Here is a 69,250-nt window from a genome sequence, read left to right as displayed (position 1 = left end):
GCAGCCTCACTTATATTTTTTGGAAGGAAACTCCTGCCGGCCTTGGCCCTTGCTGCCAAAGTTGCGCACACGGTGAATGATCTGCAGCTGCTCCTCAATTGTAGCAGTGATGTTCACGTTATCCGGGATGTGGACGTATCGGACATTACGGCCTGTCACAAAGAGGTCATCCAGCTCAACCTGATGCCCCCATCGGTCCGTGTAGGTGACCTTGGCCAGGCGAATGTTCATGAAAGCATCCACGTTGTCAATGCGTCCACGGGCCACACTTTCATCCCGCAGGTCCACAGTGGTTACCTGGCCCTGGAGACCCTGTAACAGGATGATCAGGCTGTTCTCGGAGATGGTCCGCTCCTTCACTGAGTGGCTCACTGCCATTCTGCCACACGGGCTGGTTGCTTGCTGTGGGCAGGAGCACATAGATGGGAGGTGCATCAGGGGGTATATTGCCAACACATCTCCACCAGATCCTCAAAATTTCCAGCACAGACCTCCCCAAGCCTGACCCCTCCCCAGTTTTTGCGTCTATAGACAAAAGCTGTTTCACTGTCCATGTCTCATAGAATCTTCAGATCACCTTGCAAACCAAGGATTATATATATACTCATTTTATAAATGGGGAAAATATGACTAGGAGTAATTCTTACAACTTGCCCAAGCCTATACAGCTGCTGAATGGAGATGCTGGACTCAAATCCATAGCTGCCTGATCTCCAAGCTGTATACAAGTGGTTCTGAGTGCTCACTGTACCATTAGAATCATCTGGTGAGGTTTGTTTTTTTTTAAAAATGTTTTCAATATATATATATTTAGTTGTAGATGGATATAATACCCTCGTTCTGTTTGTTTATTTTTATGTGGTGCTGAGGATGGAACTCAGTGCCTCACACGTGCAAGGCAAGCGCTATACTGCTGAGCCATAGTCCCAGCCCCACATTTGGTAAGTTTTTAACCTGGTCTCCACATCACAGAGATCCTGATTCATTTTGTTAGTGGGTTAGGACCCCGGCATCCTACTTTTTAAAAATTCCTTGGTAATTTTAATGTGCAGACAAGCCTAAGAACCACTACTCCAAAGTATAGTTTAAGATGGCTGTAGCAGTACACACCTATATTCCCAGTTACTCAGGAAGCTGAGGCTAGGGAACCGAGTTCAAGCTCAGGTGCGGAGATGCACCTCTAGTCCTGGTGATTTGGAAGGCTGAGGCAGGAAGATCACAAGTCTGAGGCCAGCCTCAGCAACTTTGTGAAACCCAGTCTCAAAAAAAAAAAAAAAAAAAGAAGAAGAAGAAGAGCTGGGGATGTAGTCAGTGATAGAGCATCCCTAGGTTCAGTCCCCAATACCACCATCAATGAAACAAGGAAAGAAAAAAAGATTTTGATGGGCTGGGGTTGTTGCTCAGTGGTAGAGTGCTTGCCTAGCATGTGTGAGGCACTGGGTTCGATCCCTGGCACCACATAAAAATAAACAAATAAAGTAAAGATATCATGTCCATCTACAATTAAGAAAATATTTAAAAAAAAAAAGATTTTGAGCTGGGCATGGTGGCCCACACCTGTAATCTCAGGGGCTTGAAAGATTGAGGCAGGAGGATCACAAGTTCAAAGCCAGCTGCAGCAATTTAACAAGGCACTTAACAACTTAATGAGACCCTGTCTCAAAATAAAAAATAGAAAAAAAAAAAGTACACAGGTTTTGAAAGTAGAGAAACTGAAACCTAGGTTGAATTCCTACTCTACTCCCTACTCTGTAAATCTAGGACAGTTACTTAATGTCCCTGAACCTGTTTATACATTTATTAAACCATGGGCTATGTAAGGCTACCAGACTTTCACTACATTGAAGATACTTTATCTTTAAAAAAAAAAAAAAAAAAAAAGAGAGTGAGAGAGGAGGGAGAGAGAATTTTTAATATTTATTTTTTAGTTCTCGGGGGACACAACATCTTTGTTGGTATGTGATACTGAGGATCGAACCGGGGCCGCACGCATGCCAGGCGAGCGCGCTACCGCTTGAGCCACATCCCCAGCCCTGAAGATACTTTCTTTTGCTTTCAATACGCCCTGATATTGAATGAGCTCACGATGCCTTATCTAGCTCTCATTTTCAGACCCCTAAGTCCAAGGTGGGGGAACCTTTACGATCTCACTCAGAATCCCGACCAAGGCCTTGCAGAGTAGCATTAGAAGCGTTAAGGCAGGTTACTCCACTGATGAGGGGGCTGGGGGTTAGTCCCGGGAAGGGTCCAAAGACCCTTCAGCCTGAGACTGGGATCAAGCAAGGGTTTGGGGCCGCCGCTGTGATTGCAAAGAGCAATCACTGGAACCTGGGCCCAGGCTCTAGGACAGGCTCTGACACTTCCTAGGAGGGAGAAACTGCGCCAGCCACTTGGCGTCTTGAAGCCTGTCAGCCTCTAGGTAAACGGGGACGCCGAGGCCGCTCTCCACACACAGCAGTGGCAGCAGAACGGGGAGAGCGGCTATTCTGCTAGTCAGGGAGAAGACGCTCCCCGGGGTCCCCCGCGCTCCACCCTCGGGCTCCCGGCACTCCGCCGACTCGAACCCACCGAGCGCGATTCCTTCCGCTTTCCCAGTCGCGGCCGAGGCCGGTCGGCGCCTAGCTGCGCGGCCTCCTGCCGTCTCAGCGCTGAGAAGCCATGGCAACCGCGGGTCGCGTGGTCACAGCCGGGCCTCAGACTACAACTCCCAGGAGGCCGCGCGGCGTCCGGCTTTCGACTCTCCTGCGCAGCCGTGCGGCCGTCGTTCCGCGCACACTCACGGACCGGTTCTCAGGGTCCCGTACCTTCCCGGCTCCCCTTGTGCAGCGGGGAGCAAGATCTGCCGGCTCCCCGAGCTGATGGTGCTGCGCCGAGAGAGCCCATATGGAAACAAACTGGGAAAATAGGATAAACGTCCTTAAACCGATTAAAATAGAGTGATGTGATCGGTTCTGGGTGGACGATCAGGGATGCACTGAGGTGACATTTGAGCTGAGAAGAGTGAATTGAAGCCAACCTTGCAAAAACTAGGAGAGGAACACTGCAATTAGAGGGAAGAGTTTATGCGAAGATGCTGGTGAAAGTGACCCTGACAATGTGAGGGAAACAGAAAGGCCAGTGAGGCTGGGGAGAGTGGCGGATCAAGAGGTCAGAGAGAGAGCAGGAGCCACAGCCTTAAGGGCTTTGTAAGCCAAGGTCAGGAGTTGGCATTTCATGGTTAGGAGCAGCAGGCTTCGTTACAGTACCTCTGTTCTATCTGCGCCTTGCTGATTGTATGACGTCAGTATGTATGACTTCGGTTTCCTCATCTAGTAATAAAAGTGTGTTGATAAGCTATCAAAGAGCATAACGTGATTTTATTTCCTTTTTGAAAAGGTCCCTGTTTGTAGCCTTGAAAGTTGCTTCTCTCAGCCTCAGTTTTCGCATTAGGAAAATGAAAGCTAATGTCTATTTCAGAGAATTGTGAAGATTTTCAAGATTTGAGGGTCCCTCTTTTAGTTGTAAGAGCAACCAGGCGCTTAGGCGGAGCTTCAGAATTTAGTCTTTTATTTCTTCACTCTTGCCTTCTTCACTGATTTCCATTTCCCCTAGGAGCCTTCCCTTTTCTCGCCCTGTGACCACAGTTGGTCTCTTGTCCTAAAAAATAAAACTTTCCCCTCCATGCAAGTTACTGGTCTCCAATCTTCCATAGTCAAACACTCAAGAGAGCCCCCTCTACCAGCACTTCCCCAAGTGTGATCCCTTTCCAGCTAACATCTGTGTGAGACAGGATTTCCTTTAGACATTTCAACCAAAATAACTTATGAAGGATTGAATTCAGAAGCAGGTAGGAAAATCCATCTGTCTTATTTTGACAGATATTAATGACACTTGCAAAATACAGAAGTCACTCATCTTGTAAGGGTCCGGCGAAACGTCGGAGAAGGAGAGACCACACGAGACTAGCTCCATGCAATGGCAAGGGGGATTTATTAGGGATCCATTCCAGCGCGCTGGGGCTCCGTGCTCACTCAAGAAGGGAGAGCAGCCCAGAGCCCAGAGCAGAGGTCAAGCAGAGCTTAAGTACACTTTTTGGAGAGGGTGGGGGGCTTTGCATACATCAGAACAAATCATCATGAGGCGCGGGAAAATTGAACAACAACTCTGATACATGATTAGTCCATTCATTGGCGGGAACAGGCTGGGCAGGGGTGATTGGTCACTTCTAAACTGGGTACACATTCAAACTGATTGGTTCGGCTAAATGGCCAGTAGGCCGTTGTCTTAACTATCTCAGGAATTTCAGGTAGCAGAGGAACTTTGCCCGGGTCTTTTACATGTTAATTTTGCAGTTTAGAATCAGCTTAGAAATTTTACCCTTACAATCTCAACAATTTTTTTTTTTCTTTTGGAAAATAGTTATTTTTAAAAGATGAACTCATGGGGCTGGGGATGTGGCTCAAGCCGTAGCGCGCTCGCCTGCCATGCGCGCGGCCCTGGTTTGATCCTCAGCACCGCATACAAAGATGTTGTGTCCGCCGAAAACTAAAAAATAAATTTAAAATTCTCTCTCTCTCTCTCTCTCAAAAAATAAAAATAAAAAATAAATAAAAGATGAACTCATGCTAATGATTTTATTATTTTAAATTGATACTTTAACTTCTAAGAAAAATATTATTAACCTATATAAACAAAAACTTTTAGGTATTTGTAGTGATTATGAAGGATTCTGAGACTGAAAAATTTGCAAACTACTGCTCTGTACCAAGGGCTTCCACTTTCTTACACCAATTACCCAACTCACTATAATCCACCTTGTATTTCCAACACTCTACTAACTTCTTTGGCAAAGATTACTTATGAAATTCTTATTCATTAAACCTATCACTCTCCCCCCTGCCCTTTTTATCCTACAGTACTGAGACTGGGGAATTGAACCCAGGGCCTTACACATTCTGACAAGTGCTCTACCACTGAGCTACATTCCCAGCCCTTTTTATTTTGAGACAGTCGGGTCTTGATGAATTGCTCATGCTGGCCTTGAACTTGGGATTCTCCTGCCTCTGGCTTCTGAGTTGCTGGAATTACAGGCATGCACCACAGTGCCTGACTCACAATAGATGATTTTAAGGCCAGATATTGTTTTGATCCTTATTAGCTATGATGTGGGCTTATGGCTGAACTGGGGCAATATCAAATTTTAAATCTGGAACAAGTGACACAAGCCAGCAGGATCTGATTCTGCTCTGTCCTGGTGATTACGTCATCAAGTGCCTCCTTCCTGGTGCTGGTACTGAAGTCCTTCCCTTACTGCCTACCCTTCTTGGTTCCTTCCTGGCCATTTTCTGATGGATCTCTAGTCTTCCTGACAATTCTTTGAGTTGCCTGATGCCCTGTCAGTAAATTTCTTTTCTATTTAAATAGATAGAATTGGTTTTGTTTTTTTGTAACTGAAAATCTTGACTAGGTTGGGCCACTTGAAAGAGTTCATGTCAGGAATCTTAGATTTCTCTGTTCCCTTTAGATGAGTTGTATGTAGTTCTGTTTCTAATTGCAGAGGGTCACAGATTCCTGAGAATTAGGGTGGCCTCCTCAGGTCACCTGCTCTAATTGACCACACAGGGCCCAACTTCCCTCTGCAATGTCTTATGGATGTCCTGGACCTTTGCCTGATCCACTCCAATGACCTGCCACTTGCTCCTTTGCCAGTTGAGGTTTTTGTATTATATATAATTTGAAAAGTTTCTTCTGTAATCTCAGCTATTCAGGAGACTGAGACAGGAGGATTGCAAGTTTGGGGCTGGCCTATAGATATATGCCACTGCATCAGGATTCTTTTATGCTTTTTGAAACCAAAGCAAAATAAACAAACATGACTTTAGCTTAGACACTGAAGAGCCAGGGGTTGTGGAGCATCAGAGAAGCAGGCATGCAGCACGGGTGAGAGCAGAGGCAACCATCAAAGGTAAAGGCAGCTGTGAGAGAAAGTGATGTAAGGGCCGGCAAGGTGGCAACTGCCTGTACTCCCAGCAACTTGGGAGGCTGAGACAGCCTATGAGGCCAGCCTTAGCAACTTAGTGAGGCCCTAAGCAACTCAGTGAGTCCCTGTCTCAAACAGTAAAAAGGGCTGGGATGTGGTTCAGTGGTTTAGCACCCCTGGGTTCAATCTTTAGTACAAAAAAGAAAGAAAAAGAAAAGGAAAAGTGATACAAAACTATTTCACAGAAGATTGGAAACTAAGCATTGTAGGGGTCATAAACTCTAGCATCAGCAAAAGGATGAGAATAAAGAACAGAGTAAGAAATGGAGTGAGAGCCAGAGCTAAGGGTAAGGAATGGAAAAGGCCAGAGGTGAAATAAGGATCTTTTGAATATGGACGTGGATATTTTGACACTTTTTAATTTTCATTTACTTTTTTGGTGCTGGGGATTGGGCTGGGGGCCTCATGCCTGCTAAGCACATGCTCTACTACTGAGCCCCACCCAAGCCTTCATTCTGACACTTTCTCAAATGGTGGCTCACATTCTTTAACACATAAGACAGCCCTCAATCAGAAGGCACTGAGAGAGAGAGAGGAGGTGTGGCCAGAAAGCAATATGGTTAGGACCACAAGAGCCAAAGGGTGAGAGAGTTTTAGGAAGAAAAGTATATAGCAAGGTGAAGAGCATTCAGAAAGCCAGGTGGGATGGGGATGGGGTCTGTGCAGACAGAGTGGGAGGGATCCAGGAGGGAGTACAGGTGCGGCAGTAGGCATGTGAGTGCTGGAGAGGAACAGGTGAGCAGCCAGATAAGCGAGGATGGAGAGAAGCCTCCATGGAGAAGCAGAGGCCAAGGGTATGGTGGGAGCAGTTTGGACAGGAGGAGATGAGAGCACGTAAAACAGGTATTATCTCCTTATCCACTGAAGCTTTAGCTGAGGAGTGTTCAGGAATCCAGAAAACCTGTGTCTAATATCCTTAGCCCATAGCATGGCTTCCCCCAGAAAACCTGCTGGCCTTGACATTTTGCGGGGTAGGGGGAAGTCAGGGAGGCTTGCAGGGGTAAAGGGCAGAGTGATCTGCACATGTGAGTTCTGGGTTCTGGCCCCTGCTCTGCTGGGACTGTTAGTGGCTGGGCAATGCAATCTGGAATCACATCTGTCAGGAAATGTTATTTTTTCATCAGAGGTACCGCTGGCCAGAAACTAGAAGAATCCAGGGTGTATGGGAGTATGGAGGTGGCGACGGTGGGGAGTGTTAAGGTAGCCAAAGAATCCACACTAATTTCCATGGCCGTTGGACTGTATCCTGCCTTCTCACTTGAAAAGCAGAGTCAGGATCTGAGAATTTCCTCCATGTCCAATCTCAAGCTATGCTGGGAAAGCCTGCTGTGGAGGGGTTTTCCTATTCTAGTCCCTTCCTGTAACTCCCCCTTGTCGGCTATCCAGGAAAGTAGCTTCTGAGAAGGAGTTTGCCAGGACAAATTTAAAGGGAGGAAGGGGCAGGTCAAGTTTGTATTAGTTTTCAGATTTTAAGTTTTTAAGATTAGGTGTTATGGGCTGGGGATATGGCTCAAGCGGTAGCGCGCTCGCCTGGCATGCATGCGGCCTGGGATCGATCCTCAGCACCACATACCAACAAAGATGTTGTGTCCGCCAAAAACTAAAAAATAAATATTAAAAATTCTCTTTCTAAAAATAAAAATATTTAAAAAAAAGAGAGATTAGGTGTTATGGGGCTGGGGATGTGGCTCAAGCGGTAGCGCGCTCGCCTGGCATGCGTGCGGCCCGGGTTCGATCCTCAGCACCACATACAAAGATGTTGTGTCTGCCAATAACTAATAAATAAATAAATATTAAAAAAAGATTAGGTGTTATGCTAAGTATATATTTTTTTTCTAAAATTTGCATTTGTCTTTTTATGGCTTCTTGTGGCTTCAACATTGTGACTTTACACGAGACATAAACCAGAGTGATGAAGCAGATGGCCATAGAGCAGAGCATTTGATCTATGTAGAGCTGGCACCTCTGAGATCTGGCTGTCGTGCTAAAATCTGTTTCTGTCTTATCAGGATAAATATATAAGGAAAAAAGTGAATTTTACATTTAAAAGTTTTTTTTTTTTTTTTCCCAGTACTGGGGATTGAGCCCAGGGGTGTTTCACTACTGAGCTACAGCCTTTTTTACTTTTTGAGACAGGGTCTTGCTAGGTTTCCCAACCTGGCCTGGAAATTGTGATCCTCTGGCTCAGCCTTGACAGTCACTGGGCTATAGGTGTGGGCCACTATCCCAGGCTAAAAGTGGTTGGCTCTGAGTGTGGACTCAATTTGACATCCTACCTCCTTTTTTTTTTTTTTTTTTTTTAAGAGAGAGTGAGAGAGGGAGAGAGAGAAAGAGAGAGAGAGAATTTTAATATTTATTTTTTAGTTATTGGCGGACACAACATCTTTGTTTGTATGTGGTGCTGAGAATCGAACCTGGCCGCACACATGCCAGGCGAGCGCGCTACCGCTTGAGCCACATCCCCAGCCCCAACATCCTACCTCCTTTACTCTGTTTTTATTACTACTTTCTTTGGGAGCCATTCAAGTCCTTGGGCTTTTCTACAACTTTGCCTCACATAACCTCCAGGGCCTTCTAACCCTCTAAGGACAAGAGTGGAACAGTTTGTAACTTAGTTGGGAAGAGGTTATAGTCGCAGAAGAGCTGAAAGGAAGTTTGAACTCCCAGGTCCCCCGCTGGGGCAGGGCTTGGACTCTGTAGACACACTAATTCACCTGGCCAGCTGGGTTGGAGCCATTGAAATAGGTCTTTTTCTTTCTGGTGGCTGAGGGGACTGAAGCTCCATAAGGATAACTGACCCAAGATGACATGGTAAATGTGAGGGAGGGACGGGGATGGACCCAGAGTGCTGCGTCCTGATTTTGACCAAAGAGTATACTGGGCACTGTTGCATAAGATCCTTACACCCCGTTGGCCTGAGTTTCAGTGAACACCTGTGTGTTGTTAGTACTTACCCACGTTTTAGGTGGAGGAATCCCTACCTTTTTGTTTGGTTCTTTGAAGTACTGGGATGGAAGCCGGGCCCTCCACCCCTGAGCTACATCCCAGCCCCGTCTTCTTTCTTCTTACCTCCTCCTGACTCTCGTGCTTTCCATGGTTGCCCTGAACCACCATGCAAATAAACTTGTTTTTCTCAATATTTGTGCAAGTCTAGAGACATGAAACTCAAAGATTGCTTCATCACAGATCTGCCTCACCAGAGATCTGTATCTTGTTTATTTAGTGAGAGGATGGATGCATTTGAAATCACCAGCACTCTGGGGTAGGCGGAGGGAGGAGGCTGCTGCTTCTGGGCAGCTCGTGGCCCACCTCCAAGGCCCAGGATGTGCTCAGAGCAGACAGTGAGGTTCCCAATGTGGCAGCATGGAGAGAGCCAGGCTCAGAACAGGACAGAACTTTTCCTTTTACCTGTCATCCAGTCAGGCCAGACTGCTTCAACGAGACTAATCAGAAGGCACTAGGAACATGTGCACATGGGTGTTACAGCAAGGGAGGCTTCTCCTCCCAACAAAACTCTTTCAGGGGGTGGGGGAGGTAGTATCTTTATAGATAAGGAAGTATAACTTTAATGGGTGGGAGGTGATTTAAATTTATTTGGTGGCTGGCATGGTGGCAGTGCATGCCTATAGTCCCAGCAGCTTGGGAGGCCTAGGCAGGAGGATTGCAAGTTCAAAGTCAGCTTCAGCAACTTAGCGAGGTTCTGTCTCAAAATAAAAAACAAAAATTAAAAGGACTTGGGATGGGGATGGGGCTGGGGTTGTAGCTCAGTGGTAGAGCACTTGCCTGGCATGTGTGAGGCACTGGGTTCGATTCTTAGCACCACATATAAATAAATAAATAAATAAATATCCACTGACAACTAAAAAAAGGGATGAGGCTCAGTGGTTAAGTGCCCTGGTATCCCCTGTCTTCCCCATTTATCTTTTTGTATCCAAACCCTATGCCTTGGGCCAGTTGAGGGGCAGCTTTCCTGCCCTCACATTTCAGAACTAAGTTTGTCCCCATTTTTCCCAGGGTGTGGGGGCCACAGCAATCCCTGTACTTGGCTCTGTGTTAGGCAATGCCCAAATCATTTTAGTTTCTGTACTACCCTCTGCCAATCTGGAAATCTCTTCCATAGGAATGAAAGGCCCCTGATATTGCCTGGCTTTGGACCTGCTGTTCCCTAGTCCCAGGAGGGAGCTTGGTGCAGGGCTGCTGCTCCCTCCTGGAACATCGAGGCTGGGCCCGAGATCGTTCAAGAGGGTCCCAAGGGAAGTTGCTCTGCGGGTCCCAAAGAAAAGTGGCACACCACATGTGCTTCCTGTGCACCCAACCCGAGGCTCTGCCTGGTGACTGATAGTGAACAGAGGAGACAGACGTCACTGCACACCAGGCTGAGGTCTTTAGAAGGCAAGCACACTATGTGGCTGAGGCAGCCTCTGGGGGTAAGGAGTACAGAATGAGGCTGACAGGCAAACCCCCTCTTGGTGCACAACTCCAAATGGGACAAAGCCACGTGCACAGGCAGATGTGCAGAGAAGCACAGATGCCCCAGGTGCCCTGCTTGGGGCCTGGCTGAGGGTGACTTCCATGGCCTGGCTCACCCTGCCTTGGAGGTAACAGTTCCTAGTGAGCCGGATGAGGAAGGCTGTCTAAACTGGGCCCTGGGGATTGAGGCAACTGCCTTTTCCTCTTATTTCAGCCCATATACAAGGCAGAATACACCCCAGAAAATGCTGATGTTTTTGTTATATGACTTATAACCATCAGTGAGATGTCAGTTCCCACAGCAAAGGTGAAGTCATAAACCTAAAAATGATCATGGGAGTGACCCCTTACTGACTCTGGGGCTCAATGTCTGGCCCAGGATGCTTTGCATGATTGCCAGGAGTTAGGAATAAATGGGAAAAATATGGTTTCAAAGGCATAATATATTTTGCTGAAGACACGTGTATGCATATGCCTTCAGAAGAGGGTGTGCTCTCTGGGGGAGACCTGCAGAGTCCTTTACATCATGAACAGGAACCAGAGGTAACAGCCTCCTTTAGTGGAAAACTAGCAGCATCATTTTGGATCCTGGAGCCTTCTTTGCCCTTCATCAGGCAGCCCTCCCCGGAGGGGTGGGAAGGAGGCACCCGGTTAGCAGGGCTATAACTCATCCATCATGGCGAGCAGATCATCCCCCTTGCTGGAGCTCTGCCTTGGCTGCTCTTTGATCTCAAACTCCCCCATGATCCGAGCCAGTTCTTCCTTTTGTTGCTGGTCCTATTAGAGAAAGGAGGTGAGAAGGACGAAGAGGGTGTGTGGGCAGGGCTGCCTCTTTGGGCAGTGGGTATTGGATTCTTAGTCTCACCATTGGTATGCACTTTAATTGCCCACTTGTTTGTTAGAATAGGGACTTTAGTTACAGTCTGATTAGAGAGAAAAAAGGAGTCTTTGAAGTTCAAGGTTATTAAAGATGAGGAGAATAAGAATCTTCCCTGTGAAATCCCCTGTACTCACCTGTATAGCTTGTATGTTGATAATGTCGTAGGTTAACTCTTCTGGCCTGGATTGTGCTGCATGTCTAGATGGGATGGTAAAGAAAAGAGTCCAAGGTCAGAGCTGTCTTCCTGATAGCATTGCGAGCTGACTCTTGATAATTTGGCAAACTATTTTTTCTCTGCCTTCTACCATTTGTCTTCACCTTTCCACCCTTATCTCCAACCAACCTCCTCACCCCCGAGAAAGTCCTTCTATGTCTTTGAGCTGCTGCCCGCTCTAAACTCTGCCAAGAATGTTTTCCCTCTCCCTCTGCTTGGCAAACTCCAACCCCTTTAATCTACTGGTGCCAAAACAGTCACTGGGTCCTCAATTAGAGCATTCATGACATGGCACTGAAATGACTTAAGCACTTCTTCATTTTTCCCATTAGGCTGGGAGTGTTCTGAGGAAAGGCTCTAGGTTTTGCCCTTCAGCTTGGTGTCCCCAACACTTACCAGAGTGCCTGTCACACAGAAGTAAATGAAAGAAGTTATTTCAGTGACTAGGGAAGTAGAAGGCAGCCTCCGTCTCACATGAGATTCAAAATGTAAAAGTGCTTTGTCAACTGAAACGCTGTACAAATCTTGGCAAATCCCTACTGCGTTGGTTTGGGTGAGGCTGTCAAATCTCAAAGACATTAAACTTCTCTCTAGTTTCTTAACAAACTTTTCTTAGTGTGATCATTTTGACTTCTGATGCTTACCATGCTCTGGTAAGTAAAACATTAGCACTCTTTTTTTTTTTTTTTCCTGAATATTCCAGAAGGTTCAGACCATTTAGTCCTAGCAGGGGGTGTCTTTAGCTCGGTTTTGAATTTGTTGGTATTTCATTTGTGATCTCTATATCTGTATTTATATGTCATTGGTTTGTAATTGTCATGTTTAGGTTCTTATCACACCTAGAATTTTTATATATCTTTAAAGAACAGGTTTAAAACATACTCCTCCTCTTCATCAGTGGTAAAGAGATTCAACCGGAATCCTGGCTCTGGGCCGCTGGGTTTCTTAATCTCCATCCCTCCCATCAGCCTGGCCAGGAAATTCAGCTCTTCTTTAGCAAGAGGGTTTGGAGTGATGTTTTCCTGCAGAAACAATTGAATGATTTGTAACTACACGAAGGTGATCACATTTCCTGCTAAGGCCCCAAAGACCCGTGGAGGTATTATAAAATAATTAAAAAAACCACTTTATTCCTGGATCCAACTAAAACCATAAAAGCAGACTTAACCAAAAGAAAATTAATCCATGTCAGCAATAGAGGGAATCTAACAATGCAGCAAGCCAGAGATTTTCATTCTTTCAAGATGAGCGGAAGTTCCCACGGATCTACACTTCTCCTCAGGCTACCTTCCTCCTTGGAGGAGAGAAGAACACTGCTTCCTCTTAATGTCAACCTACTTCCCTCAGCATGACAAGTAGCTCAAGTCCCCAGCTTCAAGGGCACCATTCCTGAGGAGCTCCCATACTGCCCTCTGGTGGTGAGAGTCAGGAAGACACCCTCGAGGCCATTCCCCACCTTACTGTCCTTTAGCTCTCCTACCTGATTCTTGGCAATCTCTAATCCAGTTATCTAAAACACAGATCTTGTCTCATGTAGCACTTGATTGAAAAAGAGATAGAGAGAAAAAATGGGTCTCTGAAGTTCAAAGCCCTGTTTTGATTCCTGTTTAAAGAACAAAACCAACTTATTTAATACCCTCCCTAATCAGGCCCACTGCCCCTGTCTGGTGCAGTCTGCTTCCTGCTCAGGACTGCTGTGATCTAGCCATGTGGAGACCGCTGGCTCCCTGCTTCCCCACACAGGATGCTTTTTCCTTTCTCTGTGCTGCTGCTCCTCCTGTCACCTCCAGCTGCATGACCATTTCTCCTCCTTTGCAGTTCAGCATTTTACCCATTTTGGAGCCCCACTTCAATATCATCTCCTCTGAGAAGCCTTCTTTTTTAATTTTCAATTTTTATTTTTAGTTGTAGGTGAACATAATACCTTTATTTTATTTTCATGGGGTGCTGAGGATGGAACCCAGTGCCTCATGCATGGTAGGCGAGCGCTGTACCACTGAGCCACAACCCTAGCCCCTGAGAAGCCATCTTGATCCTTGTCCCCTGTCCCCCACCATGCTGGACAGAACCTATGTTCTTCTGTCACAGAATACCCAGCAAGCTCATCTTCCACCTCATTACAGTTATTTGTTCCCATTGCTGTCTTTCCCAGGGAACTAAACTATGAGCTCCCTCAGGATGGGACCACATTAATATCAGGTCTTTTTATTTGGTAGGGGTGCAGTACCAGGGATTGAACTCAGGGGCACTCAACCACTGAGCCACATCCCCAGCCCTATTTTGTATTTTATTTAGAGACAGAGTCTCACTGAGTTGCTTCGTGCCTCACTTTTGCTGAGGCTGGCTTTGAACTCTCGATTTTCCTGTCTCAGCCTCCTGTGCTGCTGTGCCTGGCTGATGTTAGCTTATTATATCCCTGGGTCCTCAGCCCACAGAGGCAGTTCAATAAATGTTCACTTAATAATTGACTATTCCATGATTTGTACTCTAGCTAACTGGTACCCAGTTCGACAAAATTAGTAAAGATGGAATTCAGAGAAACAAAACCCCCATTTGAACTTAGCTACCACATCATCATAGAAACACTGAAAAGGGATGTTTTAATGATTACCATACATACTAGTGCTGGACTCTGCAACCACAGACCCCGTGACACTGGTACAATGCTATTTCACATGTCCTGGTGGGTGGTTCCTGCTTAATTATGGTGGCTGAACCAAGCCTAAAATTACCTAATTAGTCAGATCACTGGAAGGCTCCGTGAACAGCTACAATTAAAAACCTGTGTGCTTGTAAGGCTGAATGGAAAAGACTGCAAACAATGAGGGAAATATTGGCTTGTTTTAAAATCTAGAGTTCCCACCTTTTTCCTCATGCTGACTTATGTACCTAGAAAGAAGCAGTGAGGGTAAGGGAGGGAGGCAGAAGCTCACCTGTGTCTGTGAGGTTAAGTTTTTTGATGCTGCAGACATATGGGTCTCCACAGTCCGGTTTACACTGTACCTGGTGTCAACAGAAAATGGTGATGTTATCTAGTCCCTTTTCACTGACTTCCTTCTAACTTGGAAATACAGTTCATAGCTTTTATTTTTATTTATTTATTTATTTGGTACTGGGGATTGAACTCGGGGTGCCCTACCACTGAGCTACATCTCTAGCCCTTTTTACTTTTTATTTTGAGACAGGGTTTTACTAAGTTGCTTAGGTCCTCACTAAATTGTTGAGGCTGGCTTTGAACTTGAGATCCTCCTGACTCAGACTCCCTAGGCATAAGTTTTATTTTAAAACTTTAAATGTCATTCATAAAGGTGCTGTGAGTACAGAATATAACCTTGTGCTAGCCACTCAGATTTCACTTTGTTCCAGAGAAAAATGCTGGGTAACAGGGTGGAAATGCTTTCTTTGGTATCACTGAAGACATGTAGCACTGGGTGCAGTGTAATCCCAGTGGCTCAGGAGGCTGATGCAGGAGGATCTCAAGTTCAAAGCCAGTCTCAGCAATTTAGGGAGGTCCTAAGCAACTTAGTGAGACTCTGTCTCTAAATAAAATAAAATAAAGGGCTGGGGATGTGGCTCAGTGACTAAGATCAATCCTTGGTGAAAAAAAAAAACAAAAAAAAACATGGGGCTGGGGTTGTGGCTCAGTGGTAGAGTGCATGCCTGGCATGCATGAAGCACCGGGCTAGATCCCCAGCACCACATAAGAAAAAATAAAATAAATAAAATAAAGGTATTTTGTCCATCTACAACTAAAAAAATATTTTTTTATAAAAGGGACATATAACATTACATGAAGACTGTGTGTTTCTGGATTTTCACAGGAAGGGAGCCTTTGGCTTGGCTCTTCTATGACTATTTAAATGCATATGCCTTTTTGGCCTGTTGATTGCCTTATACCTGTGAATGGCCTTAGGAAAAGCCAGGGCCCTGCATGCACTTATCTAGGGAAATTACCCCAGTTGTCAGCAGGGATTTTCATAGCAGAAGTCAGGTAGGTTTTTTAAGTGACCTCCTTTGGACTGGAGTTCATTTAGGAAGGGAGAACTTGCTTACATGTTAGTTCCCAGTTTCAAGACTCGGTCTCCATAAAGTTCAAAAGAACCTTCTTTGGGTGCAGAGACGTAGTTTCCACCATGCTTGAATTCTGTCTTCTTCACTTCTTCCCCTTTGTTGTTGAACATTCTGAAATACAAAGTATGACATGATGGAATATTCTCCAAGCTGGGTAGTCCTGGAGGCTTCCTTATTCTTTGAACAATAGAACAAAAAATATTTATACACTTCTTCAAGAAAAAGATACATAATATAGTAGCAATCATATTGATTGAACATATATTATGTTCTAAGTGCTATGTAAACACTTTAGGGAATGATTATCTTATTTATCCTCATAGCACCCATTTAAGATGAGGAAATGAATCCTGGGGAATTGGGTGCCTTTCCACAAGCTCTTCTGCTAAGGAAAAAAGCTGGGATTAGATCCCAGCCTTTTATTTGATACTGGGCATTGAGCCCAGGGGTGCTCTACCACTGAATCCCAGCCCCAGTCCTTTTTATTTTTTATTCCGAGACAGAGTCTTGCTAAGTAGCTGAGGCTGGCCTCCAACTTACAATCATCCTGCCTCAGCCTCCTGAGTCGTTGGAATTACAGGCATGTACCACGGTACCTGGCCTGACCTCCTTAATAGCTAAGCTTTGCTGCTGGAAGGGCAGGACGAGCAGAACCTGAGGGCTCGGCAGTGTCACATCCGGTGTGCAGCCCACATTCTGGTTCTTGGCACCTCTAGAGCTGTTGGATAATTACTGTTGAGAATTCACCTGATGAGTCCAGGAACTTCAGTTCCCCAGGGAACAGGTCCGGACACTGGCAACACAAAGCGACCATTAGAATTTTGAACTCTGTCCTTTAGAAATATGGACACCTGGAAAAAATATGTTTAGTGTCATTTTTATGAATATGTTTTCATAAACATAAACATTTGAGGAAGAAAAGTGTGTAATGGTTTGGGGATGTTACCTTGTGAGATTATAGCACTAAGATCTCATATAAATAACATGCACAACTATAGTGGTTTTTGAACCATATAGTAAACCTTCCAGGTAAGTCATGTTACCCCATTGTTTTTATGGACATAGTACCTTTATTTTCCTTATTTATTTTTACATGGTTCTGAGGATCAAACTCAGTGCCTCATATGTGTGAGGCAAGTGCTCTGCCACTGAGCCACAATCCCAGCCCATGTTACCCCATTTTGATGATGAGGAAGCTGAGGTTCAGAGTGAAGTGACCTGCCCAAAGAGAGCACAAGAGGCAGGGCTGGGATTCAAAACCAAGGCTGACTCCAAATTCCACACCCTGCTCACTTGGTTCCCTGCTCACTTTCCGTGAAGCTGTGAGTCTTGTGTTGTAAGAACCTCATATCACCATTTTATAGAGGAGGAATTGGCGCTCCAAGGTTGAGATAGCCCGCTCATAAAGGGCGGAGCTGCGGAGTCCGCCTCTCCCGTTTCTGACTGGACCCTGAGCTCCTACCCACATGTTGGCCTGCCGAGCAGTGGAGGCCAGAGCAGGGTGCACCCAGGTCTTTCACATGGCTGAAAACACATTATGCATTCCCACTCCCTGTTTGTTATTCTGTGTTGAGGTTCTGCCCATTCACACTTTAAACTCCAATAAAGATTGCAGCAGTTAATCAGTTTTTCTGGGTCTTGGCTTTCTAACATCTGTAAAACGAGATAAACTTGAAGATCCCTTCCAACTCTACAGTTCCACAAGTTTCTATTAGTAATATCAAGAATAAGCCTCTTCTGCGTGCAAGGCATTGAAATGCATGGTGCTGAGATATGTAGACTGGCAGTTTGACACACTGATACTAGACTGTCTGGGCTCAAATATCCGTGGGCCTTCTTGGCTCTGAGGTCCCCCCACTTTTAAAAAATATTTTTAGATATAGATGGACACAATACCTTTATTTTATTTATTCTATTTTTATGTGGTGCTGAGGATCAAACCCAGTGCCTCACATGTGCCAGGCAAGCACTCTATCACTGAGCTATAACCCCAGCCCCTCCCTTCCTTTTTTGCAAGCTGGGGTTGAACTCAGGGCCTCCCACATGATTAAAGCATGTGCTCTACACCCTCCTCCCTGCTCTTGTTTTCTTTTGTAAGTGACACGATCTTTCTGTATATGTGTTTTCTTTTTGGTAAACTGGGAGTAATGACAGAGCCTAATCAATGGGTTAGTGTGACAGTTAATTAAGCCAGATAATGTATAAAAAGCAGGGCCTGGGGGCTGGGGGCACAGGACCACTGGTCTGTCTGTCTGCCCGCCAGCCCCTCTGCAGGTGTTAGCTGGAGGTGGGGCTCGAAGTCCCTTTCTTTCCCTAGTGCTCTCATCCTCCCCCATACTCCAGGGCACCTCTGTGCTGATGGCCTCTGCTCCTCAAGCTTCCTCTCGCCTCTTTTTTTGGACACCAGACTCACCCATCCCTTGCCCGGTAGACATGTCCTCCTGAAGATTCCACAAAATGCACCCCAGATTCATGCTGCTCAGGAAAAGACTCACCTTTGTCTTCCCCAAGCTGGTCCTCTGGAATTCAGCAAATGACACCACCCAATCACCTAGTCAGCAAGCTGAGTCCCCTCCCTTCACCCTGCCTGATCTGAGCAGGAGCCATGCCCTGTCAATCGAACAACCATCCCTTCCATGGGACCCCTCCTCTCTATGCCATGACTGCTCCCCACTGCAGACCTCTGCCATCCCCTGCTGCCACAGCAGGAGCCTCCTACTGGGTGTCCTTGCCTCCCGTCTTCCTGTTTTAATCCAGCCTCCATTCTGCTGTGTAAGAGACCCTCTACCCTTGTTGGCCTTCTTAAGTCTGACCAGCTCTCTGTTTTCTGTTAGATGGTGCAGCTGGCCTGTCCCTCTGAGCAGCCATGTTCCCGAATCCTGCGTTCCCCACACTCAATTGCTTGCACCTCTCCCCTCCTATGCCAGGCAGTCACATGCCTCAGTGCCTGACTGAGCTATGCCTCCTCCCTAGGTGTCCTTTGTTTTAAACACTCACTCTCCTTTCTATTTTATTAGAGCTTTACAGTTATACGCAGTGTGAGTTCATCCCTACAAACTCATTCATGCGTGGAAATCAATTTCAATTCATGATTCTTCCTTTTCCCTCCCATCCTCCCTCCTCCCATCCTTCTTCCTCTACTAGACTTCCTTTCACTCATTCATTAATTTATATTTGATAGGTTCTTTATGTTATCTATTCTTCCCTGCCCCCTTCCTTTATTTAACTCTAGCTTCCACACATGAGAGAAAACATTTGACTTTTTTCTTTAAAAAAAAATATTTATTTTTTAGTTGTTGTTGGACACAATGCCTTTATTCCATTCATTCATTTTTATGTGGTGCTGAGGATCAAACACAGGGCCCTGCACGTGCTAGGCGAGTGCTCTACTGCTGAGCCACCCCAGCCCAACATCCGACCTTTGAGTGTATGCGTTTGGCTTATTTCACTTAGCATGATATTCTCCATTTCCATCTATTTACTGGCAAATGTCATAATTACATTCCTTTTTTTATGGCTGAGTAGAACTCCCGTGTGTGTGTGTGTGTGTGTGTGTGTGTGTGTGTGTACCGTAATTTATTCATTTGTCTATTAATGGGCATCTGGATTGATTCCATAATTTTGCTATTGTGAATTATACTGCTATAAACATTGATATGGCTGTGTCACTCTAGTATGCCAATTTTAGATGTTCTAGGAAAATGGTGAGAACTGAGAGAGCTAGGTCATAGGGTGGTTCCATCCCTAGTTTTTTGAGGAACTTCCATACTGCTTTCCAGAGTGGTTGTACTAGTCTGCAGTCCTACCAACACTGCACAAGTGTACCTTTCTCCCCGCAATCTCACCAGCATTTATTGTTGTTCGTATTCTTGATCATTGCCCATTCTGACTGGAGTGAGGTGGAATCTCAGTGCAGTTTTAATTTGCATCTCCCTGATTGCTAGTGATGTTGAACATTTTTTTCATATATTCATTGGCCATTTATGTTTCTTTTTTTTGAGAACTTTCCATTTAGTTCTTTTGCCCATTTATTGATTGGGTTATTTGTTGTTTGGGTGTTAAGTTTTTTGAGTTCTCTGTATATTCTGGATTTTAATCCCCTACTGGAGGAGTAGCTGGCCAAGATTTTATCCCATTCTGTAGGCTCTCGCTTCACACTTATAATAATTTCCTTTGCTGTGCAAAAGCTTTTTAGTTTGATGACATACCACTTATTGATTCTTGGTTTTACTTCTTGTGCTTTGGAGGTCTTGTTAAGGAAGTCAGTGCCAGCACCTATATGATAGAGTATTGATCCTATGTTTTCTTCTAGTACTTGTAAAGTTTCTGCTCTAATTTCTAAGTCTTTGATCCATTTCAATTTGAGTTTTGGGCAGGGGTCTAGTTTCATTTTTCTACATAGAGCTATCCAGTTTTCTTAGCATCATTTGTTAAAAAGGCTGTCTTTTCTTCAAAATATATTTTTGGCACCTTTGTCAAATATCAGACAGCTGTAGGTATGTGGATTTGTCTCTGTTCCTTCCCACTGGTCTTCATGTGTATTTTGATGCCAATACCATGCTGTTTTTGTTACTACAGCCTGTAGTGTAATTTCAGAGTAGGTATTGGGCTGCCTTCTATTGGGAAAACATATAACGGCAGCAGCACCCCAGAGAAAAACCCCAACATGGCGCCTAACGACCCTCTTTCTCCTCTTTTTTTTCTTTCACTGGCGCGAAACGTTGTTCCCACTGGGGCCAATGTTCAAATCCTGTGGGTGGGAAGCCTTAGCCCCAATAAGAATTAACTTCTTGGGCTCCGGAACTGACATATGGAAGAGCTTGCCAATAAACGGGCGACCTGTTATTTACCTCAGCCCTGCTACCTCTCCTTAGACCTATATAAACACACAGCCTTTGGTAATAGAGTGGAACCTCTTTCGGTGATCTGTGTCGTGTGGTGTCTCCCATTCGTAGTGCGGTGCGGCGTCCTTACACCTCCTGCTTCACTTTTCTTGCTTAAGCATGTATTGCTTTGGCTATTCTGGGTCTTTTATTCTTCCAAATGAATTTAAGAATTGTTTTTTTTTTCTAATTCTCTGAAGAATGTCATTGGTATTTTGATGGGGATTGCATTAGATCTACATACTGCTTTTGGTAATATGGCCATTTTGACAATATTGAGTCTGCCTATCTAAAAACATGGGCAGTCTTTCCATTGTCTAAAGTCTTCTTCAATCTCTTTCTCCAGTGTTCTATGGTTTTCATTGAAGAACTCTTTTACCTCCACAGTTAGATTAATTCCCAAGTATTTTATTTTATTTTATTTTTGAGGTTACTGTGACTGGGACAGTTTTCCTGATTTCTTCCTTGGCCGAATCACTGTTGCAGTATGAGAAAATTACTGATTTATGGCTGTCCTTGACTGTAACTCTATCATTTAAAGAAGGGCTGTTCCAAAGCAGTAGTTACTAGTTAAGTGAGGCTATTTAAATTTAAACTAAGGGCTGGGGATGTGGCTCAGTGGTAGAGTACTCGCCTAGCATGGGGTGGTCCTGGTTCAATTTCTAGTACTACAAAACAAACAAACAAACAATCAAATTAATTAATTCAGTTTCTTAGTCCCTATTCCAAGTGCTCAAGAGCCACATCTGGCAAGTTGTTATCATATTGGATGGCACAAATATGGAGCCTTTCCATCATCCAGAGAGTTCTATTGGACAGTGCTGATCTAATACAACATCCCTGTTGCCTTTTATAACTTTACCCAATATTATCATCTTCCTAAAAGCTCTCATACAAGAACATATCATATTTGTCTTTCCAGTCTCTTCCTCCTAGCATAGAACCTCTTCAAGGCAGGGACTTGATATTTCTAATTTGTGAATCTCAAACAATTAAAACAGTGCCTGGCACATGGTAGGCCATCAATATATATTTACTAGATTGTTTTCCAGGGATGAAATATTCCTAAGGAGTGTGGATAATGGAGTGCAGACGTAGGTACAGTCTCTTCTTATTCTGTGGAGAGCCTAAGATGGAATGATGTTTTCCAACAGTGGAAACAATGGAAAGGACAGAAAGGAAGTCCATGATGGAAGGATGTGGGGAATAGGAATGAGGGCAGGGGAGTGGGCCAGAGGTCAGCGGAGCGCAGCCCTCAGGGGATCAAGAATTGAGATGGTTGTAAATAACTATTAAGGATTCCAAGTGGAATTGGTGTAGTGCATTTCTATTCAGGCTCTGGTACACGGGTCAGGGCTTGGGCATGATATCATGCTACTTGGTGATATCACAGAAAACTTAGATATTGAATAGGTAGTTTTGTGTTTGCTGTGGTTAATAAGCAGGGAGCTATTAGAGCAGAGCTATTTTCCTGATTTAGTTGTTTTGCTTACAAATCTAAAAACCATTTTGAAAACAGAAAATCTGTATAGGCAATCACAAATAGCAGCTGAGCAGAAATACCATTAAAGACCAAACATGAAAAACAAGCCCAGATGTTACAGATCAGTGGCAGAATATTACCAAGACATGTGATTCCTATTTTTCTTGGCAAACATTCTGATGTTTCATTGCCCATCCATTTAACAATTAAAGCTTAATATATTTTGTGGTTTAATGCATTTTAATGATTTTGCTATAAAATTGTTATTGGGTAAGTCTTTTCACTATTATGAATTTTATCTTGTCAGAATTGAGAAATCAATACAGCTGTTTGTATTATTGTGATCCATAAAATATGCCAAAATATGCATGGTCTTGAGAACAATACTTTGTGAAATTTTCAATATTTTAAAATTGATTTTAAATTTGATGTGAAACTTAATCTTCTTTAGCTTTAATATTTTTTTGTCTTAATCGATGACTAGGAGAGTCTTAATTTATATTGATGTTATGACTCCATCCATAGCAAATACATCAAAATTATTCATGAGGGTTAAAAATAAAATTGGCAGCAGAGTTGAAATCTATTTGTCTTTCCTGGTCCATAGAAGGGAAATATAATAAGGCAGTAAACATACTCTATTTCTTCTTCTTTTTTTTTTTTAAATTTCATTTTGTGAATATATTATGCATGCACAGGTGTGAAATTCAAAAGGTTCAGAAGGGTATATATGATGAAAAGAAAGTAAGTCTCTTTGCTACTCCTGTCCTCCTTTCAGTTCCTTACTCCCAAGAGGCAACCACTGTGACTGGTTTCTTGTATAACCTTCCAGAAACATGTTACACCATTTGTGCATCATCAGCAAATACACACATATTACATATGTTGCTTCAGTTAATCCTCCTAACAAACTAAATTGGCTAGTGTAATTTCCATTTTTTTCAGATGAATTAACTAAGCTTCAAGTGAAGTAATTTGCCTGAGATCATGGAGCTAGTGCCAGTGGTGTATCTAACTCCATCTAGGCATGGTGGTATTTGCCTATAATTCCAGCTATTCAGGAGGTGGAGGATCACAGTTTGAGTCCAAACCTGGGCAACTTATTGAGACCCAGTCTCAAAATAAAAAATAAATAGAGCTGGGATGTAATTCAGAGGTAGAATGTCTCTGGGTTCAATCCCCAGCACCAAGAAAAGAAAAAAAAAACATGTCTAATTCCAAAGCCTGGGCTTATTCTGCCAATCATACCATCTTTCTCATCTCATTTGCTAAATTATGGAAAAGAACAAAATCAGGTTCAGGAAAGATGGGCCACAAATTTACAAACTCAGAATTTGTGATCCCTTTGCTTTTGAAAGTTAAGATATAGAACTGTCTGCAGGAGGAGGGACAATGAGCTGGGAGGCAGTAGCCAGCAGGAAGTATGAGAATCTGAGCTAGGCTGGGGCAGCAGGGATGGAAAGGAGGATGTGGCTGTGGAAGGGCAGACTCTATGAGCCTTAGAAGCAACTGGATGAAGATTAGGGAAGGGGAATCAAAGGTGGCACTCTGCTTCTGAGCCAAGGGAGTGGGGCAATGGTGCCCTTAAAAAAAAAAAAAAAAGCTGAAAGTTGGGACAGCATTTGAACTGCAGACGTGAATTTAGGAAAGACCTTGAGTTGTTCACCTGGTGGGGGGGCATCCTTACGGAGAGTTACTACAAGCAGGTGGAGCTGTGAGCCTGGGGGCAGTGTTGGACAAGGGTAGAATAGAGGTTAGACTTGAAGTCACAGATTAAGGAGGTGGTAGACAAAGTGGGGTGGGAGATGCCTAAAAAGCAGAGGGTGGACAGAGGCAGAAGGAGGCAGGAGTGGAGATAGGTAGGGAGAAAGGAAGGAGTGAGAAGCCTTGAGATGGGCAAGGGAAGGGAAGGCCAGGATGAGGAGGAGCATGGAAGTGCAGGGAGGGTGTGGTGTCCTGGGATGGGAGGGAACCTTTTGACAGTGTGTGGTGCTGAAGAAGTTGAGGATGATAAGGGTGGAACTGAGGCTATGGAACTGAGGTCAGGCTGGAACTGAGGCTTTGAGAGCAACTTCCTCTAGAGAAGCAAGAGACAAAACCATCTTCCTTCCTTCCTTCCTTCCTTCCTTCCTTCCTTCCTTCCTTCCTTCCTTCCTTCCTCCCTCCCTCCCTCCCTCCTTCCTTTTTTCTTTCCCTCCCTCCCTCCCTCCCTCCCTCCCTCCCTCTCTCTCTCTCTCTCTCTCTCTCTTTCTTTCTTTCTGTATTGGAGACTGAACAAAGGGACACTCTGCCACTGAACTACATCCTGAGCCCTTTTCTAATTTTTATTTTGAGGCAGGGTTTCACTAAGTTGCCTAGGCTGGCCTCCAATTTGCGATCCCTTTGCTTTAGCCTCCTGTCACTGGGATTACAAGTATGCACTACCATGCCTCGCACCAAAATGTATTTCAAAGAAACTCATAACTGGGAAAGAATGGTAGCATCATTGTCTTCCTTGGTCCTTTTTTGGCAGTACTGGGGATTGAACCTAGGGATGCTCTACTACTACTCTATCATTTTATTTTATTTTTAAAGTTTTATTTAATTTATATCCATGTTTATTTTTTTTAAAGAGAGAGTGAAAGAGGGGAGAGAGAGAGAGAGAGAGAGAGAGAGAGAGAGAGAGAGAGAATTTTTTAATATTTATTATTTTTTTTTAGTTCTCGGCGGACACAACATCTTCGTTTGTATGTGGTGCTGAGGATCGAACCCGGGCCGCACGCATGCCAGGCGAGCGCGCTACCGCTTGAGCCACATCCCCAGCCCTCCATGTTTATTTTTTTAAAAATATTTTTAATTGTAGGTGGACATAATACCTTTATTTATTTATTTTTATGTGTTGCTGAGGATCGAACCCAGCACCATGCTAGGTAAACACTCTACTCTTGAGCCACAACCCCAGCCCTTCATGTATGTATGTTTGTATATTTTTATGTTTACTTTATAACAAGGTCTTGCGAAGTTGCTGAGGCTGGCCTTGAACTTGCAAAAATCCTCCTGCCTCATCCTTTCGAGTTGCTGGGATTATAGCCTGCATGTGCCACTATGTTTGCCTTATACTGCATATACTGCATATAATCTGTTTGCATATACTATGTCTGCCTTTCCTTGGTCCATTTAAAAACTGTCTTATCAGATTGTGTATTATCAGATTATCAGAATGTGTATTATCATGGATTCAAACTATGATGGACATCACTAACTCGGCAAAGTCTCCACCCTTGTCTGCCCTGATGACCCAGGTTTCCCAAGATTAGAGCTGCAGAGTCCCTGCTGCCCACTCACTTACTCTGATGTGCAGGTCCTGGAAGAAGATGAGGAGTGTCTGACGGATCAGTTGGAACTCCCCAGCAGAGAGAGACCCGTATGTCTGCCAAAGGCAAAACAGAAAGGGATGCTTCACTTTCATAAGGCGTGACACAAGGGTGCTTCACTTTCACCTGTGGACAGGTGAGGGTGGGGGGTGCTCAGGGATGGGAGATAGATAATCAAGGAGAGGGGCAGCAGGAGTGCCAGCACCCTTCCTCCCCAGTGGAAAAACCCTATTATACCACAGCAGAGCAGTGATACATTTTGTCTCCCCCATTTTCCACGCCTGGAGAGCTTGCTCCCCAAGGTTTAGCAAAATGAAACCAACTCCCTTTCAGGAAAGTTAGAAATGGCTACACTCTGTACTGCTGCTTTTCCACTTATGAAGGCAACAGTGGAGGGCATAAGAGGATAATGCCTACTGTATTAACAAAATGGATACTTAAAGATTTTTGGAATGTTCTAGAAGGGTAGCTGCCTTTGTCATTCCTCACCCTGTTCTCTCTTACAGAGGAGTGAGGACAAGTTTGGGGGCTGAGAGGTGATAAACTGGTGGTACTCTTACATCTGTCAGCTGCCGGAAAGTCTCATCCACTTGGTTCAGGATGGTTGGGGAGTCTTGGATGAATCCCTTGATGGCATCTAAATGATTGAAAGTGACCAGCAGCACATCCTTGGGACGTGGACACAGCAATACTTGATATTTGAAAGCCATAGTCATCAGGTCATAGAGCTGTCAACCCATACAAAAACAAAATAAATAGGACCATAAAAGTAGATGTCAGGGTCTCTGGCAATGATTCAATCGAGCATTTACTGAAAACCAGCTCCAGGCTTAGCACACAGCTCAAATGACCATATCATCCAAGCCAAGGTGCTTCTGAGAGTAAAAGGGGGTGATATTAGTATTTAAGCTAGAACAACAGGAGTAACCTGGGTCATTCCTGGGAAAACCAGAATTTCCGGTCATATGACATGTATTGCTGATGGGACACATATGAAACAATGTTGGCAGCTGTGGCGTCCTGGTCTGGCCCTTGAACTTGAAGGAATGAAACCTGAATTCAAGTTCTCCTTTGCTGCTGACATTTTGTATGACCCTGGCCAAATTTCTTTTTCTTTTTTTGAGATCCTGGGGATTGAATCGAGGGCCTTGTACATGCTAAGCATGCATTTTACCACTGAGCTACCCCTCAGCCCTGGCCAGCTTTCTTAATGTCTCTGAGCCTGCATTTTCTTCTGTTAAAACTACTACCCAATTTCCCAACATTGCAGGGTTGCTGAACGGAATGAGATGATATATGTCAAAGTGGCAAGTAGAAGTTCTACAACTATATAAGACCACTTTTAAATGTGAACAGCATTTACTAAGATGGCAACAAGCCCCATGTATGGTACAAACATCCAGGAAAGATCAAGGGGAGAAACTGGTGACGATCAAACTGGTCAAGACAGGCTCTGTGGGGCTGGGGATGTGGCTCAAGCGGTAGCGCACCGGCCTAGCATGCGTGCGGCCCGGGTTCTAGCCTCAGCACCACATACAAACAAAGATGTTGTGTCCGCCAATAATTAAAATAAATAAATAAATAAATATTAAAAATTCTCTCTCTCTCTCTCTCTCTCTCTCTCTAAAAAAAAAAAAAAAAAGACAGGCTCTGTGGCACAAGTGGACTGATATGGGTCTAAGGAAGTGTCAGGGTTCAGACTGGCCAAAGGAAAAGGAAAGGTGACTCAGTTGAGGGAATAGCGGCATGTGAGGGCCAGGAGGCACCAAGAAGCCTGTCATTTTCTTAGGAGGAAGGGGTGAACAGCCTGAGGACAGTTCATGTTGGGGATGGTGGGAAATAAAGTTGGGAAGTATGGCAATGTTAGAATATTAAAAGTTCTGGAAAGGCAGGCAAAATAATTTAGAGTAAAAATGATGGGGATTAGGGGACTACTGAAGTTTTCTGAGCTGACATGATCAAAGTGGTGATTAAACAAGATCAGTCACTCTGGCAATGAGAAAGAGAGAAGAGAGGAACTAGAGTTAGGGGGGCCAGTTAATACCTGGCTCCTACTAGGTGTGAATGGATATCTACTGGTTAGACAAAGGAAAGAAATGTCACTGGCATAATCCAAACCTAAGGCTAAAAGAGAAATGGTGGGAATGGAGAAGGCAGGAAAAGAAGATTGTGTTCCTTTGTTTTCTTCTTTTTCTTCACGTTGAGAAGAAAAAGCTGTTAGTACATGGTGACAGTCTGGCTAGATTTGGAGATGACAAGGAGGGTGGTCCAAATGGACTGCAGCATTTCCAGCCTAGCACCTGGGAGAGGGATGGTGCCTCTAATGGACAGGAGGTGGTGAAGCCAGAATTAGGCAGTCAGTGTAGGTAAATCGAGTCAGGTCGGATCTAAGAGGCAAATTTTGAGTGAGTCTGGGAAGTTGGAGACTGTCCCCTGAAGGATCTTATCAAGAACCTAACCCTGCTCCAATCTGTTGCCAAGGTTACCTGTCCTAGGAATCTCCCCTCCCTACCGGGAGCTATAAGGTTGTTAATGTGTCCTGGGCTGCTCCATCCTGCCCTTTCCCCTTCAGCCCACCTATTTCCCCCCTTTTGGCCATCCCACTGAGCATTCCTGGGCTTAGTCAAGTACAAAGGAAGGAGAAAGATAAGGGGGAAAGCAGGAGAACAAAGGAAGCCTAGGACATATAAAAAGGGCAGAACACCTTGCTTCTTGGGATGCCAGGATACCAGCTATGGCCCACTTCTCCCTCGAAGGAGAAGTCTATGTTGCCCCTTTTTAAATAAACCCTGCTTCATATGCTTGCCTTGGCTTGCTTCTCTAATGTTCAAACTTCAACATGTGGGGAAGCAGGACTGGTCACCAATAACCCAAAACCAGCGGTATCAGTGGGCGCAGAGGATAGGAGGAGCAAGGGGAGAAGATGACGTTTAGTATGGACATGTCTGGGGCAGGATTGAGAATATACACTACTATCATCTGAATGTTGTGTCAAGCACATGTGTATACATTCCTTCATTTGATAAGCACTTAATATTCACAAGAACTCCATGAGGTGGGTCTTATCCCAGTTCAAAAAAAAAAAAAAAAAAAAAAAGGAGGAAACTTGCCTAAGTTCACATAGCTGGAAAGTGGCAGCATGAGAATTGGGCTCAGGATGATCAGGCTTTTTGTACCTTTGCGGTGCTGGGGATTGCTCTTGGCACTGGGCAAATAAGGCAAGTACTCTACCACTGAGCTACTTCCCCAGCCCAAGATGACCAGATTCCAAGACACTGGATAGACCCTTTACACACTCCCATTACTTCAATGTGCAACCAAACATTTCCACTTAGAAAGTGGCATACACTAGGACAGCATGGTTCATGTATGGGGGTGTAGGATGGGGTGTACAGTACTGAGATATAGACTTGAGACTCTGCCATTATTATCAAAATTTCAGTGCATGTTGTGTATAGGGGCCCTGTGACAGGAAAAGTGATAAAACCACATATATGATGTAGAAATAAAAGTTGAGAGTTATTCAGTAAATTTGGTCTCACAGCTAAGACTTGAAATCAGGAATTTTTCTTTTTCTTTTTTTTTTTGGTACCAGGCATTGAACCCAGGGGTGCTTAACCACTAAGCCATATCCCCAGCCCTTTTTTTACATTTTATTTAGAGACAAGTTCTTGCTGATTTGCTTAGGTAGGGCCTCACTAAATTGCTGAGACTAGCTTTGAACTTGTGATCCTCCCACCTTAGCCTCCTGAGCTGCTGGGATTACAGGTGTGCATCACCACGCCCTGCTTTCAGGATTTTTTTAGTATAAATGCTATGTTGATTCTAAACCTTCTCAAAGGCAGAGAGAGATGAGCAATAATTTTCAATAACTGGTCAAGTAGCTATAACTATCCTCATTTTAAAAATGCAGTTTTAATGGTTTTATCTAAATAAATGTGCACATGAGCCATCTACTCATTTTCCTCCCTGTGCAGACTGGCACTGGGATTGGTGACTCTGATGGCCAGCTGGGCTGCTCTTTCCTGATGGTGTTGCGGTTCTTGGGAGAAACCCTGAGCAATCTCAGCACAGTTAGATTTGCTGCACACTGGTAGCACTTCTGGCTCCTTGTGGCCTGGGAGCTTCCAGAAGACACAGGGCAGCATGTGCTTTGTTTTCTTCTTGTTCCTATAACCAATGCTGGGCACCAAGATCTGGACCCTTAAGCTGGTGGTGTGGCTCAGTGGTAGAGCACTTGCTTCCTGTCCCCCAAATCTGGGCTAACTGGCACTGGATGAACTTGGTCCTGTTTTTGATGATCTTGGGATTTGTGAGAGGTCTGAGAGTGACTGTGATGCCGAGTGGCAGATGGCTGCCACTTACTTGGGCAGGCAGAGGAAGAGGAGGAAGTCTGTATCTCAGTATTGTCCACTCTTCATTGTACAGTGAGAAAACAGGCTCAGGGAGATAAAGTAACTTTCCAGAGAAAAGTGGCAGGAGGTTAAGAGGGTGTAGTTAAAGGTATTCTGTCTCTCTGAGGCTTCTTCAAGTTACCAAGAATAAGTGAATTGATTTTGCACACCTACTACTGGTTGTCAATCCTCATGATTTAAAAAAGTGCACATAATGGAAGATATTAAAATGGACTTGTTATTACAGTTATAAAGACTACACGAGATTTCACAAGTTTCCCCCTAACATCCTATTCTGTTTCAGGCTCCCATCCAGGATACCACATTATATTTAGTTGTCATGTCTTCCTGGGATCCTGTTGGCTATGAAAGTTTTTCTGACTTTTCTTGTTTTTGGTAACCTTGATATTTTTAAATACCAGTCAGGTATTTCTATCATGACAATGACATTTGTTTGATGCTTTTCTTATAGTTAGACTGGGACTATGGGTTTGGGGAGGAAGACTACAGAGATGAGGCACCCTTTTCATCCCACATGTCAGGGTATACACTATCAATGTGACACATTACCGTTGTGTGAACCTTGACCCCCTGAGTGTGGTCATTTGTCAGGTTTTTGCACTATAAAGCTAATTGTTTTCTCCTTTTTCCCCCCATAACTTATTCTTTGAAAGGAAGTCACTAAGTGCAGCCCATACTTCATGAGTAGGAGTAATGCTTTCCCCCCCGAAGGTAAAATATCCTGGTAAAACATCTGGAATTCTTCTAAAGAGACTTGACTATCCTCTGCCACTTTTTTATGTGATATTATTTTAAAAATCAGCTGGTGGGTGTGGTGGCACAGTTACTTGGGAGGCTGAGGCAGGAGGATGATAAGTTCAAGGACAGTGAGACAATCTTGTCTCAAAACAAAATAAAGAGTTGGGATGTAGCTCAGTGGTAGAGCATCCTGGGTTCTATCTAGAGTACTGAGAAAAGAAAAAGAAAAACAAAAAACAAATAAAAAACAGAATGCCTAATTTGTTTCTCAAATGGCTATGTTCATGCTATAAGTTAAGACTGCTTGTTTTTTAATTTGCCCTATATTTATTTATTGCAGTACTGAGGATTGAATCCAGGGTGCTTTACCACTGAGCTACATCCCTAGCCCTTTTTATTTTTTATTTTGAGATAGGGTTTTTTTTTTTAAGGGGGGATGGCTACTGAGGATTGAACCCAAGGGTGGTCAACAACTAAGCCACATCCCCAGCCCTTTCTTGTATTTTATTTAGAGACAAGGTCTCCGAGTTTCTGAAGGCCTCGCTAAATTGTTGAGGCTGGCTTTGAACTTGTCCTCCTGCCTCAGCCTCCCAAGCTGCTGGGATTACATGAGACAGGGTCTTTCTAAATTGGCCAGGCTGGCCTTGAATTTGTAATCCTCCTGCCTCAGCCTACTGAGTTGCTGGGATTGTAGATGTGAAGCCTCACATTGGGCTTAATTTGCTTAAAAAAATGTCTGGTTTCCTCACTGCAGAATTGAAATTTGTTATAAATGAAACAGAATTAAGTTTTGAGGTTGTGTTTGGGGTTAGACATAGGTTCCAGGGCTCATAATGATGGGTATGAAACCAGTATTCTCTTTGGGCAGGTAGAATGACATAAACCAATGGAGAGGTTGGTGTGGATGACTTCTGAGGTTCTTCCCAACTTTAAAAGTCAGCAATCACAACTAATATTTATAAGTGCCTATTTTTTTTTGCAAGGCACCATTGCAAATATCATCTTATCTGACCCCAGTCTTGATCATCCATAAAAGGTGCAAGAAATGCAGCTATGATGACAGTGGCTGTCTACTCACTTTATCCATGCTGGCCTGGTTCAGTCTCATAATGGAGGCATGAGCCAGGCGGTTGTAGACAGTCCTTAGGGCCTTCTTGGAGTAGAGCTCTTGGGGTTTGAATAATTCCTCCATAAACTTTCTGTTGAACATGGTTGAAATGATGTCATTCAGTACTGCAGAGACAAGAGATAATACAACTGAGCAAGGAAGGTACCAGAGGGAGCTTTATTCAGAAATGCTCTCTGGGTATGAAGTGGGCAGCGGGGCATATACGGAATTGGTTGCTGTGTGCTTGGTGTGATCAGCTCACACAGGGACCCAGGAGGAAGCAGGGCTCGAGAGTGCTTTGTGATACCATTTCAGACAAACATCCAAGATGACAATGTACAAGTGGGTTGCGCTTCAGAGGTTACAAACCAATTTCACAAACATTATCTGACTTGATAATAAAGGAAATGTTTCTTCTTTCCTTGAAAAAAACATTTCTGTAGCATTTTATTTTTTTTTAAAGAGAGAGTGAGAGAGAGAATTTTAATATTTATTTTTTAGTTCTCGGTGGACACAACATCTTTGTTGGTATGTGGTGCTGAGGATCGAACCCGGGCCGCACGCATGCCAGGCGAGTGCGCTACCGCTTGAGCCACATCCCCAGCCCTCTGTAGCATTTTAGATTAGAGCTTTTCCTTAAAATGAGAAATAGCACATTTTCAAAAAAGCTAATGTGGACATTTTTACTTAAAATTAAATTTCATAAAAATGGGACAAATAATGGTAATTGATTTAAAAAAACATTTTCTGGAAATAGACATAGCTATCCATTGTTTATAGATTAAAACATTTCTCATGTTTCTACAAGAAATATAATTTAAGATGTCTTGGTGTATAATATTGATTTTATACCATAATCAAATATCTCAAACTGTTGTTCAAATAAAAATTTCCATCTGGTGAGAGTAAAAGGAATATGTAAACCAAAGTGCTATAATTTTAGATCCTCATTCATTTAGATATTTTCACTACTAGGTTATTCTTAATTAAGCCAGTTATTCTGGCCAAAAGGCGAGAGTTTGCAGATGTCAAGAAAATACATTCATAGTAATTAAAATCTGAAAGAAAACTGGGTTGTAAATAATTATACAAAGTCAATTATTCAACATGAGTGATGAGTGATTATTTCTGAAAGCCATAACTCTTCCTTCTTTCATGGAACACCTGGGACATGCCAGTGCCTGGCTGAGGCTGGGAACCTGTCGAGTGATGGCCAGGCGGAGCAGGGGCGTAGTATTTCAGGCTCTCTACCTGTAGTAACTGACATGAGTACCTGAGGGCTCAGACCGGCATTTGAAAGCACCTCAAGGCATTTTATGGGGGAAGGGAAGCTGGGGGCTGGCTGTACTTAAATCTTAAATGGAATGGCTTTAGAGAGTGGGGAGAGAGGACACAAAGGGCTGACCAACTGTGACTCCTTATAGAAGTGCTAAACTGACACTTGACCTTTGGATTTTACTCTAGACTCCATCCTGTTCCTCAGAGAGGAAAAAACAGGTTCATTACCAACACGGATGTTCCTCACGTCTGACAATTCAACCACCACAGCTCACTCTTAGCAGGAGGAACACGCCCCCAGGTGGGCAGCTCAGCGACACAGGGACCCTCTGGCTTTGTCGCAGGCCTAGCTGTTTCCCTTTCACCAAAACAAGCAAAGACCTGCATAAACTGGATTTTCTAACTTCTTACCACAGCCTGTATATATAATGCAGGATTTACTGGGTGCAGTGGTGTACCCTGTAATCCCTGCGGCTCAGGAGGCTGAGGCAGGAGGATTGCAAGTTCAAGCCTAGCCTCAGTAATTTAGTGATTTAGTGAGACACTAAGCAATTAGTGATACCCTGTCTCAAAATAAAAATTAAAAAAGGGCTGGGATGTGGTCCAGTGGTTAAGTATCCGTGGGTACCAAAAAAAAAAAAAAAAAAAAAAAAAGAGAGAGACAGAGAGAGAGAAAGGAAAAAAAGCAGAATTTGTGAGGAAATAGGTACAACTGAAAAGCCATACATATGTCCTCAGAAGAGAGAATGTGAAGAATTTCCATGATTTCTGTAGGTAAGCATAGGAGTGCCAAAGGGGAAGAATTTGAGTTAAAGCCTCCTGTGGGCTGTGATGGGGTAATGCTTACAAAGGGCTGAGTCCTTTCTCTAGGGTCTTTGAGCTCTTAACCAGGATCTAGGAAAGTAGCTTAGCCCAAATTGATTCCAAAAGAAAGAGAACCCCAAGGTGATTGTTAGCTATTTGGGCAAAGCAAAAAGAAAATGAAGCCTTTCCCCTGGGAGGTGAAGAAGCTCTGTATCACCATAGCTCTCGGCACAAGAGCTGCAGAAGATTCACCGCTAAGGAGAGGGCAGTGGGTCTGCCCCTTCGGGCAGAGCAGTGCAGGGATCCCACTTCACGTGTCATTCTCTGGAAGGAATGTGGAGGCACAATTAACATGTTTTCTTCTCCTTGTGACTTACTTTCCCTGGCACTCAGCTGAGGCAGGCCTACTATGTGCCACCATTGAGGTAAACACCATGGGCAGAGGAAGAAGATGTTAGCCTTGCCCTGTGATGAGCCCACGTCATATTTACACCTGAACATAGTTGTTTTTTTTTTTTTTTTTGCTTTGAGCTTTCTTCTTTTTTAAAATTAATTTCTATTGGTACATTATAATAGTAATATAATTCATACTAGTGGATTAATTTGTGGCAATCACACATGCACATAATTCCTCAGTACCTCCCCTTTTCTTCCCCCTATTCCCCTCCTCTACTGGTCTTCCTTCTGTGTCCATGAGATAGCTCCCCACAACATTCCTCCTGCTTTCCCCCCACTTTTTTCTCTCCAGCTTCCACATATGGGAGACAATATACAATCCTTGGTTTTCTGAGTCTGGCTTATTTGGCTTAACAGAATGCTCTCAAATTCCATCCATTTTTCTGCAAATAACATAATTTAGTTCGTTTTTGTTTTGGTACTGAGGACTGAACTCAGGGTACTTTACTACTGAGCCACATCCCCAGCCCTTTTTATTTTTATTTTGAGACAGGGTTTCACTAAGCTGCTTAGGGCCTTGCTAAATTGCTGAGGCTGGTCTTGAACTTGGGATCCTCTTGCCTCAGCCTTCTAAGTCTGTGGGATTAAAGGCATATCCCACAGCACTTGGCCATAATTTAGTTCTTTATGGCCAAGTAAAACTCCATTGAGTGTATATATACCACATCATCTTTATCTATTTTTTTTTTTTGTTGTTGTTGTTGTTGATGGGCACCTGGCTGATTCCATAACTTGGCTATTGTGGAACAACAGTTCTAATCACACTCTTAGTTTGTCTTGGTTAGTTTTTGGCACTCAAATGAGATTTGCATATTTCTAAGCTGGAACACAGTGGGAGCCCTGAGCTCATCAGGAAGAGGCTAAAGCAGGGGACAGAAGGTTTTTTTTTTTTTTTTTTTTTTTTTTCCCCCACAGACAGAAGGGGTTTTTTCACAAATATATCAGGAGAGTGGTAACAGGGCTCTTAAAATATCGGGCTTCTAGCATATGCCTGTAATCTCAGATTTTCAGAGGCAGGAGGATCACAAATTAGCAAGGTCCTATCTCAAAATAAAAAATAAAAAGACTTGGGATGTAGATTAGTGGTAGAGCACCCCGGGGTTCAATTCCTAGTAAAACACACACACACACACACACACACACACACACACACACACACAAATAATAAAATGAAATAAAAATAAAAGTGGCTGGGGATGTGGCATAGTGATAGAATGATCCTGGGTTCAATCCCCAGTACTGAAACAACAACAATAACAAAACAAGCCATCAAGCTTCTAGTCTTGGAATCAAATGATAAAGTCAGTTTATTATTTTTGAACATTTAGATTAAAAAAAATTCCAGTGATTAAATTATGCATATGAAAACTCTCAAGATCTACAATTTGCACTTAAAATTCTGCCCTGCCTCAAGGGAGGAGCCAAAAATTGCTCAAGAGAGGTGTCAAAAGATGGTTATGAAATATAATAAAAGCATATCAAGCAAGCACTTCAATTGGGCTTCTCTTTGAGTCCAGTCTGATGAAATAATTATCTTGATGGAAGCAATAGAATTTTTAATCAATTACCTCTGCTCTAAATTCACTTGTTTATGGGAACATGCAATTTGGAGTTAAGGATAAAAGAAGTTAGGAAGCTCTGCTGGATAGTTACCTAGTTTTGAATCCTTACCATGTTCCACCACCTGGCTTAGAACTTTATATATATTACCTCATTTAAATTCCAGGACAACTCTGATTATCATCCTCATTCTATTGAGGAGGAAAATTGAGTCTTAGTTTCAAATCCAACATCAGAAGCTGGGGATGTAGCTCAGTGGTAAAGCTGCTAGTCTACCACACATAAGTGAGGCCCTGGGTTCAATTCCTAGCAACATACATACACACACACACACACACACACACACACACACACACACATTAAAATCCAAAGTCACACAGTTAGTGGTAGAGTTGAAATTAGAATGGGGTCTGTTTATTCTAATGCCTGTGCTCTTAGGTATTAAACATCTTCTCCCCAGCATATTTGGTGTGATAAGAGCCTTTAAATATTGAGGAAGATGGCTGATGACAGGCATAAACCATACCCAAGTGTCAAATGATGTAGAGGTATTGGACATAGCAAGGTTGAGAAAAGCTAAGGTTTTATTCTGAGTAGTTGACAACATTTTCAGGTTTGCTGCTAGTTGTGTGTGAAAGGGAAACAGAAGATTTAGCATGATAAGGCTACTGCATGCATGATGTCACCCCATGTGCCCATGATCCTGGCAGCCATGCAGCCACATGCTTCCATGATTCTCTGTTGCTCAACAGGTATCTCTGTGTGTTAAGAATGGCTTGGGGAAGGTCACTAATTTTGAAGCACAATTCTTTGGTTATATGATACTATAATAAATTTGTTTTAGGACTACCACATAGGACACCCTACCCAGGAGTGGAGCTTTGCCTAGCTGCCCCTGATATGATTGTAACTATAAGAGGAGAAAGGTCCTTTAGATGTAATGTGGCCCTTTTGCCAAAATTTGCTTGGTTTTCATCTTACACAATGTGTTTATTCCTCTTAAGTAAAAGATTCAAATGTATATCCCACGTCTCAGCTATAGATAAACTCATGCCTATTTTCTTACTTAGAAATATTTAGAGTGGTCCCACTTAGCCCCACTGATGATAGACTGGGTGAACTTGTGGATACAGACTGAATACATGCAGCCCAGAGATAGCATACCTCGTTTTCTGTCCACCTCTGTCCATTCATCTACATGAAGCATATAAAAAGAAAACACCAGTTCATGAAGCAAGAACATTATTTTCATGGAGGCTTTGCAAATACCAATCCAATTATCGAGTCCACAAAACTTTATTTTTTCACGTTTGTATTTAATGTCCAATGTGAATGCTGACTTCCATTTGAAACTTTAAAAAGTTTAAAAGTTTTAAAAACTAGATAAATAATAATATCCCGAAACAAACAAACAAACAACACAAAGAAAATCAAGGTCTCATAGGGAGTAGTCTAGGACAAAATGAAACTCAGGAGGGCCAAGCCTCCTGGCTCACCTTGAGAGCTCTGGAAGTCACCCTCCCCAATGCTACAAGAACACACGTCACTCACCGCAGGCCTTTAACAACACTAACACCCCAAGGAAGAATAATCCAAGAGCAGGCAGGAAAAGGGGTCTTTGTACACAATCTGACTTTTTATTAGTGTAAAATTTCCTGTTCTTGAGTACAGTTGGAACTGTTTGGAAAACATAAAATATGAATTAAAAGGAAATTATGTAAATATTTGTTTGTTTTCTTCTTTATATATGGATGCATGATCTCTATGAAAAAAGAAGAAACTAAAGATGTGAACACTACTATGCTTCTGAAGAAAGAAAGCTTCTGAAAACTACGGCAGTCAGGGAGAGGCCAAGAGGACACGAAATTAGGAAAAATGTACTTGGTTAGAAAGATCTGTGAGAAGCAAGACCTTTTGTAGGGTGAGACCTGGCTCTACCACTGACTAGCTATATATACTTCAAGCAATTGTTTAACTTCAGTCTCCTCAAACAGGGATCATACAGCACGTACCTCATAAGGTTGGGGGGGGGGTAAATGGATAACACACATCATACACTAGCCTGGATTCTTTTTTAGTTCCATTTTTTTTTCCACTGAAGGTCTTTGGATTCTACCTAAGGATGAATTTTTTTCTTTATTTTTTGGGGAGGAGATTTCCTTTTAGAAAAACCACCCTCAGATAAATAGAGTTCTACACAGATCCACATTTTAAAAACACTAAAAACACTTTAGCAGGGCTGGGGATGTGGCTCAAGCGGTAGCGTGCTCGCCTGGCATGCGTGCGGCCTGGGTTCGATCCTCAGCACCACATACAAACAAAGATGTTGTGTCCGCCGAAAACTAAAAATAAATAAATAAATATTTAAAAAAAAAATTAAAAAAAAAAAAACACTTTAGCACATGCCTTCCCTGCACAACACCAAGAGCTCCTTCTACAAAACCAGTCTGCAAGTACACCAAGGGTCACGTCCCTTTGGCCACAAAGGGTCAAGACTCTCCTGGGAAAAGTCACCATCTTTCTCCCCCAAGAATCACAGGCTCTTGGAGAGAAAATATCGGGCAAGCAGCACCCTTTGGCCTTCTTAAAGCAAGTCTGTTTTCTTGGGCATAATGTCCACATCTCCATCTTTCAGTTATTCCACAGGTGGTCTAGCACAGGTGACTGGAGAAGGGGAGTTTTGATCTTTCTGAAGGTCTATTTGAGGACAGTGTTGCTGCAAGGGGCCCTTCTTCTCTCAGGGATGTGGACTGTCTACTGAAAAGGAGATGGAACTGGACAGCGCCTGCTGTGGGGCCCTGGGACACTCCCGCTGGCAAGGAGGCGCCAGCAGAGGGCTCTGCAGTGCCGTGAGCTCCCAGCACCCTTCCCACTGAGGATCCAGGCCAGAGACACCATGCTCCATTTTTCTATTATTTCTCCAGATGATTCCTTTGTGACAATTCTACATATGTTTTGAGTGGGAGGCAGCCCAACGGCTATTGAGGGCTGACTGTGAAATTGGAACTAGAAATACAGAAACAGAACCTCACCACCACTTGGTTGCTCAGTACTCCACTGGGATCTGCATGTCTTGAAAAAATCGTTTCAAGGCCCCCACGCCTCCGTTTCCTCTCCTGTACAGGAGGGATGTAAATGAAGTGCAACGGGATCTAATTTGTGAGTGTCTCTAAGAGGCCAGGAGTGAGGCAAAGGTAGATTTTATTGTTCTTGCTATTGCTTCAAATGTGGGACAACATTCAATATGCAACACTCAGAGTTGCCCCATAAAAAGCGCGCTTCCTTCTGCTGAATGTTAAGCTAGAGCAGCCTCGTGAGGGAGCCGCAACCCTGGCATCAGCCTTGCGGGAACAGGGATGGCCTCCAGGAGACCAATTAGTTGTGTAAGTAATGAAAACATCTAGAAGAAATACGATTTCCATTCAAGGCTTCCACAAGGGCTAGTTTACCATGTCTAATGTTTTATAGGCCTGTGTACAGCGTCTGTCAAGCAGATCTGGCTCCTGCTCCTGTAGTCACATCAACGCTAACAGTGAAATAGATGAGGGGTTCTCAGCTTTTTGAACCCTATGCTCTCTAGCTGGCTTTCTCTATTGTCTACAGATCCCATCTGCTGGCCACTTTCTGTTATTTCCTTTGTAAGATCAGTGGGCATATTGGATATTTTTTTCAAAGCTTCCCCTTTCCTCCTGATCTAACAAGCCCCATAAAGATTCTGATATAGTCCCCCCAGATACGGCAGCATAGTGCAGCAATTAAGGGCACAGTGGTTAGGAGTATGAGTTCTAGAACCTGATGTTCTGGGTTTTGTAAATTCTTTACTTCTGCTCTTACCAGCTATGTAAACCTGGGCAAAGTAGCTTTAGTTTCCCCTCTAACATATAATGTTACCTATGTGGATAGAATAGTGTGGGCACTAAGGTATTTAAGAGGAGTCTTTGGTAAATGGTAAAATCTTCATTTAAAAATTTGTCTTTTCATTTATTATTGTCTTTAGGAAGATATAGCCCAAGTTTTAGAATCAGTTATTTGGACTGACTGACCAATAGCCCTACTTCCAGGGAAAGCATAGAAGGGCTGGATCAGGTTCCACCCAGCATCTTGCACAGTGTGATGGTCAAACACTATGGGGAACGAATGTATGACAGTGAGTTACTATAAAAGGCTGAAATTCCCTAAAATTGAATCTTGAAAAACTGGAGGGACTATAGCTCTTAAAGACAATTAAAGACAAAACCAGTCCTTTTATTCACAGGGCCTTACCCAGATCTCTTATTGAAAGATAACACCTATTATTCAATATGCTAAACATGTTAAATACACCATCTCATTCAATCGTTACAACTTTGTTTTCAGGTATGTATGTATTATTACTTTTTTTTTTTTTTTAAGGAAGAGGCTTATAGAGGTTACATCCCAAGGTCATGCAACTAGTTAAATAGCAAAGCTGCAAAGCTGGCATTGGACCCAGATCCACGTGACTCCAGAGAATATTCTCTTAATTGCTAATTTACACTGTCTTTTCCAAGATGCAGACTACTAGTAGAAAACCATGGCCTGTTATCCCACTGGTGCCATTAGCCTGAATGAAATCACATCACATAGGCACCAAGGTAAACAACTCTCTTGAGAAAAAATGACAATGCCATATAAAACTGCCAATTTAGATTATTGGTTCAACAAACATTTACCGAACACTGATTTATTCTGGTCCAGGCATTATGCTAGGCATTGCAGTGCAAAGATGAATAAGAAAATCAGGTGTGGGAGACATACACAGATCTTTCTCACAGAAGATGACCAAATGATTAGGCAGAAGCAGGTGTGGAGGGCTACAAGAGCTAAGGTGCTACATAGGCAGGTCCCTTGTGGGGAGGCCTCCTGAAGAACGATGATTCTTCAGTTGAATGGTGCAGAATGGAAGGGGAAGAATGGAGAGATGGGGATTACAAGAATGGAGACATGAAGAAACATGGCTTCAGTGGAGATCTACAAGTAGTTTGGTGTTATTAGGATATGAAGTAGGAGACAGCCAGTGGTGGGAGATCAGATCCGGATGGGCCCCAAAATGTGCGGCACAGGGACTTGACCTCCACCCAGAGAGCAGAAGAAAACTGACAAAGGGTTTTATTTTATTTGGTACTGGGGATTGAACCCAGGGGTGCTCAACTACTGATCTATATACCCAGCCCTTTTTATTTTTTATTTTGAGACAGGTCTTGCTAAGTTGCTTAGGGCCTCGTTAAATTGCTGAGGCTGGCTTTGAACTTGCCAGGTGTGATAAAGGGTTTTAAGCAGGGGGAAGTCTGAACAGATCTAGATAAAATCTGGATAAAATCCAGAAAGCCCACTGGCAGTAGTGTGCAAAATGAATGGATGGGGTGTGCTCTAGGAAGTTCTCTTTTTATTCCCGCACTTGGAATCACACGAATACAATAATTAATATCTGAATATGTATATATAACATCAGTTGGGCATAGACTTTTGTAGAGAATAGATGTTTTAATCAGTGGTCATACCAATTGCCATGATATCAACTTTTCCTCCTCTACTTTGAATTTTAATATTTCCTTCTTATTTAATCTGAGAAAATTTGGCGAAAACAGTTATTTGCTGAGAGATGAGGAAAAGAGAGTGTGGAAAAGAGTGGCAGACTGTTCTGGGTTGTCACTGCTCTGGAAATTACATGAGGCATATATGGAAACCAGATTCTGCAATTTAGAAGCTCTAGTAAAATATTTTCACAATTGCATTCCCCTCCAGCACTTGTTAAGGCAAAGACATGACTTCCTTATGTTTTCTTACTTATCTTCACTATATTAGAACCCATTTCTTTTTCTTCTCTTTTTTTCATTCTTCTTCTTCTTCTTCTTCTTTTTTTTTTTTTTTTTGGTACTGGGATTTAACCCAGGAGTGCTCTACCACTGAGCTACTTCTAGCCCTTTTTATTTTTTATTTTGAGACAGGGTCTCACTAAGTTGCAGAGACTGGCCTCTAACTTGAGATTTTCCTTTCTTAGCCTCCCGTGTCGCAGGCATGGGCCATTGCGCTGGGCTTAGAACCTTACATTTCTAGAAATGTCTTCTGAAATGAGCAAGACTGATTTCCAGCTTATGCGGGAGGGCACAACATAGAGAAATGGAGAATCAGAACCTTTTCCTGGAGGTTAAAGAGAATGCTTGGTTTGGCGAAGGATAATGTTGCTAGATGGTGAGCAGCTGGGACTCCCACTTTTGGAAGGGACCTATTTTCAAGGGAAATTGTTAGATCACCTCTTCCATTTGGAGGAATAGGGAAATTAGGCAGGCTAGGGACTCTAATTATATCCAATGGAGGTGTTAAATTCCAATGGAAGACGCTTTTGGAGAATTTGACTTCCGAGAGTCTCCAACTGGATGGGAGTTGTGGCTTGTGAGAAAGGTCTCTGACTATAGGGGTGAAGTGTGCAAGGAGTGTGGGCCTGGTTGAGGAGTTGGGCTGAAGGGTGCAGGTCTGGCTGTGGGTGTTAGAGTGCGGGCGAGGGAACCCGGGTGCGGGTCTGGTGTGTTGCCCGGCGCCTCTCACCTTTTCGGGCTTTGTCTCCGGGGATATTCTGGGCCCGCAGCCGCTGGTCCAGGATGTAAAGCATCTCCCCGCCCAAGTTCAAAAATAGCAGAGGTAGCGTCCGCACCGACATGGTGCTGGATGCCAGTAGGGCAGGTGAGGAGCCCTGGGGCACTGTAGACAGGGGCCTGGAGGCCCAGCCGCGTCTTGTAGCCTGGTTGCTAAGACGACGCCGCGGACGGGAAGAGCGAGCCAATAAGAAGACAGTTTGGTGAGAGGTGTCCTGAGGGCGGACGCTCATTGGGTTGGGCGGCAGCGAGCGCCCTGGGGATTGGTCCGAGTCGGGTGCCTGAGGGTCGTTGGCTTGCTTTGGGGCGCGCTGGTTTGGATTTTCTTAAGCGGCGGTGGCCGCAGCCACCGTCCAGAGGCGGTCCTTCGGCCCGCACAGCCCGCCGGGTCGTGCCTCATCCCTTCCGGCCTTGCCGGCAGTGAGAGAGGAGAGCCCCAGCAAAACGTCTCGCGGCCGACTCCGCTCGGACTGACCTGGGCTGCCCTGTTCCGCGGTCTCCTTGTTGGGTGACTTGGGGTAGGTTTTTGAGCCTCGTTGGTAAAATTGAGGTAACGCCCACCTCTGAAGAGGAAATCAGTGAGATCATGGAAAAGGTCACAAAAGCACTCAATGAATTTTTTTTTTTTTTTTTGTATTGGGGATTGAACTCAGGGTCACTCAATCACTGAGCCACATCCCCAGCCCTATTTAGTATTTTATTTAGGACAGGGTCTCACTGAGTTGCTTAGCGCCTTGGGCTGAGGTTGGCTTTGAACTTGCCATCCTCCTGTCTCAGACTCCCAAACTGCTGAGATTACAGGCGTCCGCCACTGCGCCCGACCAGAAGACATGACTTTTAATATGACATATCTCTTGCTGTTTGGCTGACCAGAGTCCAGATGCCTTGGCATGGCATCCAAGACTCTCTGGCTCCCAACTACCTTTCCAGAGTCATCCGCACCACCCTGTCCCCATCTCGCTTTAGAACTCCTCTCATCAGCAAGTTATCCCCTTTGGGCAATTTGCTCCCCTTCTCTTCCTCATAACCACACCATTGGAAAGCCTTGCCTTGACATGAGCCAAGCTCAAGTCCTTCCTATGTTAATTTCTCCCTGTATCCTTCACCCTCTCTAGTTATTTTCTTTTCCTTCTCTTCCCAGCTAAAGTTTATGAAATCGTCTGCACTTACATTCTGAGCTTCCTTAACATCTTTGTTCCCCACCTCCCAGTATTTGGGATTAAGCTCCCTCCACCTCACTGAGACTGCCTTACCACACATACTATTTGGTCCTCTTAACTGACATATCAACATCAGGACTATGATTTGTTCAAAGTTGCCAGCCCATCTTTGATTTGGTCATTTCCCCCTGTCTGTGTACAGTGTTAAAAGGAAATATAACTAGGATAGGAATAGAATAAACAGCATCATTACTTTGTGCTAGTCCTTCATGAATTTGTTACCAGCTTGGCTTCTAAAGGCATTTGTTTGCTATAGTGTAGGCTCTTCTCTTAGCTTCTTAGACTTTTTTTCAGTACCTAGGTAGTATGTTGTAGGGGGCAGAATATGAGCTTTGGAGCTTGGCTTGAATCCTAGACCTGTCTCTAACCAGCTGTGTGAACTTGGATACATAATCTTTCTGAGCCTTACCTCTCTCATGGTAAAATGTGGATAATCAGCCAATGTAAGGTATAAAGATGGCTTTGACTAGTAGGTACGGTAATGTACCTAAGCCAGCACTAAAAGCAGTGCCTTTCCTGTAGAGCCTGATGTATTCATGTCTTCCTTTTCTTCCTCCTTTCCTTCCACTAGCCCCCTGAAATGATGGTGCTTGGCCTCTAGCATAAGATCTCTTAGTAGTTGTGTTCACTTGGAAGTCCTGTCTTCTAAAGGCCTTCCCTACTATTCCTGGAGGTGATACCTGAACAGCTCACTTTTTGTTCAGAGCTTCTGTCTTGCTTCTGATTCTGCAGGATCCCAGGCTCTCTGTTCTACCCATACCTTCCTCTCAATTTGAACTATTCTGTCCCTCGAGGACAGTGTGAAGGTTTCTTGGCCTAGCTTGCCTTCCACTGCTCCCTGAACACAACATGCACCTGCAGTTCCTTCTGCCTGGATGTTGTCCCTCCCTCTCAGCCTAGTGAACTCCTACTCATCCTTTAGGACACCTACAGCTGGCCTTCCCATCCAGCCAGCCACTCTTCTACCATGCTGCCCTGTGCTCAGCCTTGCCTGCCCTGATACACATGCTCCTGGATGACAGGTCTGTATGCCTGTGTTCTCAGGAGGTGGAGGGCAGGAACTCAGACACCCTTGAGATCCTAGAGCTCAATGAGAAAATACCCCCCACCCCTTCTTTCTTGGGCCAAAAAGAATGGAGTCTTCTATCACTCAAGGCAGAATTAAATAATTTTAACAGACTTTATTGGTTTTCTTTGAGTATATCTGCACAGGCTTTGGAAGAGCTCTCTGGGTTCTCCTGGTCATCTTGTTTTGGGGCTGCTGCAGCTTTAGCTTTTAATATCCTTTTTTGTTTCTTCAGCTTTTTTGCCTCCTGGAAAACCTGCGGGTTGGAAGGAGGCAGGAAGAGACTTTGTAATCATATGCAAAACCTATGACTTGGAGGTCAGGTAAGAACCATCTCCCCCAGGTGGTAAGCCCAGGCTTCCTCCAGGGGGTTGGTGACCTGTGACCTCCTTGAAGCCAGTTCTAGGCTTCTAACAAAGACAGGTTATCTCTCCCTTCTGCACCCTTTATCAAAGTCCCAGTGAGGCTGACCAAAGGAGCAATTCTGATTCATACCCGGAGGCACAGAGCCCTCTTGGCCACGAAGCGGCGGTGAGCAGTTCGGTAATAGAGAGGGGGAAAGGTGTACTCAATTCCCAGTTCCCTGCATGTCTTCTCAAAGACATCATAGTTGGTCTTACGAAGGTTTTTAAGCATCTTTTTCCTCTGGTCAATGCTCATCAGTAGATAGCGTTTGTGTGCTTTATCCTGCAGGAAAATCTGTTACTTTTAGTATTCTAAGTGTTATTGTTGTGACAAATGTTAGTGCAGTTCCGAAGAAGGCACTGTCATTGTTGGTTGCATTTTACAGATGGGAAAATAAAGGTTCAAAGATGTTATGATTTACAAAAGGTCCTCAAACCTGTTGATGCTGAAGTAGCGTCTTGAATCCGGGTCTACTGAGCTAACTCCAAATCTTATGCTCTTTCCCTTATACCACCTGCTCAGTCTCTCCACAGCTAGCAAACTGTTAGCTAGGGTAGAGACAAAGGAAGGCCTTGTACTCTTCCTGGAGATCCATGCCCATGGCTGGGGGCTGCTTTATGAGGGGCTTCTGCAGTGGGGCAGGTATTCCACACCCAATGTGATCTCCAAGGAGCAACTAGCTCCAGAGAGCACTAAAGTGCTAGTGTATTTTATTAAAAATAATCACAATTGGGGCTGGGGATACAGCTCAGTTGGTAGAGTGCTTGCCTCACATGCACAAGGCCCTGGGTTTGATCTCCAGCAACACACACTCACACACAAATCACAACTGCCTAATTTGCCTAATTATAGCAGCTCTGTGCTAGACACTGTGCTGATAGGGCATAATGGTCAAGCATGTGGGATCTGCAGCAATGCTGACTCGTTTGTTTCAAGTCTTGACCATTACTTCCCTAGTAGTGTGCCTTGAGGAAAAATGTAATCTCTCCATGACTAGACTATCCCTCTGTAAAATGGGAAAGAACAACAGTTATAGGGTTAAAAATGAGAAAATGCAGGTAAAGCATATAGCACAGGGCCCAAGACTTCCTATCCATCATGCTGGCTGCTACTATTATTTCAGGTAGCCCAGGCAATGCTGTGAGCAGGTACTTTCATATTCCCCAACTTACAGATAAGAGACTAAGGCTCAGACCTGTAACTTCCCCAAAGTCACACAGCTAGTTAAATGGAAGTGGCAGAGCTGAGATTTGAACAGGGCAATCTGACTCCATTCATGCACTCCACAAAAAATATTTATTCAGCACCCACTGTGTGCCAGACCCAGTGACCATGCTCTAAACTTTTTTTTTTTTAATATTTTTTTTAGTTGTAGATGGGCACAGTACCTTTATTTTGTTTTATTTTTATGTGGTGCCAAGGATCAAACGCAATGCTTCATATGTCCTAGGCAAGTGCTCGACCACTGAGCCACAACCCCAACTAAACTTAGCGTTCTTAACCACTAGTGAGTTGGTCCAGCTCTGTAAGGTTCCCATTTTCCCTTTGGAGGCCGGAGGGAAGTGTTTTTCCCACTGACACTGATGAGGGCACTATCATGTTACAGCCACTGGCTTCATAGGACCCAGAGCCCTTCACCTCCCAGACTCCTTTCCCCCAGCTGCTGCTGTTTAACTGTGAATGATGCTCGATTTACCTTTCGATGTTTCTGCATGTGTTCTTCATAATTGCGGATCTTGATGGTTAAGGCAACAACTGAAACCACAAACCACAGAGGATGAGAGCTGGGCACAGAGGAAGGAAGGGCCCAGGCCTGCATTATGTTTTGAGAAATGAAGGAGTAACAATCACCAATGCTCTTGTACTGCTCTTTATAATCCCAAAGCACTTTAAATTACAAGATCTCAAAAGACTTTACATTGTCTTTCCTCTAGAAAGAAAATTCCATAGAAGGGAAATTCCTTAATCTTATAAAGGTATCATCTAAAAATCATAGTAAACAACATTCTTAATGGTAAAACTTCAGAGCGTTCTCGTTAAATTCAGAAACTAGCACATCATTCTCTCATGGCTAATGATTTGATACTGTACTCAAGGTCCAGCCAGTGCAGCTGATGGGATCCCAAGAGTGTCTGGATCTACTCCTTGCCATCCTTATTTCTGTGCTTTCACTACTGAGTTTCGAGGACTGTCAGCTCTCACTTGTCTCCCAAGGCCCTGGACTACATCCCCTTCAGGCACCTTACTTGATTCTCACCTGTAAAGTGGGGAAAAGTGGAAGTTGGTTCCACAGAGAAGCTGTCACTCAAGTGGGCATTTTCCCAGGACACACACAGAATTCTGCGTGTACTGCAGGGAGGGCAGTGGGAACCTTGGCTCTGACCACATGGCCCTGCATACCACCTTAGCTACAGAGCAGAAAGAGACTGAGGGATCTCCAGAGCAGACACTATGCAAAAAATGCCTGGCCTTCAGAAAACTGAGTGATATAGCACCGATGCTTGCGGTTAAAGAGGACTCTAGTTACCACCTCACTGATGTCTTGACAAACAGCCCATCTGTTCCTGCCAACCTGGGAGATTTCAGCAGTGATCAGACAGAAACGGGCAGGGTAAGATAAGCAGCCCTTAGGTGGATGAGGTGTCCCCAGGCCAGTCAGGGGTTCAGGGAGGCTGAAGGAAATTGGAAACTCACCTTTTCAAAAGGGGCTAGAAAGGACCAGGAGTTGGGCCTCCAGACCCCCTCCTTGGGGTCTAGCCTTGGCTATTTGCTAAGAAGAATTCACCAGATTTAATCTCTGGCCAGGGAGAAGAACAGAGTGGAGGCAGGGGTGGGGAGAAGGAAGTAGAGGCTATAATATAGTCCAAAGGCAAGGAGGAGGAAACACAAAGACCCCCCCCCCCCCCAGAGGTTCACCAATCTACCTCATTGCTCCTAGTGGTGGATGAAGATCAACACCATCAAAAGCAGGGGGAGGTGGTGGGGCTTTTCAAGAACATCTAATGGGGACTATTGCCAATTCCAGCTGGAAACCTCAGTAGGAACATTATGCCCTTGGGAGTGCTCAGTGTCTCTCTGGAACATAAGGGCTCTGTAGATGTGTCTTTTCCTTTTTTTTTTTTTTTTTTGATGGTGCTGGGAATTGAACTCAGGGTCTTGTGCATGCGAGGGAAGCACTCTACCAACTGAGCTATATCCCCAGCCCACTTTTTTGTTTTGTTTAGTTCCTTTGTCTTACTTTTCTTATCAGAGAGTTGAACTTTAGTTTCCAAGGTGTGTTTATGTGTTCTAGCTTCTCAATCCTGTCACGAGTTAGGCAGCAGTACTGTGCCCTAACCCGCAACTTCCTGCTCATTCAGAAGAGGAAACGGAGGCTCTGGAGAGGACTTGAGGACTTGCCCAAGCTCACAGAGAAGTACAAAGCAGGACCTGGGTGCTGACTCCAGAACACATAGCTTGGGATCCAGAGTCCAGTTTTCACTGTCCTAGGTCCTTATATCTCCTTTTCACAAGATAAAGTGTACTTGAGCCCTAGATCAGGTACCAGCTATCAGACACCCCTGCACCCCCACTCCCCAAGAGCCCTCTGACCAACTTCGAGCTTCCAGGGATCTGGTGTCCTCAGGGTTTTCCACAACTTTCTTCATCAACTGTTCTTGCTTGATTTTTAGCTTCTCTTTCTGTTGAAGACAAAGATTAAGAAAATCTGTGCAGTCTGTCATGCCCTAAGAGCTAGCCCTTCTGCCTGCAAGGCCATACCTGCCGTGATAGCAACTAGGCCCAGAAAACTCAGGGCTGGACTGCACAGGGCTCATGATGACCTTGGTCAAACAGCATGGCTATCCACATATGATGAGCCCAAGGCTAAAGCCACTTATAAAGAAATGGCTTGTCAGATGAATGTCCATAAAGTTTGCTCACTCAATTGTGCACAGGTCTTTATCAAGTATCCACTGTCTGTCAGGTGTTAGGGGAACAATGGGGAACAAAACTATCCTTTTCTTCAAGGTGTTCAGTCTGGGGGTACTGACATGTAGACACAGAGTGAAGCTGGGATGCATGCTGTGACTGGAGAAACATGGATTGTGGGGTGCTAACCAGAGTAGGAGGGAGCCCTAGAGAGGCCAAGGCAAGACACTCACCTGGTTGGCCATTTCCAAAGACAAAAGTCTCTTCACAACATCATCAACCCTGTGGAAAAACCAGAGCAATGAATGACAAGTGTGGGAGAAGGGAGGAGTGGAAGAAATGCTGTTTTCACTTTAGTTTAAAAAGCAAGGATGAAGAGCTGGGGATGTGGCTCATGGTGGAGCACTTGCCTAAGCATGCGTGAGGCCCTGGATTCGATCCTCAGCACCACATAAAAGTAAATAAAGTAAAGGTATTGTGTCCATCTACAACTAAAAAATAATTAAAAATAAAAAAAAAGGATGATTGAAAATTCCTTCTACAACAAATAAGGATCTCTGGAGGTGGGGAGCCATTTTCCAGGGCTTAAAAGTCTGCATGGCTCTGGCTTGCTGGGCTGAGAACATGGAGTGATATGATAATTACAGAAAATTGCAGCTGTTGGCTTGAGTGTTCTAGTCTCATCATAGGAAGGGCAAAGGGAGGATTTTCATTTTCAGCTACGACATGGGTCAATATGTCTTTGAGACACTTCAAGACAAACCTGCACATTGAGTGAGACTGTAGGATGCCTTGAGTGGAAGCACTGCTTCCACTGAGGAGGACCTGAGTGTCTATCGGCACTGGATTCAAACCCCAGCTCTGCCTCTTAGGAGATATATGACATGGGGCAGCTTAATATTCTATAAGACAGGGGACATGGTTTCTTCTCTCACAGGGCTTTTGTGAGGATCAAGAGATGGAAATTTCTACAAAGACCTACAAAGCATGTTAGCTCCTTGCTATCTAGCAGTAGGTCTTCTCTCAAGAGTACTGGGGGGTGTGGGGGGGAAAGCAAGTAGTTGAGCTCCAAGAGTCCCATCTGTCCCTGCTGCCCATTCACCCTGACTATACCTGGGTCTTTTTATCTCTCTTATTCATTTTATAATCAAGTCTAAGATACAGCAGGTCAAGTCTCTTTCCCCACTCCCACCAATTTTCCCTGCCTCCTCAAGTGGGTTTCTTCCTGCTTACTTCTCAATTCCAGGGATGTTCTGGTAGTCTTTGAGCAGCGTGGAAGGGGGTGGATCATTGTCTTGCTTGGGCTGGACTGTCAAATATAGGGATGGAAAACATCAAGTCAACTCTGACTGCTTCTCCTGACATATTCCCCAACCCTATGAGAGACATCCAGGGTCTCAGACACGGCATTGGATATCTCTGGGCTTAGTTTTTCCTCTGCAAACCCTGTGGGCACTTGCTTTGATATTTCATTCTGCAAAGAGATGGTCTTTCCCAAGACCTCATACCTGTGCCTGCATCTCTCAAATATCTGCCTGGGTTCTACTGTTATCAGATTCCCCACTAGGTTGGGCTCTCCAATGGACAGGATTGAGTTTGATGCCCTTTGTACACCCCCCACACCCGCCCACCCCCCCCAAGTCTGGTCCATAGCCCAGCGCAGAATAAGCTTTCAACAAACACTTGCTGGCTGATTCAAGAATTAAATAAGGGGGTTGAGGAAGGACAGCTTTAGGACAGCTGAAACATAAGTATCAAGTATAGAGCACAGGAAAAGCTGAGCTTTGGTGTTTGCCTCCCTGCTGTACCTTGGAGGTGAGGGATACACATGGGGTAGATCTACTTGTCCTCTCTAGTCAGACTCTGCTCTGTTGCTATGCAAACAACACTAGTAGCAGTAAGTTCTAATATATACTATTATTTATTAAGCACAGTGCTAAGTTGGCTTTTCATGTGTTATCATAGAATCCTAACAATAAAGCTCCAATGGATACTTTTACATTCATTTTAGAAATGAAACTCAAAGAAAATAACTTGTCCCAAACAACTTAGTTACCTAGTAATGGTTATGCAAAGGGAGACATAAAGTGCTATATTCTAGGAAGGCCTGGGTGGTGTCAGCCTTGCACCCTTGCTGGCTAGCTCATTTTCAGGCATTCACCCTTTGAAATCTCTTGTTCATACCTTCTTCCCCCACCCTCATGAAGGCTTCTGGCTTAGGGATCTACATATTGTTGACGTAGTCTTCTGACCCCTTTGCCCACCCATTAAATAGCTCTAACTCGCTATCTCGGTCCCTTTGGCCACCCCAAGCCTTCCAGGCGGCCTCTCCAGCCCCAAGTCCACCTACCTGGGTTTTGGACGGCATATCCACGAGCCGCCTGTAGGAGACCTACGCAGAACAGAGAATACTGAGACCCATTTCCTTAAACTACCCAGCCCTGATTCTTTCTGCGCTCTTCGCATTACCCTCCCTCCACGGTCGGTGTGCCGCTGAGCCGAAGTGTCGCCCCTTTTCTCCTCCAGCCCCTGCCCAAGTCTCCCCGACCTCGTCTCACTCCTTGGCCAGCCACCATTCTCCCTCATCCTGCCGCTGCTCTTCTCCCCTATCGCGTTCCCGGGTATCCTCCATCCCTGCTAGCCCCCACTCCCGACTCCCGAAGTCCCATTTCTCGGCTCCTCACTTGGAGGCTGCAGGCCCCACTGGTCGGAGAGAAGCCTGGCGTTCCCTCTCCCCAGCAGGCCAAAGGCTGGGGCCTGGGTCATTGCCTGGGTTCGAACCGAACTCAGGGCCCTCCATGCGGCCCTCAGCATGGTGACTTCCGACCCCAACCGGCCCGCGCCGCAGCCACCGTCCCCTTCGCGGTTACGGACAAGGCTACACGGGCGACGCCATGATGGCTCAGGCTCGACCAATCGAGGCAGTTGCTCGGCCTGAGCAGACGAGGACCGAGAGAATGGATTGGCGGGCAGGACTTGGTGAGTTCGCGGATCGCTGGGTGGAGTTGGTCAGCGGCGGGCCAGGTTGGGGGCGTGGCCCTGTGGTTAGTATTGTGCGGGGCTGTATAAACTCGAAAGTGCTACTTTTTCTTGGACGTGCATGCTACCTTAATCCCTCCCTACGTCCCTGGCCTCATGCTCCGGTCATTTCGGGGCTTCCAGGGGAATTGCCGTAACCTTCTTCGTCTTCTCCTTCTGCCCTCCCTCCCAGAAGGTCCGCGATGAGACTGTGTCAGAATCAATGGGACACTGGGTCGTTTCATGCAGCCTTGTAGCCTGGTGACTAAGGTCACCGGTTTTGGAAGTCCGGGAATCCTAAATCGGCCAGTTACTATGTGACTCTGTGAGCAAGTCACTTAACCTCTCTGGGCCAGGTACTCGTCCATTAAGTGGGAACGGTAGTAACAGCATCTCTCTTTTAGGTTGTTGAGAGGATTAATCAGCAGTTGTTTGCAGAACACTCGATTAAATAGTAAACATTCAATAACTGTTAACTATGATAATATTTGTGAAATGAGGGGTGTAAGGGGAAATGTAAATTAAAAATAAGAAGAATTAAAGTTTAATTTTTCACTGGTGAAAAGACTCTTCTCCCCTCACTTTTCTTCGAGCATTTTTTTTTTTTAGAAAACTTGTAATTGTGAATTCTTTCTCTATTCTTTTTGAGATGCATGGAAATCTTTTTATAAGGTAAATAAACCTCTTACCAGTTTTACAACCCAGGAAGGTATTTCTCAAGGGCCTGGGATATGTAATCCTGAAGGATATTAGTGCCTTATCTCTCTCCTGGTTTCTTTGGGAGAGTAGGACCCTAACTTCCTGCGGATGCTTGTCTCCCATCTGCAAACCTTTCTGTGATAAAGACAGAAGTTATTTTTACTTTGCACAGAGGCAAATTAGCAAACCCAGGTAGCTAACCCATTTACCAGATGAATTTAGGATGAACTCTGTGTGACAAATGGAGCTATCAAATCCTCCTCTTACTTGAACACTATTTATCTCTCCTTTTTTGGGGGGTTCTGGGGATTGAACTCAGGGGCACTTGACCACTGAGCCACATCCCCAGTTCTATTTTGTATTTTATTAGAGACAGGGTCTCACTGAGTTGCTTAGCACCTGGCTTTTTGCTGAGGCTGGCCTTGAACTCGCTATCTTACTGTCCCAGCCTCCTGAGCTACTGGGATTATAGGCATGCACCACCTCCTCCAGCTATAAATTCTTTCTGTCTTTGCAATCTCTTTAGTGGATTGCCTGCCCTGCACACCACATTCTTATTCAATAATAAAACTGTTTTCTTGCTCTTTTGCCCTTGCAGGGAAGGTTTCTGGGTTGATAGGAGATTTTGTTTTCAATTATGGATCCCCAATAGGGGTTAGTCTTTTCCAAGGTCTCTTTACCATGTCCCACAGTGCTCTGTGACTCCCTGCACACAAGAGTTACTGCTGTTCCATAATGATCAGTTTTGAGTCTCTATCATCAGAATGGGAGCCCTCAGAGAGAGAATGAGCTGAGCCATTTTTGAAATCCTGCTTTGGAACAGGGTCTAGATGCTAGATAGGAGCTGGCTGAAGGAAAGAAGGAAGGAGGGAAGGGAGGAAAGGGAGGAAGATGATTTGGAGACTGTAATCGACTGCTAGGGCCCTGAGAAGAAACAGAGACTCAAGTACACTCAAGAGTTTCCAAAAACAATAACAAAACCCAAAATAAAAATAAAAAAATTTAAATGACGATTATTACAGAAAACAAGCACAAAAAGCTAGAGGGTGTGTGGGGGGGAACAGAGTGTTATCCGGTTTTTAAAGTATGCAGGTGGCCTGGGACATGGTCACTTGGGGGAAAGAGAGGGACAGGGGGCCCTTTCCTGGGGCTAGGTAGTTTTTAGGGATGAATGGATTTATTGACCCTTCCTTTGGATAGTCCAGGCCCTTAAAGAGGCAGGCCCAGGTGGGGAGACTCAGGGAGCCTTAAAAGCTCTCCAGTTCTTCTACCCCATGGACCTGGAGTCCCTGCAAGAGGGGGAAGTCAACCAGTGGCCCAAAGACACAGTCGTTCTCCTGGCTTTGGGGTGGGGGCACTGGGGTCCCTAGGGGGCTGGTCTGGAACCAAAGATTCTCATAGGACTTAGGACTTGGGGTGAGGCCCCCTAAGAGAGGCTGGGTGGAGTCACAGCGGAGGTAGTGCCCAGGCTCTGGACTGGTGGGGCTGCCCAGCACCTGCCCATAAAGGACCTGGTCACTGGTGCCAGACTGGGGCTGGGACTGTGTGGAAACTGCCCTTGGGTCCCCCTGGAGCACATAGGCCTGGACCAGGGTGGGGAGGCCACAGGTCTCTGAGCTGTCACCGGACTCCCAGGGCCCTGGCTTCTTCTCCTCTTCTTCTAGCACGGTGATCTTGGTGATGGTTGGCATGCCAGGGTCCCAAAGACTGGGCAGCTGGAAGGTCTCCTGGACACAAGGACATGGAGTGAGGACACAGATCATGTCAGGTGTCTGCCCCAGCCACTGTCCCTTCTTGAGTTGGGGCAGCTGTAGGACATCCCGGCTGCTATCTGGCAGAACACACAGGATCATATTTGCAAGGCACCTGTACATTCCTGACACCTGTCTGACAGGAGCAGCAGTGTGCTGCTCAGACTCAGCACTGTGGATATTCTCATCTCACAGTGAAGTAACTGGCCGAATCCTTGAAATGGGCCAAGTTGGGACTCAAACTCAGGGTGGCTTCACTCCACAGGGAAGGAATCTTGTTTCAAGTGACAGGGAGGCCTGTGCGCTCATCCTCGGGAAGGAATCCCTTTCCTGAGATTGAGCCTGGGCCCACATCTCCAGCCCCTGTCTCCTCTCCTCCAGTTCCTCACCTCTGCCATGATGGTGGGCACCCAGGAGCCCAGGCTGCTGTGGGCTGGGTCTGGCACGCTTGGCCAGAGGGGATTCTTCCTGCTGGAGAAGGGGGGCATGTAAAGGCGGGGTCAGACATGCCTTCCCAGCTTTCCATCCTTTGTCCCGCTCACCCCAGCAGCTGCCCCTTAATGCCGAGAGGAGGAGGTGGAAGTCAGGCTTCCCAGACATGGGCCCCAAGGTCTAGGCAGGCTGGGCCTTAGACTGACCCACCCTGGCCTGCAGTGCCCTGTGGGTAGGAGTAGCTGGGTGTCACTCCTCCCAGAGGACTCACCTGGGGCTGCAGTAGACCCAGGCAGTTCTACAGAGGCAGATGGACAAAACCAGGAGGCCAGACAGGCTTAGGAAGATGTACAGCTCTGACTCCCCTGGGGAGAGGTGAAAGCCAGAGAGGTGAGGACATGTGGGGAAGGGTGGGTTTCCTTCCTCAGGCTCAGGTCCCCAGGCAGGACCAGGTCTACTTCAAAATCAGGATCCTTTGAGTGGGGCACCCTTCCACTGCCCAGTCCCCCTTTCCCCTTACCTAAGGCCAAGGTCATCAGGGTGAGGCCTGTACTGTTGGTGGTCCCAGCCTGGCTGGCAGCCATGAGGTGGACGTGGTACAAACTTGCAGGTTTCAGGTCATGGAGGACAAAGCCACGGGAGGAGGCATTCAGGATGGTGGCTGGGATGGGGCACATGCCAGCTTAGGCTGGGGTGCTGAGGCTGCCTCTATGACTGCTAAGCACCCCCTCCTGGGCCTTCTGGGACTGTGGGAGGCTGAGGATAGACTCACAGGAGGACTGGTCCTGGAGATTGGTCCAGAAGATGGTGTAGTGGGTGAGTGGGCTCTTCCCCAGCTCAGGGGGCTCAGGTACCCATTCCAGCTCTGCCCAGGTCTTGCCAATGTGCTTTAGATGGAGCCTTGGGGCACGGGAGGGGGCTGTGGGAAGAGAGTACAGGGGAGGGGTTCAGGGCAAAGAAACTGATTGGACTTCTGTGGGTCCCTGAACCCAGGAACTGGGACATACTGTGGATGGCTGAGAAAAGAGAGTCCAAGGGGACATCCTCCTCCCCTCACCCCTAGTACTGATGAGCCCAGGGGTGCTCTACCACTGAGCTATACCCCCAGTCCTTTTTAATTTTTATTTTGAGACAGGGTCTCACTAAATTGCCCAGGCTGACTTGGAACTTGGGATCCTCCTGCTTCAGCCTCCTGAGTTGCTGGGATTACAGGTGTGTGCCACTGTGCCTGGCTTTGCAGGGATTTTATCAATTACATGTACTGCTAATAGGGAGCAGAGCCAGGACTTGAGCCCAGTTCTGTTTGACTTTAAACCTACTCCCCCACCCCGACTTCTGCCAGGTCTGCTTTTGTCTGACTCTGTCTGATCTCTGCCGCTCACCCTCTGAATCTATCAGATGTGGCACCTGATTTCTGTCAGGGCCATTGATCAATTTTATGAGACTTCATCTCTGAAATCTGCCAATTCAGTCCCACTTTCTATTAGCCCACCACCTGATTTCAGGGGTCTGGTGTAAACCAAGGGTCATCTTAGGACTGGGAGTGACCCTCTCCAGGACCAGGAGTCGGGCGAGGCAGGACATGTTCCCTCATATTTGTGATTGCTGGGGCCCACGCAGGCCCTGGAGGAGAGAGGAGGGGGTTTGGGGGAGGGGCCTGATGGCTGACAAACCCATCTCTTGGGAGTAGGCGTAGATTTGCTTGGAGGGTCCCCCGGTGCCTTGGTATAGGGGCGTCACAGTGATCTCATAGAGCTGAAAGGGCCTGATGTTCTCTGTAGAGAGAAAATGGGGGCAGGCGCTCTGGTTGGGGCTGACCTCTGCTGAGGACCAGGATCTAACCTCAGACTGTTGTCATGGCTATCCTGGCCTCAGGGATCAATGTCACACTCCCTTCCTTAGATCATTTGATGGGGTTAGGGAGAAAAAGTGCAGGAGAGCGCTAGCAGGGTGGCGGGTCAGGACTGTAGAGAGGGGACCAGGTTGGACTGCAGGAAGAACTTCTGGATGTGAGGATGTGAGGTGAGAAGGAGGAGGGCCCAAGCAAGGCTGGGGACTCTGCCTCGAGGGCAGTTGATGCTGCCCTTGCTCCTGTCCATCAGAGCCCAGCTGCCCCACCTCTCAGGCCCGTCTCACCCTGCAGCACGGTCCCCGTGATGTTCTCGTCAAATTCCATCTTCCAGCTCTTATTGCTGCTGCTGGGGCTGGGGGGACCTGGGCCCCACTCTATTAGATAGCCCTGAGGCCGAGGGCTAGGGGGCTCCCAGTGCACCCAGAGGCTGTGAGGGTCTCTGGCTGTGGCTTGGAGTCTGGTGAGGGGTGGGCCTGGAGACAGAGTGGACACGGTGGAATGAAGGTGAGAAGAACACAAGCATTGGAACCCGAAGCCTGGGTTCAAATCCTAGCTTTGCTGCCTACTGGCTGGGACACCTTGGGCAGGTCAACCTCTGAGCCTCAGTTTTCTCATCTGTAAAGTGGAAGTGATGATGAAATTTCCCGTCCTATAGGGTCTTGATGCAGATTAAGTGAGATGGTGTACACTAAGGGCACAGCACAGTGACGAGCGTGAGCAGTGCTGGATGACGACCTGAACGCTGTGGAGTTCCTGGTATGTGCTAGGCACAGTCCTTGGTGTGTGTTAACTCACTGAGTCCTCTAACTGTCCCACCAGGGAGGTACCACTATTGTCCCCATTTTATCAATGAGGAAATTGAGAGACAGAGAGAGGTTAAATAATCTATTGAAGGTCACACGGCTCTAGCCTTAGTTGTTATTATTGATATTGTGGTTATGCATCCCACAGTAGGAGAGCCCATGTTTAGGGATGCTGTGGGGGTGGTGGGTGATCAGTTAGCTCATGGACCATGTTGTAGTTGGAAAAGCTCAGGGCTTTATCACTCAGCTTTCTAGGCAGAGCTCAGTATGTGTGTGTGTGTGTGTGTATGTGTATGTGTGTGTGTGTGTGTGTGTGTGTGTGTGTGTATTGACACCACTACCAGCTTAACCTGATTCTGGCTGATGATGGTATTAATAGCTAACCTGTTTGGTGCAGTTACTTTTTGTCAGGACTCTCAGAAGGCACAGTTTCGTCCCCATTTGCGAGCTCTTGAGTAGACAGAGGCCAGGGAAGGGAGTAACTTGCCCGGGTCACACTGTCAGTGAGTTTGAGGACTAGATTTCAACCCAGGAAGTCTGGCCTTCAAATTTATATCCCCACCCCCACCGTGTTCTTCTGGCTGCCAGCTCCCCTTACCATTGCTATCCAGGAAGTCCACTGGGATGAGAGTGGGATGAGAGGTCCCCGCTGTGTTGTAGGCCACAAGGGTCACCTCCTGGGCTTCTGAAGGCAGGCAGAAGGTGCAGTTAAGGTCTGTGGTGTTGCAGAGGGGCAGGGCTGTCTCAGCCTGGCCAGAGGGTCTCCAGGAGAGCAGGTACCCCTGGATCTGCCCGCTGTATTCCTTCAGGGGCGTTGGCTGTGGCAGGCAGAGGAGGAAAATAGAGAGGGGGGTATTCGGCTTGTTTTGAGCAGGGAAGAGCCTCTAGTGGGGGGGCAGGTCACAGGAGCTGAGCCCCAGCGGGAGCCAGGCTTCCAGCTTCTTCCCTCCCTCCTCCCCGGTTCCCTGTGCCAGGTTCTAGGAGTGAGGGAAGGGAGAAGCCAGTGGCCATTCCAGGCCCTTAACCACTCATTGAGTGAACCTCTGGGGCCCAGGGGAGTCCTGCGTTGCTGCATTGCTGAGGGTCACTACTCGGCTTCTTAGGCTCATGCAAACTGCAAGTCACCTATAAATCCCCAAGCCTCCTGGGCCTGTTTGAGTCCTGAGCCCCAGCTGCAGGGGTCGGTCTGGGTTGAAGGGTTGGCCTCAGAGGGACTCACCTTCCAGAACAGCTGCACGCCCTTTGTCCTGGGGTCCAGCTGCCTGTGCCGCCACCATGTGTCCAGTCTGACGATGGGGGCTGTGGATGGAGCGAGAGGAGGAGGGGGTCTAGTCGGGGAGGGCCCTGGGGGGGGTCCTGATGGCTGCTGCAGACTCCTCACCTCCCGCTTACCCGGCTCAGCTGTTCTCAGCTCCAGGCTGGGGCTCCAGCGGCTCCAGTGGCCGGGCAGGTGAGAGCGGATGCAGCGCACCTGCAGGGCGTAGGCTGTGGCTGGAGGGAGCCCACAGAGCTCATGCTGGAGGATGCTTGAGGGCAGCGTGGCCACCTGGGGGTGTGGGAATCTGAGCCTGGGTCTCTGGATCCTCCCTTCAGCCCCCTGCAGCCCCTGAGGGTGCCCCCGCCTCACCTGAGTCCAGTTGGCCTCTCCACGCTGTGGCCGGAGGCGCAGCTCACACTTCTGGTCCATGAACAGGCTCGGCTTCCATGGCTCCCAGTGTAGCCACAGGCAGCCTGGCTGATGTGGGGCCACGGCCCACAGTGTAGGGGGCTCCAGTTTCACTGCAAGGAGTGGGGTTCTCAGACCTCTCCCTGCCTCACCCTAGAGAGCTCTGCCTTAGCTCTCCCTATCTCCCTGTCCATGGTTCCATTTTCCTCCCTGGGTCTCCATCCATGTGGTCTGTTTCTTTCTGTCTTTTCACTCTGTCCACGTTACTTTTCTGTGGTTTCATACTCCTGTCCCAGGGCCTTTGCACTGATTGTCACTTCCACTTGGAATACTTTCCTCTCAAATTATGCAGTGGCTTGCTCCCTTGGTTCCTCTAAGGATCTACTTGTCACCTTCTTGGTCATCTGACCTTCTGTTTTATTTATTTGGCCCACCAGAATGTAACATTCTGAGGGTGAAATTTTTGATGTTTTATTCACTGCTGTATCCCTAGGACCTCAAACAGTGCCTAGCACACAGTAGGCACTTCAAGAAATTATCTGAAAGAAAGAAAGGATGAATGTGTTTCTTGGTCTGTGTCCTCATGCCTGTCTCCAGCTGTACCCTTGTGGCCCTTCTTTTCTGCCTCTCTATCTGGGTCTTCTGGGGTCTCCTTGTCTGTCCCCAGGTCTGTGTTTCTCTCTCTGTGCATCTCTGGGTCTGCCCATTTTGGGGCCTTCTCTCCTCCCCTGCACCCAGTATCACCCACCAACATCCATGGGATCAAGGCACAGCTTTGGGGACAGGCTGGTCCCCAGCACATTCTCTGCCTGCACTTGGATGACCATATTCTGGTACAAGAGCAGGTGTTTGCGGGGGATGGAGCAGGAGCTCTGCCCGTCCTCAGGCACGCAGTCTGGGATGGAGTCCTCCTGGGTCTGACAGTTGCTCCGGCTCCTGCCAACAGGCCAGGCTTGGGTGCCAAGCAGAGAAGGGAGACGATGACCCCTGCTCCTCCCACCTCTGCCTCCGGACCTCCAGCCCCATGGCCCCACTCAGGCTCCACCCAGGATCAGAGGAAGGGGGCTGGGCCAGGGCCCCTGCTCACTTGAAGCTCTTTAGGATGAAGTTGGTGGGCAGGTGGGTGTCGGGTCCTGGCTCCCACTGGCAGGTGAGACTGTTGGTCGTGAGGTTCATGAAGCAGGATAGGTTGGAGGGTACGGCAGGAGGGTCTGGGAAGAATGGAGGGCTTTGGGTGGGACCACTCAGAAAGCTTCTGCTTGCTTTGTTTCTTGCCTGGGTGAGTCCCTCTGGGGTCACCTTGTCCATTCCCCAGTCTCCACTGCAGTGTGACCACGGAGGGGCATCTCTGGGGGAAGCCAGTTGCAGGCATATACAGGGGAAGCATCCCAAACCCCACCAGCCTGTGGTCCTGGCATCTAATCCTCCCCCACCCCCAGGCCCCTTTCCTGTGGCTGTGTAGCATCTGGGTTTCATTCTGGCGCTGCCATTCGTTAGCACGTGATCTTGATGTTACTTAGCTGCCCTGGGCCTCCGTTTCCTTATCCATAAAGCTGGGCTGTTGGTTATCGTGATGACTGAATGCCTTCCATACATGAAGTACTCAGAACAGTCCTGCACGTAGCAAGTGCTATATACCTACATACCTGTTACTTGATATTACTGATTCTTTTTTTTTTTTTTTTGGTACCAGGGATTGAACCCAGGGGCACTTAGCCACTGAGCCACATCCCCTTGCCTCGCACGTGTGAGGAACTGGGTTCAGTTCTCAAGACCACATATAAATACATAAATAAAGTCATTGACAACTAAAAATATATTTAAAAAAGATTGAACTCAGGGCCTCATGCCTTCTAGGCAAGTGTTCCATTACTGAGTCACAACCCCAGCCCTCAATTTTCAATTTTTATTTTGAGACAAGGTCTTGCTAAGTTACTTAGGGCCTTGCTAAGTTGCTAAGGCTGGCCTTGAACTCTCTCTATTCCTCTATCCTCAGCCTCCCAAGCCTCTGGGATTATAGACGTGAGCCACTGTGCCCAGCTGCTATTACTGATTCTTAAATAAGAACCTTGGTCCTTGTTTTCTCCTTATGCCTCAGCTTGACTCCATCCTGCTCAATTTGGAAAGAAGGCTGAGACTTGGATGGGGGAGAAGCTGGGCACAAGCCTAGTGGATGAGGCTGCCCTCTTTGGACCCGCCTCCTAGGTCTGAGGCTTATTCAGTAGCCACATAGAGAGGTAGCGGTTGCCACCCTGCTTGAGTGCCACACTGCCTAATATAAATCTTGTTCCAACCTTATTAGTGTGTGACCTTTGGCAAATCACTTATTCTTCCCAGATGTCAATTTCCTTATCTGCAAAATAGGGTGAAATGGTATTACCCCTGATAGGGACAGTTCCCTGGGATCAGACCCATGGAGTGCTTATCCAGCAAGAGCTCCTAGTGGGGCTGGCAGGAGAGCACTGGAGGAGAGCAGCCAGATGGCTGCAGGACTTACGGCCTGCCCGCAGCTCAGCTTGGTCCAGGACTTGCAGGCTGTTGCCCCACTGCAGGCAGCAGGAGAGGAAGGCCTGACTGTGGTTGAGGTGGGCCAGGGTGATGGTGGACTTCTGGGTTCCATCAGGCAGGCGCTGCTGCCTCCCCCCAGGATGCTGCTCTGCTCCCAATTTCCAGATAATCTGTGGTTCCGGGTCTAGGAAGCTGCAGTTCTGGCTGATAATGCAGGAGGCTGTGATGGGGTCCCCCAGGCGGACAATGGGGGCCGAGAGGCTGATGTGCCCACACTCCTCCCAGCCTGGGTGGAAGAGAGCGGGCCATGAAGGACTCCTCTGCCTGGCAGACCTGCGCTGGGTCTAGCCTTGGGCACGCCTGGGTTCAGGGCTCTCATCTCCCTGCCTCGTCCCTTAAGACATGGGACCTGGAGCGGGGGTGGGTATGGGCACTGCATGAGGCTAACAGTGGTGCTGGTCAGTGATGTTCACGGCTCTATAGACCCTGATTTGTAGCACGTGCTGCTTCCCATGGTGTGAATGCTCTCATCACGACTGATGTCAGACTACCACTGTGTCCTCCCTGAATTCAGAGCAGGGAAGAAGCGTGCACAATCAGTCCTTGCAAACCAGCCCAGCTCTCCACCAGAGTCCCCTCCCCGAGTGTGATGAAAGCAATGTTTAAAGTGATAAGAACCCTGCAGCCACCACAGTCTCCTCAAGAGGCAAATCTGATTGTGTGAGCCCTCTGTCACAGCCCTCGAAAGGCACGCCAGTGTGGAAGACAGCATAGCGTGGCGGGGCAGAGCCTGGACGTTGGAACGAGACCGCTCAGGTTCAGATCCTGGATCTGTTGCTTGCTAATGATGGGACTCTTGTGTGTGTCACTGAGGTTTTTCTGTGCCTCACCTTTCACGACCATAAAAGGGTGATAAAAATGGTCCCTACCTTAGTGTCACTGGAAGAAACAGATGTGGTAACACACGTAAGGCACCTGGGCACAGCCTAACCCTCAACCCTGCTGCCCCTGGGGTCTCGTGCCAGTGCCTGGCATGTATGTAGGTGCTTGCTGATGGTGTTAGGATAAAGACCTGGATCCTTCTCCCAGCCCTGTGACCTGAACCCCTGCCTTATTTGCTCCATTCCAACTCAGACCATCATCTCGGCTGCAGCCACGTGGGGGGGTATATATATATATATAAATTATATAAATTAAATTATATAAATTTATATATATATATATATAAATTTTTTTTTGGATTAAACCCAGGAGTGCTTAACCACTGAGCTACATCCCCAGCCCTTTTTTATATTTTAATTAAAGATAAGGTCTCACTAAGTTGCTTAGGTCCTTGCTGAGTTGCTGAGGTTGGCTTTAAACTCAAGATCCTCCTGCCTCAGGTTCCCGAGCTGCTGGGATTACAGGCATGAGCCACTGTGCCCACCCACTTAGACTCTCAAGTTCTGTGAGGCTGGAGACCTTGACCATTTTGTTTATTGCTACATTCCGGGCATAGAGTAGGCCTGTGGGGACTATTTCTTGAATCAGGAGTGAACACACACCTGGCCCACGATGCCTCTCTCCTCTCTCAGGTGTTCTGAGGCCCATTTTGCTGATGGGGATGCTGAGGCCTTGAGAGGAGGAGCTGTTTGCCCAGGGTGACAGAGCAAGTTCATGATTCTCAATGTGGGGCTTTAACTGTTCCACAGACTCAGATTTCAGGCTGGAAGGGACTCTACGAAGTTGTGTACTTCAAAACACTACCCGACACCACCTGAGCTATTTTTGAATGGCCTGCTGGCTAAGAAACCTTTTTATATTTTTAAATGGATAAAAACAAATAAAATAAAAGCCACATAAGAATGTCAGAGACTGTACATGGCCTGAAAAGTCTAAATATTACTCTCAAAGTTTGCTGACCCCTGTCAATCTTGGCCTCAGCTTGCATACCCTCAGAGATGGGAAGCTCTTTACCTCTCAAGACAGAGCTTCTGGGGTTGGAGGACTCTCCCTGGGCTTTCTCATTTTAGGATGAAACCTGTCTCCTGTGGCTCCTCTTGGATCCCCTTGCTGCTTACAAAAGCTGCACAGACCCAGAGGTTTTGTCTGACAGCCTGGCAGAGATGTATAGATAAGACCTGTAGGACCCCCACCTTTCCTGGGCTGACCCCCCAGGCCCTCTCACCATTCCTCTTGGTGGGTGAGGCCTGCAGGTGGGTGCACAGCTACCCCACCTATGGCTCCTATAATCCTCCCGCCTCATTGTCCACCCCCTACCTCCCTACCACACTCACTTCTGGGCAGCAGCAGGATGATCAGGGCAGCTTTGGTCAGGGTGCAGGCTTTCAGCCCTGCCATAGCGCCAACTTGGTGCTCACCTGGAGGCAAAGGGGGGGGGTCAAGGTGAAGGATTTGGAGTCAGAGCTGGCTTAGCCAACTTACTTGACCTATCTGAACCTCAGTTTCTTTGCAAAATGAAGTTAACAGCAGCCTATACTGCACAGGGCTTTGAGAAGAAGACACAAAATAATAAAAGACAAGGGCTTTGCACTGTGCCTGCCCCATAGAAAATGACTCTGTGACCACTATAGTCATCATACCTGCCTTCCAGGAACGGGCAGGGACAGGAGCAGCAAGAAGAGACATTCTTCCCTTTTTCCCTCTATCTAAGCCAGGCACTCTCCAGAAGCCTCAGACAAGGGTTTCATGCAGATAGTTTATTTTGGGAAGATCCCAGAAGCAGGTGAGACATTGGCAAGATTGAAACAGGTCAACAGGGCAAGCCAACTTAGGGCTGTGATGTCGACTGATCACCTCTGTGGACAACTGGGGTTGATCTACTAAAAGTGACCAAGGAGCCCTGTAGAACACTGCTCCAAACTGTCTACCCAAGGGACAATTTATCTCTTGGATGGGAGGCAGGACGGAAACCTCTCCTCACTGACTCCTGCCTTCCCGTTCATTGGTCCAGAGATGCCCCTTGGTGTAGGTTCCTGGCCTCTCCAGGTTGCACGTTTGTGAGTACCAGTAGGTCCTGTAGGTGAGCCCTGCCTGGTCCTCCCAGACTCCCTTGAAGAGCTCCACAGAGTGGCTGAGGTCAGGGCTGCAGGTCTCACCTGCAGGAAGCTGGCTGCCATGGCAACGGCTACAGGAAGGAGCAGACTGAGAGGCTATCAAATGGGGCACACAAGGTGTCCCAAGTGCCCCCAGTTCTGGGGGGCACATGACTACAGACTTCTGTAGTCATTGTCACAGTGACTAAATGGAGGGAGTTTTGGCTCCAGTTTAGGGAGTATACACATGTTTTTATCACCAGGGTGGGTGTCCAGCCTAACTCTCAACCCTGCTGCCCCTGGGGTCTCATGCCAGATGCCTGACCCTCCAGCATTAGTTGGCTCCCTATGTCCGATCAGTGGGGATGGCTGACCAGCCTGCATGGCCCCAGCAGATCCCCTGTGCTCTGCAGGGAGAGAGCTAGGAGAATCTTTCTCTCCCTCTCAGACAGAGGACTGGATAAGAATGGCCCTGATGGGCTGACCCTACTTGTTGGGGCCTTGCCTGAACCCCTAATTTATCATTACGTATTGCAGTATCAGGATACCTGATGACTGCTAGCCCCCAGGTCACCTCTGTGCAAATCAGAGGAAAAAGCACCCCTTCCTCTGGCAACTGGGGGACAGGCTGGATTTCAGTCCCCAGTTGCTCCTAACCCAGATAACTTGTGCACTGAGAAACTTGCACAGCCATCCAGAGCACTAGTCAGAGGTTGGCAACCTTCTCACTAGCGCATACTAGTTTGGTTATCTCCCTGGCCCAACACACATGGGCAGGGGAAGATTTAGCCTCTTAGACGCAGATTTTGGGATCCTGGTTCCCATCTCCCTGTGGTTTGGGTCATTCTCTGGCTCTGCTGCCCTAGCAAGGGTCAGCTGCAGGCCCAGCCTTTGCCTAGGGAGGTACACACTGGCTCTTGTCCAAAGTGGGCAGTCAACCCAGAGAAGCCCTGGCTCCTCCCCCTGGATTGCTGAATGTGGGCATTTTTGGTCCAGACAGCATTTTTGGTCCCTGGTCCCCACAGCAGTCCTGGGTACCCAGGGGCAGGGGAGCTGGCACTTCCTGGAGCACAGTCTTACTCTCCAGAGGGCCAGGATGCAAAGAGGCTGGGAGCCCAGTGCCGAGTCAGATCACCTGCTCCAGCCTCTGGCTCTCCTACTTACCAGCTTTGTGACCTTGGACAAGTTACTTCACTCTTCCGAGCCTCGGTCTCCCCATCTGTGAAAAGAGGTGACAATAGTGCCTGCTTCTCAGTGTTGTTGGGACAATGAAATGGGCTCTCAGTGACCACCGGGGCTTCCATGAGCCATAAAGCAGGATGCCATCTCATGGAGCCCAGAATGGCTTAGTCCCTTACTCCCTGGCTGAGTGGTCACAGCCACCTAGGACTGCCACCTTGTTTTTGTCTGGGTCACACTGCAGTTTTAAAGCCCCATTCTGGGCTTCCCCTTGTAGTTTCTTGTCCCTCTGTGCCTGCCACTCCAGCCACCTCTGCTGGGCTCTGCAGCTCCCTGGACCCTCGGTCCCCAGCACTCAGGATGCCTGTCACCTGCAGTGGCTGCTGCCACGCCCTCTTTCTCTCCCCTCTCCCTTCCTCCCAGCACACTCTGCTTCCCTCCTCTGCTCCCTTCTCCATTCCTGCTCTTTTGAAATTCTTTCTGTGGGAAGAGGGAGGGAGGGAGGGAGGATGGGGCTGGGAGTGAGTCAAAGGAGAGGGCTTCCCAAATGTGGTTCAGAGACAGAGAGGGAGGGGCAGAAAGGAAAAAAGACAAAGAAACAGAAAACAGAAAAGAAACAAAGCAGGACAGAAGGACGGAGGTAGGCAGGGTTGGAGATGGTAGAGACCTACAGAGATAAAGAATGAGGCTGGAGAGGCCAGTTCGGGTAGTAGGTGGTAGGTGCCTGTAATCCCAGCGACTCAGGAGGCCGAGGCAGGAGGATCCTAAGTTCAAGGCCATTCTAAGCAATTTAGTGAGAACTTGGCTCAAAAAAAAAAAAAAAGCATTGGAGATATAAATCAATAGTAGAACACCCCTGAGTTCAACCTTCAGTTAAAAAGAAAATAGAAAAAAGAAGAAGAAATGAAGAGGCTGCAAAATAGAGTCTCCAAAAGACAGAAAAAGAGTCCAAGAGACCCAGAGACATCTCAGAGGCCAAGAAAATAACCTGACATCTCAAATTTAAGGTTAAGAGACAGAAGCGCGAGAGACAGAAGGACTCGGAGAGGGAGCGGCTGAGGGGAAGAGATGGGAACTGAGAGTGAAGCAGACCCAGACGGGACGCCGCTGGCCTTGGAGAGACAGAGACAGGAGAGGCGGACGGTTACGGCCATCCCTGATGTGAGCCCAGCTCCGTGTCCCCACGGAGAAGTTGGTATGTGCAACTTCCCTGATGCAATCCCAGAGAGACACCTGGTTCCCAGGGACCCATCTCAAAGACAGGAGCCTGGCCCAGGCCCACGGCCATGGGCACCTGGCGGAGCTGGGGGAGTGGATCAGGACTTAGCCCTCCCTGGGTGTCCCCTACTCACGCTGGAGCCCGTGGCAGGCGTGCCTGGCCTCCTGCTCTCTTCAAAGCAAGTTCCTGAAATGGGCCACAGTCGGGCTTCTTTCCCCAGCCCTGTCGTTAATGACAGGCCGGGGGCCTGGGGATTGCGACACCTTCCCGTCCTCCCTCTTCCCTCCCCTGTGCCTTTGCGGGCACAGGCAGCCCCTTCCTCCCAGGAAGGTGCCTGTGAGGGCAACTGGTGAGGCCAGACGGCCTTCCTGCCTCCGGGGTCTTAAGGGCTGGGGTATGTGGCAAGCGTGTCCCCGTCTCCTACCTCCGGATTTCCTGGGCTCGGAGCTTGGAGGCCAAGCAGGACCAGGTTGCAGCCGGGTGCCCCCACCGTGGGTTTTCGAGTCAGCTTATTTTGCTGCTGTGACTAAAAGACCTGACAAGAACAATTTTAGGGGAGGAAAAGTTTATTTTGGGACTTGGAGTTTGAGAAATCTCAGTCCATAGGCGCTGGCTCCATCTCCCAGGGCTCGAGGTGAGGTGGAAGAAAGCGGCTCACGTGATGATCAGGAAGCAGAGGGACTCCAGTCACCAAATACAAAACACACCCCCCAGAGGCGCGGCACCCATGCCCCCTCCAGCCAGCCCCACCTGCCTCCAGCCCCCACTCAGCGCAGCCCGTCAGGGGCGCAACCCACCGATAAGGTCAAGGATCCCATAACCCGGTCGTTCCCCTCGCTACCTTTTGCATTGACCCCATGTGAGCTTTTGGGGGACACCTCACGTCCAAACCATAACACTGGGAGAGTGTCACTGGGAAACACACCTGGCTCTGAGGCTCCCTCGGTCCCCAGCTCTTTCCACACACGTCTTAGGACCCTGATCCTTGTGGCCGACAGGAGGGAGCCCTCCAGGTTGAAGGGTTTATAGCAAGACACAGCCCCCCTTCACTCCATCTTCTCCGCCATTGCCCGTGGCCAGGCAGATGGAGAACTGGGGGCTCCAGGGACAAGACAGGTACGTCCTGGTGGGGTATGTCCTGGGGTCTTCATATGCTCATTAAAAATGACTAATGTTGGGGCTGGGGCTGGGGCTCAGAGGTAGAGAGCTTGCCTAGGTGTGTGAGGCCCTGGGTTCAATTCTCAGCACCGCATATAAATAAGTAAAGGTCCATCAACAGCTAATAAGATATTTTAAAAAACGACTGATGTTTACTCACAGTGTTACACTGAATGTTTCCAGTTGAGGGAAATAAACTACTTTTTATGGTTTTCATCTGCAGTTGTTGACAGATGCTTTTTTGTGGGGGGTTCAGACTGCTCAGCGTCTATCAGATTCACCGCCCACTAATGGTCAGGTACCAGCAGGGTGGCAGTGTGTCTGTCGGTAACGCCGTCCTTTAGGGGACGTGGGCTTCTGGGGCTGGTGTGAGGGGGCAGTCCTAGGCGTCAGTCTGGTTCCGGGTCCGAGTACCGAGACGGCTGCCTGCCGCTGTCTCCCTGGCACATTCCGCAGGCTCCGTGTGCCCCAGATCCCATGACTCTTCTTTTAGAAAATAGCCAGAACCCTGGGCATATGGGCGCTCACGCTGAAATGTGGCTCTGCTCTGTGTTGAATATCCTCCTGACAACATGTTGGAAAACAAACTCACCGCTTATGCCAGTGACGGAAAGGCCCACGCCACCCTTCCCTGTCACCCAGATGGTGGCGGCGGCCCCCTCCCTGGTCTCCTGTGTCCATTTGTCCCTCCTCCTGCTCCTGTCTGCTCTTCTCCAGCAGCCAGAGTGATGGCGATCAAATAGTCAAGTCTTGTCACTCTCAGCCCCAGCCCTCTGGTGGCTCCCACTTCACTCAGTGTCTATCAAAGTCAAAGCCCTTTCAAGATCTGTTAGGCACCCCTGCTTCCTGCCTGGCCCCTCTCCTATTACTGTCCCTCTTGCTGATTTGTCCCAGCTACTGTTTTCCCTGACATGTTTCTTGAACATGTTTCTTGAACATGTCAGGCTACCTCTTGCCCCAGGGCCTTTGCACTTGCTATTTCTTTGA

At 46.6% G+C, this 69,250-nt stretch overlaps 4 protein-coding genes across 10 annotated transcripts in view; all 4 read right to left on the bottom strand.

Moving 5' to 3' along the window:
• LSM10 (LSM10, U7 small nuclear RNA associated) overlaps positions 1-2,714 on the bottom strand; it is a 3,041-nt gene extending 327 nt beyond the window's left edge. The window contains exons 1-2 of the mRNA XM_081306688.1: positions 2,569-2,714; positions 1-402 (exon numbers count right to left, since the gene is read on the bottom strand). The exon at positions 1-402 is cut by the window's left edge and continues 327 nt beyond it. Coding sequence (XP_081162814.1) covers positions 7-378 — 372 coding nt within the window. The 5' untranslated portion in view covers positions 379-402; positions 2,569-2,714 and the 3' untranslated portion in view covers positions 1-6. The remainder of the gene's footprint in view (positions 403-2,568) is intronic.
• Positions 2,715-10,914: 8,200 nt separating this feature from the next.
• On the bottom strand, positions 10,915-42,587 carry OSCP1 (organic solute carrier partner 1). The gene is made up of 10 exons (XM_081308767.1): positions 42,297-42,587; positions 31,605-31,759; positions 25,934-26,101; positions 25,349-25,429; positions 16,402-16,505; positions 15,637-15,765; positions 14,517-14,586; positions 12,466-12,605; positions 11,504-11,567; positions 10,915-11,266 (listed from the first exon to the last, which is right to left on the bottom strand). Exons 1-10 carry the CDS (start codon positions 42,574-42,576, stop codon positions 11,150-11,152), a joined length of 1,308 nt encoding a protein of 435 aa, XP_081164893.1. The 5' UTR covers positions 42,577-42,587; the 3' UTR covers positions 10,915-11,149.
• A 2,132-nt stretch (positions 42,588-44,719) lies between these two features.
• On the bottom strand, positions 44,720-51,875 carry MRPS15 (mitochondrial ribosomal protein S15). Of its 4 annotated transcripts, none has more exons than XM_081306213.1 (8): positions 51,701-51,875; positions 51,294-51,335; positions 50,177-50,252; positions 49,177-49,225; positions 48,626-48,714; positions 46,731-46,818; positions 45,125-45,316; positions 44,720-44,885 (listed from the first exon to the last, which is right to left on the bottom strand). In XM_081306213.1, exons 1-8 carry the CDS (start codon positions 51,741-51,743, stop codon positions 44,745-44,747), a joined length of 720 nt encoding a protein of 239 aa, XP_081162339.1. In that variant the 5' UTR covers positions 51,744-51,875; the 3' UTR covers positions 44,720-44,744. The 4 variants fall into 4 exon arrangements, with proteins under 4 accessions (XP_081162339.1, XP_081162337.1, XP_081162338.1 ...); XM_081306211.1 differs by having other exon boundaries at positions 51,628-51,868; XM_081306212.1 differs by having other exon boundaries at positions 46,731-46,789; positions 48,630-48,714; positions 51,628-51,866.
• A 1,806-nt stretch (positions 51,876-53,681) lies between these two features.
• On the bottom strand, positions 53,682-67,333 carry CSF3R (colony stimulating factor 3 receptor). Of its 4 annotated transcripts, none has more exons than XM_081307815.1 (16): positions 67,239-67,333; positions 63,949-64,032; positions 61,662-61,958; positions 60,252-60,375; positions 59,913-60,100; positions 59,126-59,277; positions 58,891-59,044; positions 58,718-58,797; positions 58,097-58,316; positions 56,980-57,168; positions 56,517-56,618; positions 55,616-55,762; positions 55,364-55,504; positions 55,115-55,208; positions 54,801-54,879; positions 53,682-54,387 (listed from the first exon to the last, which is right to left on the bottom strand). In XM_081307815.1, exons 2-16 carry the CDS (start codon positions 64,010-64,012, stop codon positions 53,908-53,910), a joined length of 2,511 nt encoding a protein of 836 aa, XP_081163941.1. In that variant the 5' UTR covers positions 64,013-64,032; positions 67,239-67,333; the 3' UTR covers positions 53,682-53,907. The 4 variants fall into 4 exon arrangements, with proteins under 4 accessions (XP_081163941.1, XP_081163939.1, XP_081163940.1 ...); XM_081307813.1 differs by having other exon boundaries at positions 54,801-54,882; positions 67,239-67,332; XM_081307814.1 differs by lacking the exon at positions 67,239-67,333 and adding an exon at positions 65,872-66,163 and having other exon boundaries at positions 54,801-54,882.
• Between the last annotated feature and the right edge of the window lie 1,917 nt (positions 67,334-69,250).

This window comes from Spermophilus citellus (assembly GCF_964194105.1).
Source record: "Spermophilus citellus genome assembly, chromosome: 9".
In the NCBI taxonomy this organism is placed as follows: Eukaryota; Metazoa; Chordata; class Mammalia; order Rodentia; family Sciuridae; genus Spermophilus; species Spermophilus citellus.
The sequence above is the reverse complement of the archived record's forward strand: the minus strand, read 5'-3'. Positions and strand labels throughout refer to the sequence as shown.

Bases quoted from the DNA above. Each gene is read 5' to 3' on its own strand.
- OSCP1 (XM_081308767.1), bottom strand. From the start codon at position 42,576: ATGAGCGTCCGCCCTCAGGACACCTCTCACCAAACTGTCTTCTTATTG. The intron at 15,766-16,401 runs GTGAATTCTCAA...TTTGTATTTCAG, and splicing joins GAAGTTCCTGGACTCATCAG to AATGTTCAACAACAAAGGGG. The intron at 11,267-11,503 runs GTGAGTACAGGG...TTTCTCTAATAG, and splicing joins TCAACATACAAGCTATACAG to GACCAGCAACAAAAGGAAGA.
- MRPS15 (XM_081306211.1), bottom strand. From the start codon at position 51,757: ATGCTGAGGGCCGCATGGAGGGCCCTGAGTTCGGTTCGAACCCAGGCA. The intron at 51,336-51,627 runs GTGAGGAGCCGA...TGTTCTGCGTAG, and splicing joins GTGGGGCCTGCAGCCTCCAA to GTCTCCTACAGGCGGCTCGT. The intron at 49,226-50,176 runs GTAAGCAGGAAG...GTTTTTCCACAG, and splicing joins AACATCCCTGGAATTGAGAA to GGTTGATGATGTTGTGAAGA.
- CSF3R (XM_081307813.1), bottom strand. From the start codon at position 64,012: ATGGCAGGGCTGAAAGCCTGCACCCTGACCAAAGCTGCCCTGATCATC. The intron at 60,101-60,251 runs GTGAGCAGGGGC...GCCTGTTGGCAG, and splicing joins TTCATCCTAAAGAGCTTCAA to GAGCCGGAGCAACTGTCAGA. The intron at 55,763-56,516 runs GTTTGTCAGCCA...CTCTTCCCACAG, and splicing joins CGCCTACTCCCAAGAGATGG to CCCCCTCCCGTGCCCCAAGG.